The sequence below is a fragment of the Cervus canadensis genome, chromosome 22 (genome assembly GCF_019320065.1).
Source record: "Cervus canadensis isolate Bull #8, Minnesota chromosome 22, ASM1932006v1, whole genome shotgun sequence".
Classification (NCBI taxonomy): domain Eukaryota; kingdom Metazoa; phylum Chordata; class Mammalia; order Artiodactyla; family Cervidae; genus Cervus; species Cervus canadensis.
This window is the reverse complement of record NC_057407.1, coordinates 21,252,734-21,324,822: the sequence shown is the minus strand read 5'-3', so window position 1 is coordinate 21,324,822 and position 72,089 is coordinate 21,252,734. Positions and strand designations below refer to the sequence as shown.

At 40.8% G+C, this 72,089-nt stretch overlaps 1 protein-coding gene across 2 annotated transcripts; it reads right to left on the bottom strand.

Annotated features, from left to right (window-relative positions):
• Positions 1-18,855: 18,855 nt before the first annotated feature.
• Positions 18,856-32,965, bottom strand: C22H3orf14 (chromosome 22 C3orf14 homolog). 2 transcript variants are annotated; one of them, XM_043443269.1, is made up of 5 exons: positions 32,648-32,965; positions 31,944-32,028; positions 30,473-30,596; positions 21,308-21,382; positions 18,856-19,256 (listed from the first exon to the last, which is right to left on the bottom strand). In XM_043443269.1, the coding sequence occupies exons 2-5, from the start codon at positions 31,994-31,996 to the stop codon at positions 19,122-19,124; spliced, it is 387 nt and encodes a 128-aa protein (XP_043299204.1). In that variant the 5' UTR covers positions 31,997-32,028; positions 32,648-32,965; the 3' UTR covers positions 18,856-19,121. The 2 variants fall into 2 exon arrangements, with proteins under 2 accessions (XP_043299204.1, XP_043299205.1); XM_043443270.1 differs by having other exon boundaries at positions 31,944-32,025.
• Between the last annotated feature and the right edge of the window lie 39,124 nt (positions 32,966-72,089).

Sequence of the window (72,089 nt, the reverse complement as noted above, 5' to 3'; positions counted from 1 at the left end):
TTTATCAAGAGGCTCTTTAGTTCCTCATGGTTTTTTGCCAGAAGGGTGGGGTCATCTGCATATCTGAAGTTATTGATATTTCTCCCAGCAGTCTTGATTCCAGCTTGTGCTTCATCCCAGTCTGGCATTTCCCATGATGTATTCTGCATATATGTTAAATAAGCAGGGTGACAATATGCAACCTTGACATACTCTTTTCCCAGTTTGAAGCCAGTCCATTGTTCCATGTTCAGTTCTAACTGTTGCTTTTTGACTTGCATACAAGTTTCTCAAGAGGCAGGTACAGTGGTCTGGTATTCCCATCTCTTTAAGAATTTTCTACAGTTTGTTGTGATCCACACAGTCAAAGGCTTTGGCATAGTCAATAAAGCAGAAGTAGATGTTTTTCTGGAATTCCCTTGCTTTTTCTGTGATCTAACACATGTTGGCAATTTGATCTCTGGTTCCTCTGCCTTTTCTCAGTCCAGCTTGTACATCAGGAAGTTCTCCATTCACGTTACTAAGCCCACTTGACTTCACACTCCAGGATGTCTGACTCTAGGTAGAGTGATCACACCATCATGGTTATCTGGGTCATGAAGACCTTTTTTGTATAGTTCTCGTGTATATTCTTGCCACCTCGTCTTAATATCTTCTGTTTCTGTTAGGTCCATACCATTTCTGTCCTTTATTGTGCCCATCTTTGCATGAAATATTCCCTTGGTAGCTCCAGTTTTCTTGAAGAGATCTCTAGTCTTTCCCATTCTGTTGTTTTCCCCTATTTCTTTGCATTGATCACTAAGGAAGGCTTTTTTGTCTCTCCTTGCTATTCTTTGGAACTCTGTATTCGGATGGGTATATCTTTCCTTTTCTCCTTTGCCTTTTGCTCCTCTTCTTTTCTTAGCTATTTGGAAGGCCTGCTCAGACAGCCATTTTCCCTTCTTGCATCTCTTTTTCTTGTGATGGTTTTGATCACCACCTCCTCCTGTACAGTGTTATGAACCTCCATCCGTAGTTCTTCAGGCACTCTGTCAGATCTAATCCCTTGAATCTGTTTGTCCCTTCCACTGTATAATCATAATGGATTTGATTTAGGTCATACCTGAATGGCCTAGTGGTTTGAATTTCAGCCTGAATTTTGCAATGAGTTCATTATCTGAGCCACAGTCAGCTCGTGTTGCAGTTTTACATTCTTTGTTGCAGTAATATATCTAATACCTTTCCCTTCCTAGTCTGTAAATTCCATGAGAGTGGGGATTGTCCTTGCTCATCAATGTAGTCTGAATACCTAATGCCATTGAGCTCAGCACAAGTTTGGGTGAATGACATGCTGACTAATAGACTGAATGCTGTCACTATAAAGCAGTTAATTACGCAGGCTGAAAACATCTTTATAATTAAGCATCCTCATTTTTCTTTCAACTTCAGTTTTTTCCTGGAATTTCAAAGAGATAGGGAAGGGTAATTTAATAGGTGCCATATTCAGCCTCTGGTTTTTTTTTGTTTTTTTTTTTAATGACGTCTAAAAGAATATAATGCTTTTAGCAGGGCAACTTTTATACATCATAAAAGGGACTTTAGGCGTGATGGTTGTAGAAGGCTGCAAGACAATGTAATCATTTCAAATACATTTTAAAAATGTGTAGGGTCAGTCCTAATTATTGAGAAATTTCTCTTGGTTCTCAAAGCTACAAATTAAACTGGAGAAATGGATGAATGGTGTAGAATCTTTGAATGAAGTCTGCAAGACTTAGCCTGGTACACTAGCCTGTTCAGTGCTTGCCCCAGGTAGCCGCCCTCGTCTCAATTACTGCTACACTTGCCTCAATCTTCCTGCTCCAGGAATATATACCTATGTATTCTTCTGTGCTTAGTTGCTCAGTCATGTCTGATTCTTTGTGACCCCACTGACTGTAGCCCACCAGGCTCCTCTGTCCATGGGGATTCTCCAGGCAAGAATACTGGAGTGGGTTGCCATGCCCTCCTCCAGAGGATCTTCCCAATCCAGAGATCAAACCCAGGTGTCCCACATTGCGTGAAGATTCTTGAGCCACCAGGGAAGCCCATAGGTGTTCTTAAAATAATAAAATGTATATGTGGGCTTTCCTAGTGGCTCAGTGGTAAAGAATCTGCCTGCCAGTGCAGGAGACATAAGAGACGCAGGCTCAGTCCCTGGGTCAGGAAGATTCCCTGCAGAAGAAAACGGCAGCCCACTCTATGGATAGAGAAGCCTGGGGGGCTACAGTCCATGGGGTCGCAAAAGAGTCAGACACGTCTTAGCGACTAAACAACAACAACTGTTCTCTCTGTAAGTTACCTGTAAGATATTAAGGTGTTACATATAAAGATGAGCTCCCCTTGGACAATTTACTTGGTTTTGTGTCCTCCAGCATACAAAAAAACATTATATCCTTGTGAGACATGTAGTAATCTTATGTGTATACGTTTTTTTTTAGAGTGCCTCTTAAATCCATTTTTCTGTATTTCATTTCTAAAATGTTAAACAATATGGTATGTAGATAGGATTTGAAATTCTGTTTTTATCATTTACTATTATATTACAAGCGTGTCTCATAGAGTGTATTTACAAACATTACAAATATTTTAACTTTTGATTCTTATCCGCAAGCCTTTTTTATTTTATTTTTTATTTGCTTATTTTTAATTGAGGGATACTAGCTTTACAGTATTATGCTGGTTTCTATCAAATATCAGCATGAATCAACCCTAGGTTTAACCGTCCCCTTGCACTTGAACATCCCTCCCACTTCCTTCCCCACCCCACCCCTCTAGATTGTCACTGAGCTCCGGTTTGAATTCCCATTGGCTGTCTATTTGACATATGGTAATAATATGCGTTTCCATGTTACTCTCTCTATACATCCCACCTCTCCTTCCTCCCCCAGAGCTGTGTCCATACGTCTCTTCTCTACGTCTGTCTCTCTGTTGCTGCTCTGCAAATATGTTCATCAGTTGTATGTACACATTTTTAATAGAAGTGATATCGTGAATAATGGCTGCATATTCCCTTTTCCACTTAGAAATGTGTCTCAGAGTGGTATCCATGTTGTTATATGTAGATCGAGCTTGTGCCTTTTAACGACTGTATAATACCCCATTATATGAGTAGATAGCATGCTTGTCTCCATTCTTCTACCGAGGATGTCCAAGTTGGTCCTAACCTGTTAGATACTACAAACCAAGCTCCAGGCAGATTCCTGTATATGCCTCACTGTCGAGCTGTGTGAACAGCTCTAGCCTATAAATGAAAATATCGGATGATAGGCTGTATGAATTTGGGGATTTTATAGATACTGAAAAACTGCCCTGCAAAGTGGCAATACTGCCCCTCTTTACATTCATACCAGCAGCGTCCGAGAGGATGTTTTCCCCATGTTGTTACCACTTACTGATACCATTCTGTGTTACTTGCTCCCCTCTGATGAGTAAGAAATGGTATCTTGGTGTAGCTTATGTGTCCAGGATTATTCTCAAGACTTGGCATCATTTCCTACCTTGGGTGGCAGTTGCACTTTTCTCTCTGCACCTCTTTTGCCTCTGGCTCTCCGTGCTGGCTGCTGCTTGTTTGGACCCTGGTTCTCTGCTGTAGCTTCTCTGCTCTCTCTCTGTTTCTGGCTATTTGCCGATTTTTTCCTCCAGAGGTATACTTTGCTCAAGTATAACTTGAAGCAGAAGGAAGGTATTAACTTCTTTCTCCTTAAAGTCATTTAAAATAATATCCCTCAAGTGCCTGCTAGGTGCCAGGCCCTACAGCAGACAGCGCGGTGACAGTACAAGGGCCTCTGCCTCCCTGGGTTTGCATTTCAGTGGGAGACAGAGACAGGTATTAATGGTATGAGGCGCAATGTCACGTCCTGTGGAGACGAGGTGAACGAAGTGATGAAGGTTGTGGGCATAAGGCAGGGAGAAGGTGGCCAGGAAAGCCCTTACTAAGAGGGGAGATCTGAGCAAAGACCTGAGCGCAGTGAGGGAAAGAAGAGCTGTCCCAGGAGATGCATCATCAAGTGTAGAAGCGCTGAAGGGAAAGTGAGGGCTCAGAGGGATGTTGGTGTGGCTGGAGCCCAGAGGCCAAGGGGCAGACTGCAGGAAATGATGTCACAGAGGTAGCCGGGATCCAAACCATGAAGGACATTGAGGTCCACGATCAGGGTGCTTTTATTTCCAGGGTATGGAGGTTTGCGGCTGGGACAGTGGTTTTTAGGTGACTCTGGTGGTGGGAAGAGGGCCGAGTGTGGCAGCATGGAGAACAGCCGAGCGCGTATTGCAGGAAGCACTGCAGACGCCCAGGCAAGCGTGTCTGGGGTCACGGCATTGGAGGTCGTGAGGAGGAGTGAGATACAGGATGCATTTTGTAGGTGGAGCTGGCGTGAGTGGCTGATGGATGGTATTGGATGATACATGTGTATGTATGGTACGAGGGGGAAAAGGCAGAGATGAGGGTGACTCCAAGAGTGATGTGAGCTACTTGAGGATACTGATGACACTTAGAATGTAGAGAAGACTTGTGAAGGGAGCAGGCTTGAGGGGACAAATCTAGAGCTCTAGGAAATATTCCATTTGACATGGCCACTATTAGGTTGGTACAAATTTAATTGCCGTTTTGGACCATGAATTTTAAATCACTATAACTAGGCTCAAACACATCTTCATTAATCAAAATAGGAACCATTACAGTCAACACATACTTGCCAACAAGAAATAACTTTATTACTGTAGTGTAAAAATCCGTGCTTGGGGATTTGATGAACTCTTGGAAAGCATTTTCTGCACCCTGTTGGTTTAGAACCATTTTTCCCTGCAAAAAAATTGTCCAGATGCTTAAAGAAGTGGTGGTCAGTTGGCGAGAGGTCACGTGAATATGGCAGATGAGGCAAAACTTTGTAGCCCAATTTGTTCAACTTTTGCAGTGTTGGTTGTGTGATGATGTGTGGTCAGGCGTTGTCATGGAAAAAAATTGGGCTGTTTCTGTTGACCAGTGTTGGGTGCAGGTGTTGCAGTTTTCAATGCGTCTTATCAATTTGCTGAGCATACTTTTCAGATGTAATGGTTTTCCCAGGACTCAGCTGTAGTGGATCAGACAGGCAGAAAACCACCAAACAGTGATCATGACCTTTTTTGGTGCAAGTTCAGATTTGGGAACTGCTTTGGAGCTGCTCCTTAGTCCAACCACTGAGCTGGTCATTGCTGGTTGCTGTATAAAATCCACTTTTCATCACATGACACAGTTTGGTAGATAAATGGTTCATTGTTGTTGCACAGAATAAGAGAGGATGACACTTCAAAGCAGTGATATTTTTTGATTTTCAGTGAGCTCATGAGGCGCCCACTTATCGAGCTTTTTCACCTTTCCAGTTTGCTTTGAATGCTGAGTGAGTGTAGAATGGTCGATGTTGAATTCTTTGGCAAGTTTCATGTAGTTGTAAGAGGATCAGCTTCAATGGTGGCTCTCAGTTGGTTATTGTCAATTTCCACTATGCTCCTCATCTTCAAGGGTCTCATCTCCTTTGCAAAACTTCTTCAACTACCATTGCACTGTACGTTCGTTAGCAGTTCCTGGGCCAAATGCATTGTCTCCGCTGCTTTGCAACCCATTTTGAACTCAAGAAAATTGCTAGAATTTGCTTTTTGTCTAACATCATTTCCATAGTCAAAAATAAATATAAAATAAACAGCAAGTAATAAGTTTTCAGCCAAAAAAAAACCCATAAAGCAAGAAATGTGCATTAAATGATGTGTAACATAACCACATTTATTTAAGAATGTATTCCAATCTCAAAGGCAAATTTCAACAGTGCAAAAACTGCACTTACTTTTGCAACAACCTAATAGCTGTAGGTGTTGAGTTGGTATTAAACTGAAAAAAAAAAAACTGGGAATATATATTTGAGAGTAGTCCCCTTAATGGGCTTTCCTGGTGGCTCAGATGGTAAAGAATCTGCCTGTGATGTAGGAGATCTGGTTTAATTCCTGGACTGGGAAGATGCCCTGGAGAACGAAATGGCTACCCAGTCCAGTTTTCTTGCCTGGAGAATTCCATGAACAAAGGAGACCATGGGCTACTGTCCATGGTATCGCAAAGAGGCGGACACGACTGAGTGACTAACACTAGCTCTAGCCTTGAGGGAGCATGCTTAATCCCACAGACTGGGTGTTATCACTGGAGGAATAGAGAGAAGAATAGGGTCAGAGAAAGAGCTGAGGGCTCCTCCAATATCTGGAGGCAGAGACTGGGAAGGAGAAGACAGTAGACAGGATTGCCAGGGCTCTGGAAACCAGGAGAAGGAGTTCAGGAATGAGGGAGGGAATGTATCGTATGCTGTTAAAAGATTGAGGAAGATGCATACTTAGGACACACGTTGGACTTGGTGAGACAGAGGACAGTGATGACTTTACTTGAGAAGTCTCAGTGGAGAGAGCTGGGGAAAAAATCACGTGATGAAGTGGAGATTCCCCACGGTGATAAAGGTTGGGTACAATGAGAGAGATGTGGCCTTTGCTTCTCTGCTCTCTGAAGGCTGGAAGGGCCTTGGCCGATTTCTGCTCTTCTGCTCAGAGCTGCTTAGAATGTAGCCCTGGCTTCCTCTCTGTCCCAGCTTCCAGCTCCCCACGCCTGCCATCCCCCGACCCCTGCCATTCCTCAGACTGCATTGGCAGTCCCACCTTGGTCTTGTTAGCACTCTCCACTTTCTCTCTCTCCCCAGGTGATCCCCCTAAAGACAGGAGGCTCCGGGGCAGCCGTGTTGTTGGTCTCCATCCGTAATCCTTAGGCTATTCTGGGTCTCAGTAATAATTATTTCTTGAACTGAATTTCACTCCGAATTCCATTTTAAAAGGGGGATGAGATAAAGGAGGCTTTGTTCTGGTGAGAGGAGAGTCTGAATTGGATGAGCATTGTAGGGGAGTGGTGAGGAAAATATGTTCCATTAGATGAGCGGGCAGGTACAGTTGATACAAAAACAGCACCATACCTCCTGACGTTGGTCTTGCCATACCAGCGGAGTAAGACACTTCAAGAACCTGGTGTATCTGCTTGTTTTAAACAAAGAGAATTTCAAATAAAGGTTAACACAAAGGGCTTTGCTCGGAGCCTTTCACTAGTGAGTGACAATGATGCTAATCCCATTTTGGACTCAGACTTTATTAGTTTATGAAGTTGAAACATGTGCTTTGTGAAAACAGTGTTTCCTTTCCACCTGATTTTAACTGGTAATTGCTTCTCTGTGGTTCCTCTGGAGAACCTGTAGGTGTGGGAATGGGAATATGGGAAAGAGAAACTAACAGTGCTGAGTACCCAGGTATAATAAGAGAACCCTTGACGTGACTTAGACTGTCACTTAATGTCACAGTCCTTCCATTTCACCATCTGCAAGGTGATGATTAATAGTAGTCAATAATGTACTTTTCCTATAAAAGATGCTGTTATCACCAAGTATTAATATTGCTTCCAATGATTACTAAGTTGTTCTGAGGAAAAATAGAGCTTTGATTTCAGTAGCCAACTTCTTTTTACCTTGTACCATAGGAAAATCAATGCAAAATTATTTTATCTGGGTTGAGGCTTCGTGCCATTTGATCTTTAATAATAATAATCTCATCAGATGTACCTTAGTTAGGAGTCTGGTCAAAATGCAAGTCCTCATTTTAATATTGATGCAACATATTTATTGAACATCTAGTATCTCTTAGCATTGTACTTGGACTTAAGATTCTAAAAATGAATGTGTCTAAATACAACTCTGAGGATAAAATAGTATTCTCCTCTGCTGTTAAAAAACTTTCACTTGTGAAATGTTGGAAGTATGAAATGTCCACTAACTATTTTAAATCCCCCCCCCAATTCAGTAATTATTGTCTTTGTTCTTAAATATTAGAGTGGACTTTAGAAACTGTTTATAAAGCTCCTGATTCAGGGAATTGCTGTGGCTCTGAGAAATTGTCTAGTTTAATCCTCTTCAGTAAAATATATTGTAAGACCCGTATGGAACTTTGAACTTTCTAGCAGTTACTTTAGACAAAATAAAAAGAAATAAGTGAAATTAATTTTAGTAATACATTTAACCCACTGTATTGAAAGTATCTCAATATGTCATCAATACAAAATTTATTAACAAGATAAAAACAATGCTTTGTTAATGCTGTCTTTGAAATCCAGTGTATAATTTTCATTGGAAATACCTGATTTCTATTCAGATTTCATAAAACAGTTAAAAGTTATTACAGACGTATTTAAAGATTTATTTCTACAAATTTAAACTTAAATACAAATTTAGCTTCTCAGGGGCATTAGCTCCATTCTAAATACTCAGTAGCCACGTGTGGTTAGTGGCTGTCACTTGGAACAGCACAGACACAGGACATTTGAACCATCGCGGAAAGCTCTAATTCAAACCCCGGAGGGAACGGAGTGGCAGCTAGTGGCAGGCTTAGGGCGAGAATGTTGTTTATAAGGAGTCTCATAGACACAAAACCACTGCTGGGAGCCACTCAGTTCTCTGTGACTTTGGTTACTCTATGTATCTTATGTAAGTAGAATCATGCAACATGTGTCCTTTTCAGCCTGGCTTACCTCAACTAATGTCTTCAGGGTTCCTCCATGTTGTAGAATGTGTCAGAATTTCTTTCCAAATAATATTCTATTTTATGGATAAGCCACATTTCAAAGTTAAGATATAATTGACCTGTAACATTGTATAAATTTAAGATGTACATGTTGAATTGATTTATTTATTGTCTTATGAGGGCCACTGTAGCTTTAGCTAACAACTTTAGTTCCTGTTATGTAACTATTGCTTCTTTTTGTGTGTGATGAGAACATTTGAGATCTAGACTGTCACTAGTTTTGAAGTATTAGGTACTGTATTACAAACTGTAATCAATATGCTGCTGTGCATTGGATCTCCAGAACTCATTCATCTTTCACATCTTTCCAATTCCCCCAAGCCCCAGCCACCATATTTTGCTGTCTGTTTCTATAAGTTTGCCTTTTTAAAGATTCTGAATAGGAATGATATCATACAATATTGTCTTTGTCTGTCTAACTTATCTCCCTTGGAATAACACTCTCAAGGTCCATTCATGTTGTCAAAAGTGACAGGACTTCCTTCCTTCTTAAGACCAAATATTCCAGTGTATACCAAATTTTCTTTTTTTAAAATTTTTATTGTATATTGGAATATAGTTGGTTAGCAGTGTTGTGTTAGCTTCAGATGTACAGCAAAATGAATCAGTTATACATATACATGTATTTATTCTTTTTCAGATTCTTTTCCAATTTATGTTATTACAAAGTATTGAGTAGAGTTGCTTATGCTACACAGTAGGTCCCTGTTGGTATCTATTTTTTTTTTTATTGGCATATAGTTGATTTGCAGTGTTTCACCAGTTTCAGGTATACAAAAAAGTGAATCAGTTATACATATAAATGTTTCTTATGCCATGTTTTCTTTATCTGTTTGTCTCTTGATGGGCACTTAGGCTGTTTCCTATCTAGATTACTGTAAATAATGCTTCAGTGAATAATGTAGATATCTTTTTGATATTCTATTTTCACTTCCTTTGGTTGTGTACCTGAAGTGGGATTTCTGGATCCTGTGGTAATTGTATTTTTAATTTGAGGAACCTCCAAACTATTTTTCATAGGGGCTGAACCAACTTACATTTCTGCCATTGGTCTACAAGGGTTCCTTTTTCTCCATAGTCTCCCTAACATTTGCGGCTTTTGTGTGTGTGTGTTTTTTCTTGATAGTAGCCCTTCTAACAGATACCTCATTTTTGGTTTTGATTCTCTGCTGACTAGTGATGTTGAGTACTTTTTCATGTACTTCTTGTCCATTTAGATACTTTCTTTGGAAAAATGTCATAAGTTCCTCTTTTTTTTAAATAGCATTACTTATTTTTGGTGGTGTTGCTATTGAGTTGTGTGAGTTCTTTATATATTTTGGATATTAACCCCTTATTCATTATATGGTCTGAAAATATTTTCTCCCGCAGTTTGCCTCATCATTTTGCTTATTATTTGTTTTTTTTGTGAAGAAGTTTTTTTTAGTTTGATGTAGTCATGCTTGTTTATTTGTTTTGCTTTTACTGCTTCTGCTTTTGGTGTTGTATCCAAAAAATCATTGCCAAGACCAATGTCAAGGAGTTTTGTTTTATCAGGTCTTATGTTTAGGTCTTTAACCCATTTTGAGTTAATTTTTGTGAGTGGTGTTAAAGTCCAATTTCATTTTTTCTCATGTGGTTATGTAGTTTTCTTACCATATGTTGAAAAGACTATCCTTTCCCATGAGTGTTCGTGGCTCCTCTATGAAATATTAGTTGACTGTATATGTGAGGGTTTACCTCCAAACTCTTGATTCTGTTTCTTTGGTCCATGTATCTGTTATTATTTTCATTTTTTTTTTTTACTATACTGTCTTAATTACTATAGAACTCCAAAATGCAGTACTTGGATGTAATCTCAAAAAAGACACAATAATCCCTGTTCGTTTGCAGGGCAAACCATTCAATATCAAGTAATCCAAGCCTATGCCCCAACCAGTAATGCTGAAGAAGCTGAAGTTGAACGGTTCTATGAAGACCTACAAGACCTTCTAGAACTAACACCCCAAAAAGATGTCCTTTCCATTATAGGGGACTCGAACACAGAAGTAGGAAGTCAGGAAATACCTGGAGTAATAGGCAAATTTGGCCTTGGAGTACAGAATGAAGCAGGGAAAAGGCTAATAGATTTTTGCCAAGAGAATGCACTGGTCATAGCAAACAGCCTCTTCCAACAACACAAGAGATGAGTCCACAAGTGGCCATCACCAGATGGTCAATACTGAAATCAGATTGATTATATTCTTTGCAGCCAAAGATGGAGAAGCTCTATACAGTCAGCAAAAACAAGACCAGGAGCTGACTGTGGCTCAGATCATCAACTCCTTATTGCCAAATTCAGATTAGATCTGATAGAGTGCCTGAAGAACTATGGACGGAGGTTCATGATGACATTGTGTGGGAAACAGGGATCAAGACCATCCCCAAGAAACAGAAATGCAAAAAGGCAAAATGGTTGTTTAAGGAGGCCTTACAAATAGCTGTGAAAGGAAGAGAAGTGAAAAGCAAAAGAGAAAAGGAAAGATATACCCATTTGAATGCAGAGTTCCAAAGATAGCAAGGAGAGATAAGAAAGCCTTCCTCAGCAATCAATGTAAAGAAATAGAGGAAAACAATAGAATGGGAAAGACTAGAGATCTCTTCAAGAAAATTAGAGATACCAAGGGAACACTTCATGCAAGGATGGGCATAATAAAGGACAGAAATGGTAGGGACCTAACAGAAGTAGAAGATATTAAGAAGAGGTGGCAAGAAGACCCAGAAGAACTGTACAAAAAAGATCTTCACGACTCAGATAATCACAATAGTCTGATCACTGACCTAGAGCCAGACGTCCTGGAATGTGAAGTCAAGTGGGCCTTAGGAAGCATCACTACAAACAAAACTAGTGGAGGTGATGGAATTCCAGTTGAGCTATTTCAAATCCTAAAAGATGATGCTGTGAAAGTGCTGCACTCAATATGCCAGCAAATTTGGAAAACTCAGCAGTGGCCACAGGATTGGAAAAGGTCAGTTTACATGTCAGTCTCAAAGAAGGGCAATGCCAAAGAATGCTCGAACTACCGCACAATTGCACTCATCTCACACGCTAGAAAAGTAATGCTCAAAATTCTCCAAGCCATGCTTCAGCAGTCTGTGAACCATGAACTTCCAGATGTTCATGCTGGATTTAGAAAAGGCAGAGGAACCAGAGATCAAATTTCCAACATCTGTTGGATTATCGAAAAAGCAAGAGAGTTCCAAAAAAGCATCTACTTCTGCTTTATTGACTATGCCAAAGCCTTTGACTCTGTGGATCACAATAAACTGTGGAAAATTCTGGAAGAGACAGGAATACCAGACACCTGACCTGCCTCCTGAGAAATGTGTATGCAGGTCAAGAAGCAACAGTTAGAACTGGACATGGAACCACAGACTGGTTCCAAATCGGGAAAGGAGTTCATCAAGGCTGTATATTGTCACCCTATTTATTTAACTTATATGCAGAGTACATCATGAAAAATGCTGGGCTGGATGAAGCACAAGCTGGAATCAAGATTGCTGGGAGAAATATCAGTAACTTCAGATATGCAAAAGATACCACCCTTATGGCAGAAAGCGAAGAACTTAAGAGCCTCTTGATGAAAGTGAAAGAGGAGAGTGAAAAAGTTGGCTTAAAACTCAACATTCAGAAAACTAAGATCATGGCATCTAGTCCCATTACTTCATGGCAAATAGATGGGGAAACAATGGAAACAGTGAGAGACTTTATTTTTTTGGGCTCCAAAATCACTGCAGATGGTGACTGCAGCCATGAAATTAAAAGATGCTTGCTCCTTGGAAAAAAAGTAATGACCAACCTGGACAGTATATTAAAAAGCAGAGACATTGCTTTGCCAACAAATGTCCGTCTAGTCAAGGCTATGGTTTTCCCGGTAGTCATGTATGGTTGTGAGAGTTGGACTATAAAGAGAGCTGAGTGCCAAAGAGTTGATGGTTTTGAACTGTTGTGTTGGAGAAGATTCTTGAGAGTCCCTTGGTCAGCAAGGAGATCCAACCAGTCCATCCTAAAGGAAATCAGTTCTGGGTGTTCATTGGAAGGACTGATACTGACGCTGAAACTCCAGTACTTTGGCCACCTGATACGAAGAGCTGACTCATTGGAAAAGACCCTGATGCTGGGAAAGATTGAAGGCAGGAGGAGAAGGGGATGACAGAGGAGGAGATGGTTGGATGGCATCACCGACTCAATAGACATGAGTTTGAGTAAACTCCGGGAGTTGGTGATGGATAGGGAGGCCTGGCATGCTGCAGTCCATGGAGTCGCAAAGAGTTGGACACAACTGAGCAACTGAACTGAACTGTGGGTCCATAAAAACTTTAGGGTTGTCTTCTCTATTTCTGTGAAAAATGGGATTTGAATTTTGATAGAGATTGCATCAAATTTATAGATGCCTTTGGGTGGTATGGACATTTTAAATAATTTTTCTGATGCATGAACATAGGATAACTCTCCATTTATTTGTGTTTTCTTAAGGTTCTTTCAGCAAAATCTTATAGTTTTCATTGTTCAGTCTTTTATTGGTTAAATTTATTTCTGAGTATTTTATTATTTTTGATGCTGTTGCAAATTGGATAATTTTTATTTATTTTTCAGATCTTATGCTGTTCATGTGTAGAAATGCAATTAATTTCTGTATATGTGTATATCCTGCATTTACTGATTAATGAATTCATCAACTAATTCTAAGACTTTTTTAGTTGAGTCTTTAGAAATTGTGTGTGTGTGTATATATATATATAGGCCATATCATATACTTATCATGTGCTTATTGCACAGTTTTACTTAATCCTTTCTGATTTGGATGCCTTTTTTTCTTTTGTCTTGCCTCATTGCTCTAGCTAGGAGTTTCAGTACTATGTTTAAATAGAGTGGTGAGAGTGAGCTTTCTTTTCTTGTTCCTGATCTTAGATGAAAAGCATTCAATCTTTCACCATTGAGTATGATGTTAGCTGTCAGTTTATCGTATATGGCCTTTATTATGTTGAGGTTTCTACCCAGTTTGTTGAGGATTTTTAATTATGAAAGGATTTTGTAGAATACTTTTGCTGCATCTATTGTGATGATCATATGTGTGTGTGTGTGTGTGTATATATATTTATCTTTCAGTCCGTTAATGTGATGTATTACATTTATTGGGGGCTTCCCAGGTGGTGTAGTGGTAAAGAATCTGCCTGCCAATGCAGGAAATGCAAGAGACGCAGGTTCAATTCCTGATTCAGGAGGATCCCCTGGAGTAGGAAATGGCAACCTACTCCAGCATTCTTGCCTGGAAAATTCCATGGACAGAGGAGTCTGATGGGCTACAGTCCACAGGGTTGCACAGAGTTGGGAAAGACTGACTGAGCATGAATACAAGATCACAGTTTTGATGTTTTTGTCGAACCATCCCTGTGTCACAGGGATAAATCCCACTTGGTCAGGGTGTATGATCCCTTTAATGTGTTGGTAAATTCAGTTTGCTAATATTTCATTGAAAATGTTTGTCTCTTGTGTTCATCAGGGTTATTGGTCTAAGTTTTTTTTTTTTTTTTTTTCTTGTGGTGTCCTTATCTGGCTTTGATGTCAGGGTAATGCTGGGCTTGTAAAATGAGTTTTGGAATGTTTCCTCCTCTGATTTTTTTTTTTTTTTTTGAAGAGTTTGAGAGGGATTCACCTTAATTCTTATTTAAATACATGGTGGAATTCACCAGTGGAGCCATCTGCTCCTGGGCTTTTTTCTTTGTTGGGAGGTTTTGATTACTGATCAGTTTCCTTATCATTGGTTTGTTCAGGTTTTCTATTCATGATTCTGTCCTGGTAGATTGTATGTTTCAACAACTACTTCCCTATCCATTAAGATTACATCGTTTCCAAATTAGTAGCAGTGGAAATGTTGCTTCACTGGACAGCCCTAACTCAAGATCTATGAATGGGAATGGGGGCAGTCTCTATTCCAGTCATATTTCCTGTGAAACTATGACATTTGCTTTCTTTTTTCCCATAGAGAAGACATTTTAGAAGTTCATACATTATTAGACATTATCGTCATCTATAAGATCATGTATTCTTTTTTGTTTCACTATCTTCAACTCCTTCCACCCATTGCCCATTCCAGAATGTAAATTCCATGACAGGTTTGTTGTTTTTTGGCTGTATTGTATATTGCTATATTCCTGGTGCTTAGAACTGTGCCTACTACACAGTAGGCATTCAGTAAGGTCTAGGGAATGCATGAATGATGCTCAAGCATTGTGTTTACTGGATATCATTTTAAAAGGCTCTAGATTTGGCTTCTTTTGAATAACTCAGTATTTGTTTTCCTGGAGTAAAACATTCTAGTACAAAAATATGCTTGTAAGTATTATAGACCTTGTAATTGTAAAAAGAGACAAGGTATAAAAAATACTTATTGGGAGATGAAAGAAGCCAGAGATAGACTAGACAAAGTAAGTGTAAGTTTGCTTCCTTCTAATTTAATAGGATTGTCTCCAAAGTGGTATTATGTAAAACATCAGAAATTTTTCAACATTGATAGCTTAGACTTATCAAAGAGTAATTTAAAAAAAAAAACCTTTAACTATAAAGTTGGAGGTTAAATGATTCAGTTGGATCATAGTTGTCAAGATGAGAGCAACTATCATTCCTGCTTTCTAAAATAAGAACCCTTCATTGTTTCCTCTCTGCAACTTTTTATTGATTTGCACTGTGATGAGGCTACTACTTCAACAGTCTCAGACTCTGCCTGAGACACAAATTAAGAGTTTTTAAAATAGCAAGAACTTTAAAACATTATCACAGGTTGGAAACCCAGTCCTTTCTCTTGTAAGCAAGGAAACTTGATTCTGAGAGGTAAGATGATGTCCGGAAGCATTTTTTAGCCTCTTTTATGTTGGACTGGTTTTCCTTGTCTTGGATTTTACTAAGGATATAATCTCAGCTCCAGTTAGAAAGGGAGATCACAATGCCAGGTGTCAAATTCACCAATCAGTCCTCTCCACAATGGCTGAAGTTTGACATGTCTCCATGTTTGTCCCAGGAAACTCTTAACTGTTCTCTTATTAGCAGTAGGGAATTAAATTTCCTATGTAGACAAATTGACTTCTAAATTAGAAACAAAACCACCACCAAATGGAGAGGCACAGACACACTTTCTTGTTTCAATTTGAAGCTTTCTCAGAGTAATTTTTCTCCTCGTCCCCTTCTCCATATTTTCCACAGACTTTCTTTTACTGTTTGAATTCACCATCTAGTTACTACCTTCTCTGAAGAGGAGATTTTGGTCAGCAATTCTTAAAAATAAACTTAGTATCCTAATTAAAGTGGAAGAGTCAAAATAGACTACTGAAATGAAGACTGTTTTAAGTCGTGTAGGTATTATGTTTGGGCAATTCTTGAAAAGCGGGGGAAAACTCTTCAGGGAGATTTAGAACTTTTTGTTCTAAACAAGAGGATTTCTTTAAAAAAAAATAAAAATAAAAGGATGTGAATTGGCTTAGAGTAAAAAGACAATAGACTTAGGAAGGAAAAGAATGTATTTTGTAGATAAGACAAATTCATGGCCTTGTGCATTAAATTTTACACAATATAACCCACTGTACTGTGGGTTTAATGCTAATATCTTCCTCCTGTCTAAAATTAATGACTGTGTACCCTCGTTTTTCACATAAATGTTCCCTCACTCTACCCTTAATCTGTCTCCAGTTGACTCAAAAGTGATAAAATAATCTCCAAATAAATTTAATTTTGAATCAAAAAATAAATATACCCACACACCTTTTTTCTTAATAGAAAAAGGAGAATGAAGCAGAGAATACAAAATGGTAAAGACTGTTAAAGATTATTTTAATTCTCATCTAAATCTTAAGCTAGCAAGTTAAAACACCTTGTATAGAAGGCAGAGAAAACCTGTCCTTTGACATCACTTTCACTCACACCGCTCCCTACGCATGGGAAAGAGCAGATGTCTGGTTTCCAGAGTATTAGGCTTTCCCCTGAGTACTTTAGTAAAACTAGTATTTCGGAGAAAAGCTACAGCTCCTTCTGATCTTTAGCATTTTGTAGCTTAATAATATTATACACTAGAAGTGTTTCAGCTTTGAATGAGCTTTGAATATTTATGCATTTGCAGTAACCCAAGAAAGGCTATGAAAAATTCTTGGAACAAGCTTTATTTAGAAAACCCCATTATTCTGAAGATAAAAAAAAAAAGAAACTCATAGTTTTCATAAAGGCTAGTGGATATACAATATAGTATATGTAAGGGCACTGACTAGAGAGGAAGAAGACTCAATGGATGACATTTCTTTTTCTTTGTCTTTTTCCTACTAATTATGTACAAAATCTCTATTAGATATGGTATTTCTCCCCTCCTTACAGAAAAAATATACTTGGAAATTCCTATCTAAAGCTAATTTGACATGAAGACTATAGCGCCCTTTAATGGGGGTATCCAGGTCCCTTTGGGGATTTTTTTTTTTTTTAACATACACCATGTGGTGCAATCTGTTCCAGGCTACAAGGAGGGGCCTGGGGAAAAGCTCTATGGGGGCCAGGAATAAAGTCCTCTCTGGGAGTTGTTGAGGTACTAACTAGAAATGGGGGAAATGGAACAGTCAAAGCCCAGAAATCCCTTCCCCTCTGCCCTAAATCATAACCTGGGGAACATTAAACTTAGGTTTATTGAAAACACAATTTAGCAAGTTAATCAATTTGGGGGAGAAAAAACCTCAACCTTTTCTGAGATGGTTACATTGCTATTCATTTTGTATTTTAATCTAACCTACTGGTGATTTAATTTACAGAACTCAAAGGAAGCGTAATGCTCAAATATTTGAGGACGTTCACGTATCAACCACTGTTTAATTTTGGAATGTGCCTACTTGCTTGACACAATATTTTACCATCTCAACAAATGGTTAGCCTTTTTTTTTCACTTGACTAAAGAGAAATAAGTTTCACATTGCTTCATTCACCTTCTTATGTGCATATGCTGGGAAAGATTGGATGTTAAGAAAAAAAAAACTTCCTCATGTTCTCCCTACTACATCTAAATCTGTTTACCAATTCGAAGCTGCTAAAAAGCCCTGCATTCTCCTGCTAAATCAACTGGATGGCTAGAAACCAAACTGTAATGTAACAGGAAAAAAAAAATATATCAATTTATTTTCGTGACAGAACATTCTTGAGAAGGTATAAAATTGTTCTGGTCTCTATGCCAGTTTTCTTTTTTCTTCCTTTCTCTGTCTTGCTTTTTAAAGGGCTTTCGGCTTTTAAGCCGATCCTTTTTATAGTTATGTAACAGTTCTAATATTTTGTGACATTTTGTATTGTGACACTATAGATGAAATTGTCATCGGACTGACACTCTGTGCTGTTTATTCCTTAATTACAACTGTTAGCACTGGAGAGAAGTGTGCTCATCTGCCAGCACATATTATGAAAACAACATTATTGTTACCCACACCAACACCCACTCAGCAGGATATTTCCAAGATGGTAGTTTAGAGGACCTATCAGCACAATGGATTTTTTTTTTTTTCCAGCTTGTCCTATTGTCATCTTATAAAACTACAAACCAGTTTGAAATGGAAAGTCTTTCATTGTAATGTGGACTCCCTTTACTAAGCAGGGGCTGCTTTTATAATTAGAAAAATTAGAATTTTTTTTTTTTTTTGAGCTCTCCAGCAGTGGTGGATTGAACAGTCTCAGGGTTGTTCAGGGTTGTGACCCAAAGCTTTCTGACTGACAGTTGTTTGAGAAATAACAAAAATAGAAGGGAGAGGGAAGGGCAGATTTAAAGATGAAAAGATAAGAGAGGAGTTTACTTGTATTCACAGGTTGGTGCTCTTTAAATAATCAACTCAAAATCCAGTGACCATTCTCAGCTCTACTAGTTCTTTTTCAGAACCCAGTCTGAGCCCTGCTGAAACTAGCTGCTTATTGAACACTTAACAGTTTACTTCTTTCTTCCAGAATTTTTACAGGATCAGTTATCTATGAGGGACGGACGAAATCCTATGACTCATTTCCTAATCAGTGTTACTATACTAAAGCAGTTGTCATTGTCTTTTCACCTGTTAAAAAACTAAAATGTAAGCAAACCTCTTGGATCTTGTGCCTTATCCTCTTAATAAAACAACTGAAAAGTAAGATTCTAGAAAATGTATAATCTGGTATTCACTCTTTAGATGAGAATCATGGAAATGATTAGAAAAAAAACAAAACAGCACACAACACTCAGCAACTTATTTAATCAACAGCCCATTTTCCAATATCAGCTTTTAACACTTCCATGAGTTTGGTAGAAGACAAGTTTATGACACTGAAATGGCAGTAGATCTTCCAGTGATAACCTGGAAGTTGCCGGCAGATTCTCAAACCTTCATTGTCGCAGAGGACGTAATGAGGCAATCTCTCTTACTCCTAAAGTCCCCGCAGTGACCTGAATACTCTTTAATATACAGCTTTACTAGATAGGTTTCTGAAATACTATGTGGAGAAGCTATTGCTGCGCCCTCTTTTGAATGGTATCTTCTGCTTCATTTCCATTTTCACTAGTAGCAGGATACGGTGCTCTTCCTAAAAGAAACTGTTCCCATTTGGGAATATATTCTTCTACTGATGCCCAGTAAAGAGTCTGGGGGAGAAAAAAAAAACATCCAAAAGTGAAAAAGCATATCAAGCAATTGAACTTGGCTCTTCATAATAGTCTAAATGTTTATTCCCTTAAGTGTGCGTGTGTGCGTGTACACACACACTCACACACACTCACACACATACGTAGAATGCACTTCCTCTGCAGAATATTTTATGTTAATTTTAGAAAAAAAAATCTGGCTACTTACTAGTGTTAATTTTCAAATTTCTCAGTAAAACCAGAGCCTGGCAGAATTACAGGTTTTACAATTTTATTGTGATTTTACACGCCCTCTTGTGGCCAATCATGTGATTATTCCCAGTAGTATCATTTATGGCCACAAAAATCATTAAAAGTTCTTGTTTAATGTTTCTAATCCCGTACCAAATGACTCTTCATACTATAATTATCACAATGAAATGATTCACTGTGAACAACTGCCTTAGAATTAACAGGAAAAGAAGTGACCTGGGATGAGATCAGGAACTGAAATATAAAGAGGATGCTAACAGGATTCGGGTGAATTAACCCCTTGACTGTATGAGGGAGAAACATTAAAAATACGTATCCACTCTATCTTTTAGAACAGCACTTGATGTGGCAAATTGTAGCTTCTTCCCACACTTTTTTGGATAATGACAAAATAATACCAACATCACCTAGCTATTTTTAATTCAAATAACTTGGAAATTGAGGTGCTGTGTTTCTGCCTTGGTTGGAGCAGTCCTTAAGCTACAGAAGCTCCAACTGCATCACTGGATAGCTGTCCATGAGCTGGGTGGTCTCTTGGTTGACTGTCCTAAGTAAGCTGCCAAAAACTCTGTGTCATAGGAGGGCATTTTATATGAGATCATCAATATCAGTCTCATCTTGGGAAATTCAAAGAGTTAGATAGCACTGGGGACACACTCTGAGCAATAAAAAGGCATGGGGTGGGAGGAATTTCCTAGTGGTCCAGTGGTTAGGATGCGGCGCTTCCACAGTAGGGGGCTTGGGTTCGACCTGTGGTCAGAGAACTAAGATTCCATGTGCTGCATGACCAAAAAAATAAAATACTGTCATTTGAAAAAAAAAGATAACGGGAGTTCTGCAAACTGAAGATGGTATGGGCCTCCATTTATCTAGGCGTCTATGCATGTGGTCTGAGAAGTAGCCTGACGTACTTAAAACAGGGGCCATCCTGCTGTGCGAGACTCGCTAAGAAAAATACCAGCCGAGGCCTGTGGTTGGGTGTTTCTCCGCCATTCACGGCTGGATTAACCCCCATTGTTTGGCCCTGTCCAGGCCAGGGTAAGGTATTGGAAAATTCAACAAAGAAAAAGACATGCCCAGGGCACAACTTTGAACGGGAGTTTTTTCTGTCCTTGATCACTGCCTTTTCTTATTGCCCTAGATGACACAGAAGATTGCGGGGCAAATTCTCAGCCTTTCATTTTTGAGTCTGTTCACCTCCTTGGTTAGGCAGCAAGCAAAACTGCACTTAGAAAAAGGTCATTAAGAATATAGTGAAACTATTTTATATGTAGCAAATTCCCTTTCGGCACACATACATGCATATACCAACTATGGTTTATTTTTGCCAGCCATCTTCTCAATCTGTTCTTGAACAGAGCAAAATCAAACAGACAAAAGCCACGCTGTGCTGCATGATAATATGCATTTAAATAGCGCTGGTTGCATTTTTCGGTGAAGAGACTGAGCTGCTACTTGTAACATCAGCCAACAGGAAAAGCATTTTGGTGAGGCTGTCATCTTAAGATTTAGTGCATATTGTCTGTTAGGATTTAACAAGAGAGTAGTTTCTAAGTGACTTGGTGAAAAGACACAAGGTCTTGATAAAATTTTCACTTGATGTAAAAATTTTTTAAAACCAAAATACTTACAGACTACTACATCATACAAGGTATGGCACTGTGGACAGAGAGATCAATCGGGTACATTTTGTGTATTTTATTGGATGCAGAAAGCTGGGAAATACACAGAGCCACTTAAAATGCACCACTGACAGAATAGGAGTCTCTTGTTGGACATTTGTTCCTTAAGATTCTCACCTCAAGAGCAGCCACCTCAGCTGGTAGAACTGGATGAATCCGGGTCTGTAGAGACTTTTCTGCTGCTTCTATATCCTGAAACAGATAGAAGCATTTTTCAAAACATTCACAGACACACACAGCACCTCTAATAGCAATAGCTATGTATTTCTAATCTCTTGCTTCAACTCTTCTCTGCATACACAGTTTAAACTCATGGAGATGATGCTGACACAGAACTGATCACTGCTTAATTAACCAGTGGCAAATAGAGAAGCAAGTGTTTCTTATTTTAAAATAAAAGGCAGGGGATGGGGGTGGTACATCTAAGTTCTGCCTTTTTCATTTTAAGTAGTTAGTAAATGCCAATAATTCTTGGAAAAAGAACTTCCTCTAAAACTGCTCAGAGGACTAACTTAGCTTTAAAATCCTTTAAAAACAGCCAGATGGATAAAATAGTCAAATATTCCGATACTAAAAACAATCAGATCCTCAGACCCACACTAGGCTAACCTTCAAAGTGGAGAGTTCTAGTCTGTCTAGATCATGCACATGGTATATTAATGACACACCTTTCATTTATGCAGGACTTCATATTTGAATTTTATACATAGGCAAATAGTCCCTATATTTAAAAGGTCCATGAGGTACCTGAGTACTCTGCAATAAGAACCTTTCGCTACGCTGTTTAGACTTTTAGTACCAGATTTCTAAGCTAATCTCAAAGGCAAATTTTATTGCGAGGTAGTATATCCTTCAGCTCATGGCATTCAAGCACTGTGTGTTACTAAGTACTTAAACATGTAGATACTTATGTTTTCTCTTATGGATGTAGAAACACAAGAGTATTTAAGCTTGATTCATACTTCAGGAACGATTTTATCTAGATCTGTACATAAAGTTCATGCCCAGAAATGTAAGACTTTACAAGTTGTTAGAGAGATACTCCAGCCCCGTGTAGTAAATTCTCCCCAAATCAGCACCTCTCTTGTCTCATGCTTGCTCAGGTCTGTCCAGTTCACAGGGCCACCGGTGGGAAGGCTGTGTAAATTCTGTCTCTCAGCTTAATAAGTTGATAGAAAAGAAAAAGTTCTCTGCTCCATGTAGAAGCACAGGAGCGATCTGAGTACAGGGCTGTTGGACAGAAGGAGAGCGATGGAAAAGGGCGTGGGAGTGGGGTGTGAAGAAGCCAACGCTGAACAGGAGAAAAGAGATAGCAGATGGCAGCGGCGGGAGCAAGGGATGGGTGTGAAATGGAAAAGGGAAAAACAGGAAATTCCCTAAAGGGACTCCCCAAAGTTGCACAGCCATTAGTGCACCTGCTGTCTGGAGGAAGGTGATTTGAAGGGGAAAGAAAATGATTTAGGGATAAAAAGCTCATCTATTAGCATCTCTGTCCCATACCAGCAGTTCACGACCAACATGCAGGCTTAGAGGGCTTTTGATGTCAATGATACAACAGACACGGGATACCAACTCTTCTGTTTACACTGAGATTCAACAGGGTTCTGGAAAAACCGCTTTATACATCTAGGAATCAAACAAAACTCACAATCCCAATGTTACCATTATTCTAAGAACAGTTACAAAGTTACCTGAACTGGGAGATCTAGGTGCTACTAGCACCTGTCAGTTCAGTTCAGTTCAGTCGCTCAGTCGTGTCTGACTCTTTGCGACCTATAGGCAAGATTAAATATTTTTCTTAAAGATCAGGAAATAAGAATACTGAGTATCTTGTAGAGAAGAGCAGATTTGCAGTGGAAAGAGCAGACAGGAGGAGAGGGACGCATGGCCTGGAAAAGCAGGCCCAAGTCCGCCAAACCCGGCTGTCATCTCTGCAGCATTTGGACAAGGGATTATCACCCCTCGAGAGAACTTCTTCCGTAGCTCAAGTCATATTTCACTTCTTTCAATGTTTTGCTTACCTCTCGGACTCCTCCTCCCCCTCTGCTCCTTGGCTGGCTCTTTTTTCCTCTCATTAATCCTCAGTGTGGGCTTTCTTAAGATTTGAGACATCTGGCCCCAGCTTTTCACTTTTTCTGCCTCCAAGATTGTCTCTGATTCAGTATCAATTATTATTATAGAAGGATGGCTAGTTTCTCTTCCTGGCCCTTAATTCTAAACCTGATAAAACTAAACTCATCTTTTTCCACTGACTGTATTAAACGTGTACTAGTGGGAATTCTATCCACTCAGATACCTATGCTGTATCGTGTAATTCCAAATCTTATTCCTGCCATTTAAAAATTCAGCGCTCCCTATATTGTTCTTTCAGGATGTCTCCTCTGGCCTTTTCATGTGATTGTTAATGCTGTGGCCTTCTGATTACACTTATTCATTCAACAAATACTTAATGCTTACTTGTACTCATGCCTAGACCATATTGTACTTTAATACATACTTGGAATTGATTAGTTCTGCTAAAAGCTACTTTACATATGTCCTCCCCTAGATTTAAAAAAAGATAAATTGGTACCCACAACACAGAGGATCAAGCAGGCATTCCTTAGCCTGACTCAGAATCTCAGCAATTTGACAGCATCCTTCTGTAGCAAGTTGTATCTTAATCCTTCGACATAAGAACCTTCTTTTTCACTATATGCTGCCTAAAGGAAAGGACTATGTCTTATATAACCTTTAAGCATCTGAGAATCTAATAAGTGCAGGGTATGTACTAGGTACTGAAATATTCATTAAGTAAATACAGGCTGAAGGGTCAAAGAATCCTGAGTATAAATCAGAAACTTTAAAGAAAAAGAAAAAAGTACCCAAGGGGGTAGGGGAAGAAAAGGAAGAAAGAGGAAAACAGGGGCTTGCTGGCCAGCTTTACCTGACTCCCTTGTTGTCTTGTTGTATAGACTTGTCACTAGATCATTTAAAATTGTTAGAAAACAGCTGACAAAGCAGTCCCTACAGCTTGAAGATAAACAGATCTAACTGCTATCTAGTAGGTGGCATAGCTACACAGAGAATAAATATATCAAGTGACCTTAGAACACAATATTTTGAGTGAGCAACCCTAGTGAGATACACTCTAAGGACAAAAAGAATCTTAGTAAAAGCATCTTACTGAAAACGATTCTTTATAATCACATGGACAGTGACAGTGCTGTCTGGATCATAGGATATAAGGTACAGAAGTACTTGTGCTGGTGTTGGAAACTTCTTTGGGAACAGATTTTGGATTTCAGAAAAAGAAGTTAGAGGTATAAAATCTATGATTTTAAGTTAAAAGCCTTGCAAACTGGAATCCTGGAATTTCTGATAGGAGCTCTTATCTTTTTAAAAAAAAAAAAAACAAAAAAACAAAGGTCAAAATAAACACCACCATTGCCCAGAGAGAGGGCTCTGAACATATTTCCTACCAAAAGGATCCAGGGCTCCTTGGAACAGTGGCTGTTCCAGGTCTCAGCAACAAATGCACATGATGAGCCTGGAATGTTTCATCAGAACAGAAAGGAAACTGTCATGCTGCTGAGATCTCAGCAGAGGCATTCAGGAGCTAATCTGAAGAGGTTCCCACTTGTTTAAAATGGGACAAGTTGACAATAAATGGGAATAAATACTGAAATGGATTGAAACATTTCCAACCCAGGACACCTCAAAAAACAACAGCAACAAAACACAAAACAATATAAAAAACCAACCAAAACCAACAACACCTAATTGGTCACTTTTGCAGGACAGTAGAGAGCCAACTTATTATTCTGAAAACTAAATAGAATCAAGCATTCGTCATGCTTATTCCTCTATGAAATATACCTCAGTGTAATCAAATAATTGATGAGGACAAGTGTCTCTTAATATAACTAATCAGCAGTTGAATGAGAAGGAATAAAAGAATTTGAATATTGCTTTTCATAACCCCTAATGAGTATACTTAGGCAGTGATCATCAATGCCTAACATTCCAAAAAAAGAGAGACAGCTGGCATTATGGAAGTGTTCTTCCCAAAAACATAGAATCTGAATCTGCTCAGGCCTCTCTATAATCTGTACTGCTAATGAAGTATTTCTTAGCCTCAAGTAGCTGCTGAGCACTTGAAATATACAAGTCTGAATTAAGATGTGTTGTGATGTACAATACACACTGAATTTTGAGAGTCTAGTAAGAAAATAGAATATAAAATATTTACTAACTTTTTATAGCAATTAAATTTGAAATATGTTTGAAGTCTTAACATTTTACTTAGTCTGTTCAGGTTGACATTATTAAAATTAGTTCCTTGGAAATTTAAAATTACATATGTGGCTTGCACCACATTTCTGTTACACAACACAATTTAGATCTGTCAATTATATTAAAAGGAATGAGGGGAAACAGAGCAACATGTTAAATGAGTACCTCAGTGATGGAAGTAGTGATACCCAGAAACTCAACGGGACAAATGACCCAATTCCTTTAACAAATATATTAAAAGCAGGGATAAAAGAGCAGGGAGAACTGTGAGAAATTTAGGAAACCTCTATCAATTACAAGTTGAATTTTATGTGGAACCTGATTAGCTATTTGAGGGTTTATTGTTAATTTCTTAGGTTGATACTGACATTTTGATTTTGGTTAAAACAGTCCTTATCTTTTAGTGACAGACACTGAAATAAAGGGATGTACAGAAATATTTACAGGTGAAACAATGCAGTGTCTGAAGGTTAGCTTCAAAGTGATGTGAGGGGGTAGAGGTGAAGAGTATAGACAAAACAAGCTGGCTGTGTTCTGACAATGATTGAATATGGGTGATAAGTGCATGGAAATATTCTTCTATCCCTTCTTTTGCATAGTTGTGAGATTTTTCATAGCAATTAAAAAACAAGCTTCCAGTGGGTGAAAGTATAACTGTTACTCTGTGGCATGACTCGGGAGCCTGTATAAACAAATTGACTCCTGAAAAGGAAAAGGAAGGAGCACAAAGCATCATGTACCAAGATCTGTCTTTGCTCCTCCCTGCCTACATCCCTCCCTCCCCATCGAGCTGCGGCTGGGCTGGGTTTAATCTTTTAAGCTGCTGGAGTGGCAATTTCTGGGATACAAAAAATAAGATATTAAAGACATGAAGTGTAAGGGTCATTGGTACAAAGAACGCAGAGACATGTGTTAAACATACGCATTGGGGAAAGTGAGAAATGTGAGAGGAAAGAGCAGAGACCTGGGCCGCCAAGTACTGGCCATCCTGGGTGGCAGTTGTGACTGCCAGTTGCCCCGTGGAGGCTTCCAGGACGTCCCTGAAGGAGAGCACCGGCTGTGTGTCTGACCTGCTGGAGGACACTCTCGTTCTTCCTCACTCTGTCCTATTGGTCCATCTCACAAGAGATGGACCTGTTGCCAAAAAAGCATCTTTTGGGGTTTAAACTAAATTTTGTGGAGGAAAAGGTGGGAGAGAGGGCGGTTTTTATCATGGAAATATTTGTAGAATAAAATATTTTCAGGCTTCTAAGTCCATTTATGTTTGATTTTTAAAGGCAGATAGAGTTCATTGTATTAACGGTAACAGAAAAAAAAAAAATCACTGAGCCAGTTTTCAAAATCCACTGTCTTCCATGACATTTACTGACTAAACCCTTACTATGAATTTTCTTCACTACTTACATTCATATACATTTTTTACTAAGTTTGAATCTTTGATGGGATTACTCTCATTCCCCTTTTAAAATCAGTCTTTGATATTTGTGCTAATTTATTTATCCAAATGCAATTAAAGACACTTTTTGTTGGGATTTTACTAAATCTAAAAATAATTTTGTGACAGATGACTTAGAAAAAATAATAGTTTCCCCAGTCAGGATTAAGGCTTATGTCTTCATTTAAGTTTTCCCTTAAAACTGCCACTGAAGTGTAATAATTATCTTCATAGCAGTCATACAGATCCTTTGTTAAGAGCATTCCCAAGTATGTATTTTATAATTTTATTGCTAACGTGAATGTGATCTCTATTTTCCACCTGTATACATAGGATTGCTATTGATTTTTATATGTTTATGTTTTACCCCTTAATTTTACTCAAATCATACTAGTTTTGAAACAACCTTGGCTTCTCTTAAGTATAAAGACATGTCATTGAAAGATGCTAGTGTTATAGCTTTCTTTCTTAAAGTTAAAGCTCATGCCCTTTTAGTGTTCATGATACTGTTCAGAACATGGGAATAAGGTCAGATAATGGACAGTATACAGTCATCCTTACTTTGTTTACTATATTATAGGAGTGCTACCAGGTTTTAAGGGCACCATTTTCAATTGCACTTGGTACTTAAGTACCTATTCTGCTCTAACTTAATCTGTGTGTGTGTGTGTGTTCAGGAGAATCTTATTCCTTGATTGTGGATCAAATCTGTGCCCCCTACACTGGGAGCACAGAGTCTTAACCACTGAACTGCCCAGGAAATCCTATTTGATCTGTTCTTGCAAAGGGATGTTAGGAGTGATACATTATGGTTTTCTCATCTCTATAAATTAAGGGATTCGCCCAGATCAGTGGTTTTCCCAGTTCTCTAGAGACCCAGCAGTACAGTCAAGGAAGGGACTGTAGGACTTTGGGCCAAAGCAGGACCACTTTTCTCTGCTGTGTGTGCTCAGTCCTGTCTGAATCTTTGTGACCCTGTGAACTGTTGCCCGCCAGGCCCTCTGTCCATAGTGTTTCCCAGGCAAGAGTACTGGAGTAGATGGCCATTCCCTCCTTCAGGGGGTCTTCCCGACCCAGGGGTTGAACTTGCATCTCCTGCATTGGCAAGTGGGTTGTTTACCACTAAGCATCGGGGAGGACCTTTATTTTACATCTGTGGGAAAAGTTTTTATGCTAAAAAACAAAAAAGACTTTAGATAAGAATCTAAAGCTATATGCTTTTTACAGTCTTTCCCAGCTCAAATTCTGTAATCAAGTCCTATTTATCTTAACAATAACTTCTGTGGGAGAGTCACTAAAATTATATCCCTCGTATATAAAAATTATATATGAGGGAAAGAAGGACAAAAAAAGGTTGCATATCCAATTATTCAAAGTGACTAAGCACACATGTTAAAAACTAGGGGGAAACTGCATCTGTAACTTTACCTGGCATGTAAGAGAGTTAAAAAAATGTTTATAAAAAGCTGAAAGGAAATATAGAAAAATATACTAATTTCTGGACAGGCAGATGATATAGAAGGTTTTCCATCTTGGCTCTTTCAAGTTTTTTTATAATAAGAGTATATTATTTTGATAATTAAGGGAAAAAACACCATACCAAACTGGTTTCTCAAGACTATGAAACTAGGTTCATTACCTTCCTTTTAGATGACAGTGATTTCTTAGCTACCTCCTTAAATCTTTCCATTTTTGAAATTACTTTGCTAAATAGCAAATGAATGAATCTTTCTTAAAAACTCTTTCATATGTTTACGTCTTGCTTTTTTTTTCCTTTTTTTTTTTTGCTCACAACACTATATTATCTCTACATACCAAGTCTCAACTTCATTTCATCTCACAATTCAGCCTGTTTCCTGGGGCCTTCCAAGCCAGTTAGCTTAGGATCCCGTGAACATTAATAGGCCGTTCATTCTTCTGGTCTTGGCTCGTCCTTGAGAACTCAATAGAATGTCTTCCCGCTTAGCTTAGCTTCTTCTCTGAGACCTCATAGAATATTCTAGCTCTCCAAGAGTTTTTAACACTTCTAAAGTGCTAAGTACTTTAACACTCCTAAAGTGCTGAGTACCCTGGAGGAGGGCGTGGCAACCCACTCCAGTATTCTTGCCTGGAAAATCTCCATGGACAGAGGGCCTGGCGGGCTACAGTCCACGGGGTCACAAAGAGTAGGACACTACTGAGCGACTGAGCACACAGCAAAGTGCTGAGTATTCCACAGCGTGTAATTAATGTTTGATCATACAGGGTCTCTGTTTTGCATATATTTTAGGTCATGAACAGAGCCTGTAAGCTACTTGATGTAAAGGACCTAACTTGTAGTTACTTTGTTACTCTCACTTTCGGCTCAAAACTAGCTCAAGAGTAAAGAGCTGGGCATTCATCAAATACTTGGGCATTAAAAGGAAGACAATATCACCTGCACTCGCCGATATTACCTGCACTCACCGTAACAAGTAGCAAGCAAGCCGTGAAGACTTCCAATTTGGATTTTCTGACTTTTCAGAGCAACTTCTAGATTACCCTATATATTTCCATTTAAAAATAAATATTGCAAATACCATTGGGCAAGTAAGACATATGGCAATATAGAATGCTTTGGTAGCACTATGGCTGTGACTTAAATTACTGTGGATCAAACTGCCAGAAGCTGAGAAGATAACTGAATTTTCCTCTTCCTTTATCCTCTAGTGAGGACAGAAGAGAACTACATCATGCCTATCGATGAAAATATTTAACAATAAAAAACTGAAAACACTGCTTTATAACTTAAATAATATAGCCTTACTACCAAATGTTTTAGTCATAGGATCTCTTGGAAGCTCGAATGGAAGCAAACTTTAGGGTTTTAATTATGGATGAAGCCATACAATTCTGGAAGCAAAGTACAGCAAGCAGCCAAAAATGTTACACATATGATTTTACTCCAAATGGGCACACTGGCCAAATGGTGAGGCCCTGCGCAGTCACATACTTTGACCACCTCCTCCATCACCATCAAAGAAGATCCTGGGAAATCTGTTACCTCAGATACGAAATCTGTATATTGACTGTGGCCCCAGGAGGGCAAAATCAAATTGTTTCGCGCATATGATAGGTACTTTATCGTGTTTCAGAATCTCCCTACAAATCAAAGAAGATGGAAGATAGAAGCTATGTCTTTTTTTTTCTTTTTTTGGTTGCGTTAGGTCTTAGTTGCGATATGAGCATGAGGAATCTTAGTTCCCTGACCAGGGATCCAACTCATGTCCCCTGCATCCGAAGACAGATTCTTAACGACTGGGCTGCCAGGGAAGTCCCCAGAAGCTATGTCTTGTATTTGTTACTTCTTGTACAAAGATGGCTTTAAAGTTCTAAAGTTATTGATTTTTCATTAGCCTAAGCAAACGTCAAGGCTCTCATTTTAATAAGTGAAAATCCATGCTTCTTGTCTAGTTAACATGAATTTAAATAGTAGTGTATCATTAATTCTATTTGTTACTCAAAGGAATTACATAAATCAAAGTAATGGAATTGAATTAAAACCTTTTTGCAAAAGTGGGGAAAATAGGTTTCATTCATTCAGAGAATCTTACCTTTAAAAGACTAACATTCCTTTGTAAAGCGGCGTTAGCTGCTTGTGTCTGAGAGGCCTTTCCCTTGTTTTGATCTTCAGGTTTATTCTCCATTCGTTGAAGTAACATTAATCTCTGTGATACTCTACAAAAAAATGAAGATTATGTAACGATTTTAAAAAGAAACATTTTATTGCTTGGCCAATATAAATCATTTCTTAATTGCACCTCACTTCCAGTTCAACCTACTTTTAAAGCCAGTTACTATATGTCAGTTAATAAGACAGTGAACAACTTAGGTAGTTCAGGAAGTCTTCAGTCTCAGTGAAATTATTTTTATTTTCATATTTACACTGTAAGTACACACTTGTGTTTTTTTAACCTCTCTAGTCTTGAAAGTATTTTAAAGTGTTGGAAAATATTTAGTGCAAATGCAAACTGTAATCCATACCCCTTTGTACACACACTTAAATATACCTCCCCACACAGACATTGGTATGACTTGCTATACAAAACCTTCTGCTTAACACTTCAGTACCCCTGAATCTTATGTTACACATTTAGAATTGTGCTAAACTTCCATATGTTTGAAGCAGCAATAAAAATATTTTTTTCCTCTTTTTCCAAGAGAAAGATGATAGTTCCATATATGAGTGAGAGGCTGTGTGTACACATGCATACTCACAACATGGTAAAACTAATTGAAGATGTAGAAAGTTGTAAATAAATTATCAAACCACTTGGTTATATATAACGGACTTCAAAAGTTTCTCCATGGTTAAATGCTACTTTTGTAAGTGTTGAGTCTTATTAAGTGATCAAATGAGAAAACATACACAAATGGTACAGTAGCAGTCTCACTGTTTCTCAAAGAGTTGAGGAGATTCTCAGGAAACAGTATGTTGCACAGGGTTGTTCTTGAGAGTAGAAATAAAAAGCCAGGTCTTTGAAAAGTCATTTTCATAAGAAAAATACCTTAGAAGGCCAAGGCAGAGAGGCTGGTAAGTATTTAAAGAAAAGCAATACATGCGAGCCCACAAACAGCGGTTAGAGAAGGGTTAATACTAAAGAACAGTGCCGGACTGGCCATAGAATTTGCAGAGCCCAGTGCAAAATGAAAATGTGGCTCCTAGGCTAAATCTAGTGCAGGGCCTGTGACTATACAGGTCACACACTCATGAAAGCTGGTCTTGGTAAAAGGCTTAGAGAAGTTCACTGAAGTGCAGTGTAGAGCATAGAGCGGCTAAGGGGGAGAGTGAATTTATCTAGATACTAGTAACAAGAAATGAAAGACATAAAACATAATCAGACCTTTTAATCTTTGTTGTTCTTGAGGGGTAATGACACTCCTTAAAACCAAAATCTCTCAAGTGTCACAAAAATTGACACACTTACAGATTTTTAAGTTTTCCTGTGCACACAGTGTCACTAATAAAGCCAGCACAGTGCATACATTGAGATTAGCCTTTTTAAAACAACAACAACAACTTACATTTCTTCATGTCTTTTAGAAAGGCGAATTTCTTGAGTGAGCAGAGACGTCATCTTTAATCAAAGCTGCCTTGATAAGCTTTCTGCTAAATAGTAAGGACATTTAAAGTTATTTCTACCCCATGGCCTTAGCTTTGCAACATTTTGATCATTCAGCATCTCAATCTATTGGTTCTGTCTCAGAAGGGAAAAATACAGCTTGGGCTGTGATGATGTTTTTAAATGCATTCTTTCATTTTACATATGTTTACTCACAATGCATAGTTTTCCAGATGCCATATGCAATCCAGAACACTGACACAGGTAAACACAGCATACTTCCCCTGTCCCCCACCCCCAACCACACACACACTTTAACCTTAATCAGAATTCAAAACAAGCAGCTGGTACCAAGACTAGTAAACATTTTACTGAATCAACAAAACAAAACAAAAATCCACTGTGTATAATTCAGAGAAATACCATCCCTCAGACACACAGACAAACAAGTATGAAAACCAACTGGAAACTCATGGTTTTTCCTTTATTGGAAGACTGCCCAGTTCTACTATCTCTCTTCCAGATGGGGAAGTATTTTTCATGCCTAACTGTGGAGAAAAGTATCTTAAAGTGGTTTCACCTTACCCTGGCTGCTCTGGACTCTTCATTAGCGGAGTTTGGGAAAACCCATTTTCACAAAACACTGTACACCATTAGCAAGCTCACCTTGGTAGAAGTGCCTGGGCCAATACAGACAGAGGTCTAGTGAACTACTTGGATGGCTGTGAGTCTGAAAGCAAATCATCTGGTTGGGTGCAAGGACCGAAGTTTCCTGACTGCACAAAGGGAGAATGCAGCTAAGCCAAAATAATATAATTAAAAAAAAAAAAAAAAGAATGAAAATTCAGTCTTAGAATGAAGCACTGGCTTTCCTAAATTTTATGAAACTAATACTGGTTGTCTGCTCGTCGCCTGCGTTTCCAGCACTGATTAAAAAAAAAAATGAGCTCTTCCTTCAGCACACACACAGAGCGTAGGTCTCTGAGCAAAGTCGAGGAAAATGGAAATATACTGCCCTGCCCTCAGCGGGTTTCTTCCTGAAGATACCGCTGTTTTCAGCACCGCGGACAGCAATCGCGCGCAGGCTAGCCAGGAAGGGGTCGAATTACAGATACTCCGACGAAATCACCTCAGGCCTTTCTCCCAGTATCGAATGCAGTGTCAAGGAAATCGCTGGAAGTGAGTCCATGGTAACTTCTTTTCTGTGGCGACCAGCATCAACACTTCAGAAAAAGTCTGCCTTCTGAGCCGAAGATCTGCAGCTTTTCGGAGTCATCAGCTCACCAACCACTGCAACTCTCGCTTACTCTGGAAGGGCTCGGGAACTTTCCTCGTCACCCTACCTCTTCCCCTTTAACAGCATCCTCGCCACCAGCGCACAGCTGTCCTTCGGACACTCGGGGCACTCACCCGCCGGCCGTCCTACTGTTGGACCTCACTCACCGAGCCCCGTACTGACTTCTTCCGGGAAGGCGCGCCACAGATTGTGCGGACGTTAGGTCTCCGCGCAGGCGTGGGCGTGGCCACGCCACCAAGCTGCGCAAGCGCGATGCGAAGTGATGTCATCACGTACTTATAAAAGGAGCGCGTCTAGCACCAAACGCTGGTGAAGTAAGGCGGCTCCGAAGAAGGGCTGTGAAGACGTCACAAACTGGGTGGAAAATCACTTTGGTGGTAGCTTAATTTCGAGCTTCTTTTAAGCGTACCTGCATGTATTGAAAAGACTTTAGAGAATGAAAATGGTTTCTTACAAGCCAGAACATCACAGTAGAATGTGGAGGAGAGAAACACACTTAGTGAGTCCTGCAAAGTGTTTAAACAGACTTTACAATCAGGGCTTCCCAGGTGGCGCTAGAGGTAAGAACTCGCCTGCCAAAGCAGGAGACTAGGGGAGGCGCTTTGATCCGTGGGTTGGGAAGATCCCCTGAAGGTGGAAGTGGTGGCCCACTCCAGTATTCTTGCCTGGAGAGTCCCATGGACAGAGGAGCCTGGTGGGCTACAGTCCATGGGATCGCAGAGTCAGACACGACTGAAGTGACTAACCACGTAAGCCCAATCAGGTCCACACTTGCCCAAGGAATAGCTTCAGAACGCTTCACCCTGGGCGTCTGATGCTGAGCCGGACAGCAGAGCTCTTCCTGCTTGTAGGGCAGCCCCCATAGAGATAATAATGCTGATCTTTCACTTGTTGAGAAATATGCGTATCAGTTCCTGTATTTCTGTGGATGATCTCATTAACTCAGTCCCCACAAGGCCTGGTGAGATAGATGCCATTCTCCGCATTTGACAAACAAGGAAGCAAACTTGATCATTGATTTAAGTTGTAGCTGGAAGCTATCAGAGCCTCCATTAGATTTCCCACAGCCCTCGGGACAAAAACATTTGGTAATAATCCTTTGGTGTTGTAAAGTACATTCTTAAATATTCCCATTGAAAGAACTTTGTATGTTACATGGTAGTATCCTTAATTACAGAGTAAAATATTGAGATTCAGGAGGGGTAATGTTTTCCTTCTGAAGGTTACTGAGTTGGTGAAGGGCAAAGAGCTAGGACTCCATTCTAGGTGTTTAAATTTTGTTTTTTCTTCCAGAATACCTACGTTAAATTTATCTCCTGCTTGAGGACTACAGTACTTGTGTGTTTTCATTGTTTGGAAAGCCCTTTCCCCAGATACTGACATAGACTCACTTCTCATCTTTCAGTGCTGCTTCCTCAGTGAAGAAGTCCCTGAACCTCCAGTGGAGGATCACAAGTCTGTCTCTTCACCCTTCTCCTTCTCCTGCTTTACTTCTCTCCAGAACATAGTATCATTCCACGTATTTTCTAATCACTTGTTCGTTTGTTTACTAGGCACCTCCAACTAGAATTTGAACTTCCTTTTAATTGTCTCTTTTTATTTACTGAGCTGTTGAAACTACCTGACTATAGGTGCTCAGTAAATATTTTTGAATGAATGGATTAAATAACTCCCCCTGTTGAAATTTCATCATAATGTAAGATAGCTGTATCTTCAGTTGCTAGGACTTTAGCTTTACTTCAGTTCAGTTGCTCAGTCATGTCTGACTCTTTGGGACTCCATGGACTGCAGCATGCCAGGCTTTCCTGTCCATCACCAACTCCCAGAGCTTGCTCAAATTCATGTCCATCAAGTCAGTGATGCCATCCAACCATCTCATCTTCTGTCGTCCCCTTCTCTTCCTGCCTTCAATCTTTCCAGCATCAGGGTCTTTTCCAATGAGTCAGCTCTTCACATCAGGTGGCCAAAGTATTGGAGCTTCAGCATCAGTCCTTCCAACGAATATTCAGGATTGATTTCCTTTAGGATTGACTGGTTTGATCTCCTTGCAGTCCAAGGGAGTCTCAAGAGTCTTCTCCAACACCACAGTTTGTAAGTATCAATTCTTTGGTGCTCACCTTCTTTATGGTCCAACTCTCACATTCATGCATGATTACTGGAAAAACCATAGCTTTGACTAGATGGACCTTTGTCGGGAAGGTAATGCCTCTGCTTTTTAGTATGCTGTCTAGGTTGGTCATAGCTTTTCTTCCAAGGAGGAAGCTTCTTTTAATTTCATGGCTGCAGTTGCCATCTGCAGTGATTTTGGAGCCCAAGAAAATAGGCTGTCTCTGCTTCCATTATTTCCCCATCTATTCTCCTTGAAGTGATGGGACCAGATACCATGATCTTAGTTTTTTGAATGTTGAGTTTTAAGCTAGCTTATTCACTCTTCTCTTTCACTTTCATCAAGAGGCTCTTTAGTTCTTCACTTTCTACCATAAGGGTGGTGTCATCTGCATATCTGAGGTTATTGATTTTTCTCCTGGAAGTCTTGATTCCAGCTTGTGCTTCATCCAGCTTGGCATTTCACATGATGCACTCTGCATATAACTTAAATAAGCAGGATGACAGTATATACCTTTAGCTTTACTTAGTAAAGATTAAAAAATAGACCTCTAAATGGTCTTGTGTTGTAGAAATATAATGGAGTTATTGCATGGTTAGAAGGCATTCTTGTTTATCTTTTATTGAAGTTAAAAAATAAGAATTTTTCTTAAATTGGTAATGCGTTGCATGAAGTAGGGAGCTGAGAGACAGCACATTAAAGCTTTGGTATGTTGCTGAAAACAAACTTCTCACCTCTCTCCTTTATGTAAACTTGCATAGTGCTTGCGTACTGTTACAACTGGGTCAAATCCAGGTCTCTGACCTTTGAATCCAGTTTCTTTCAGTCATATCCTGCCTTGGCATTGAACTATGGAATGCTTTAGAAGTTTTCTTGCAATTTTTAGGAGAATATAAGTAGGGCTACCTCATAGACACTTAGAGAGAATTTATTTTCCAGTCTTTACTCTCTGCCTAAAGATCTGCTATGATAGGTCCCCTCCTCCTGATATAATCCATGGTTGATCCTGTGAGATGCCTGGCTGGGGAGAAGAATCTCTGGCAATTCACAGGCTAGCTATTAACATACAGCTTCTGTGTTTGCTGTGTAAGTTTAGGTACTTTCTGGAGTGAGGTATTCATGGCATGCCATGAAAATTATCATAACCTACTAAGTATCACTTGGTCCATAATGAGGCCTTCTCTAAATATGTGGTGGTTATTGCTTCCTAGCTGTAGACTAGTTCTGTGCATTAGTATGCCATAATTATCCCCTTAGCCTTTCATGTCCGTGGGGAATTCCATGGAGCAAGCAGCCTGCTGGGTTTACAGTCAATGGGGTCGGAAAGAGTTGCATGCAGCTGAGTGACTAACACGTGTGATTTAGTTATAAAGATGCATTTGTTAAGCATGTGTAAAATGCAGTCTCTGCCCTCAAGGGCCTAGAGTCTGGCTGGGCTGTTAAGGCATATGCGAAGCTAGAGGATGATGATTGACAGCATAAAAATGGCTAATACCTATTGACTGCATGTTCTGTAGTAGGCTCTTTGCATGAATTACTCTTCTAATCCTCGTAACTACACCATCAGCAACAGTGCCAAACTCTTACTATCCCCGAGTTCATAGTTGAGAAAACCGAGACTTAGTTTTGACTAACTTAAATGACTTTAGAGCCCACTGCTAGTAAATGGATTCCAGCTTGTTTGATGTTAGTATTCGAAGTAGTTATGTATATTGTCTTGAGAATGTGTAATTAAAATATATCATTCGGATATTGAGAGAGCTAGAAAAGGCAGGAGAGATGAGTTTGACTTGGGATAGTCTCGATGGCATTTTGGGAGACTGTGGTGGAGTTTGAAAAGTGGGTGGGATTTGGAGACTTTGCAAATGGACGGAGTTTGGAGGTCTGTCTTTGTGATTGGGTGTATGGGGTGTGAAGTGTTCTGTATGAAGGATTCAGTGGGCACAGGAGTGTGTGCTTGAGAACACACCTGGAATGAGGGCCAATAGAAAGGAAGCATTGAGAAGAGTGTTTTCCCCTCTTCCCCCCCTATTTTAAAGGTTTCATTTCTGGTACCAGAGAATATGAAAATAGAGGATTGACAGTAATAAAGAGAGGGAGTGTTTTTGTAGATGAGACTGATGAGTGGAGAACAGAAATGACAACAAAAGAGGAAGGCTTGATGATGAAAAAGGCAGGACATGCTGTTGAGTAAGAAATAATTGAAAGAATTTCAGAATCCTTGACAACTTCAAAGACTCCAAGTTACTAACAGTAAATCCTGTTACGCGTTGTACAAAGGCCGTCATTTTAGACTTCATTTGGGCTTATTCTGTGTGTCAGTGTTAGTCGCTCAGCCGTGTCCGACTCTTTTCACCCCATAGACTGCAGCCTGCCAGGCTCCTCTGTCCATGGGATTCTCCAGTCAAGAATACTGGAGTGGGTTGCCATTCCCTTCTCCAGGGTATGTTTCTGACCTGGGGATTGAATCTGAGTCTCCCGCATCGCAGGCAGGTTCTTTACCTTTTGAGCCATGAGGGAAGCCAAATATTAAAAAAAAAAATAGAGACCTCATGCCTGAAGTGGAGTTGGTTTTTCTTCCTATTTCATGAAGTCCCAGGTGAAATTTGAAAAGTGGGTCTGCTTACCTGTATTTCTGCTTTTGTTCACTTTGAATGAGAATCATAAGAATCTTTTTCCATAAATGCAGACTGTCCATTTTACTATGGAAAAATTTTATACAGTCCAAGTACATCTGAAATGCTTCAAATTGTTTCCTGGTGGGTTTTGTCCAGAGAGAATTTACAACTAGATACCTCTTTGGGATCTTTGGTCAATGAGTAAGCTGTCAGTCTTTGTCCAAGCAGATAAAACTATCAGTTAGCTATCAGATAGATCCAGTCTGTCCATCGCAGGAAAAGAGTTTTGCAGTGAGAAACCATTATCGCAGTTGGTGCCAACATTGTAGATGGGAGGACAAGGCCATGCTGTCAGAGCTCTGCTCAGTCCTAGAGAGTTCCACTGAATATTTGCATATGCCTTTTCCTTGGGTTCATTTCAGTTCAGTTCAGTCGCTCAGTTGTGTCCGACTCTTTGCGACCCCATGAATCGCAGCACACCAGGCCTCCCTGTCCATCACCAACTCCCTGAGTCTACTCAGACTCATGTCCATCGAGTCGGTGATGCCATCCAGCCATCTCATCCTCTGTCATCCCCTTCTCCTCCTGCCCCCAGTCCCTCCCAGCATCAGGGTCTTTTCCAATGAGTCAACTCTTCGCATGAGGTGGCCAAAGTATTGGAGTTTCAGCTTCAGCGTCAGTCCTTCCAATGAACACCCAGGACTGATCTCCTTTAGGATGGACTGGTTGGATCTCCTTGCAGTCCAAGGGACTCTCAAGAGTCTTCTCCAACACCACAGTTCAAAAGCATCAATTCTTCAGCACTCAGCTTTCTTCACAGTCCAACTCTCACATCCATACGTGACCACTGGAAAAACCATAGCCTTGACCAGACGGACCTTTGTTGACAAAGTAATATCTCTCTTTTTAATATGCTGTCTCGGTTGGTCATAACTTTCCTTCCAAGGAGTAAGCGTCTTTTAATTTCATGGCTGCAGTCACCATCTGCAGTGATTTTGGAGCCCCCAAAAATAAAGTCTGACACTGTTTCCACCATTTCCCCATCTATTTGCCATGAAGTGATGGGACCAGATGCCATGATCTTAGTTTTCTGAATGTTGAGCTTTAAGTCAACGTTTTCACTCTCCTCTTTCACTTTCATCAAGAGGCTTTTTAGTTCCTCTTCACTTTCTGCCATAAGGGTGGTGTCACCTGCATATATGAGGTTATTGATATTTCTCCTGGCAATCTTGATTCCAGCTTGTGCTTCTTCCAGCCCAGTGTTTCTCATGATGTACTCTGCATATAAAAGGGAACATTTCATGCAAAGATGAGTTTGGTAAAGGACAGAAATGGCATGGACCTAACAGAAGCCAAAGATATTAAGAAGAGGTGGCAAGAGCACACAGAAGAACTGTATAAAAAAGATCTTCACGACCCAGATAATCACGATGGTGTGATCACTCACCTAGAGCCAGACATCCTGGAATGTGAAGTCAAGTGGGCCTTAGAAAGCATCACTATGAACAAAGCTAGTGGATGTAATGGAATTCCAGTTGAGCTATTTCAAATCCTGAAAGATGATGCTGTGAAAGTGCTGCACTCAATATGCCAGCAAATTTGGAAAACTCAGCAGTGGCCACAGGACTGGAAAAGGTTGTTTTCATTCCAATCCCAAAGAAAGGCAATCCCAAAGAATGCTCAAACTACTGCATAATTGCACTCATCTCACACGCTAGTAAAGTAATGCTCAAAATTCTCCAAGCCAGGCTTAAGCAATACGTGAACCGAGAACTTCCAGATGTTCAAGCTGGTTTTAGAAAAGGCAGAGGAACCAGAGATCAAATTGCCAACATCTGCTGGATCATCAAAAAAGCAAGAGAGTTCCAGAAAAAATATCTATTTCTGCTTTATTGACTATGCCAAAGCCTTTGACTGTGTGGATCACAATAAACTGTGGAAAATTCTGAAAGGGATGGGAATACCAGACCACCTGACCTGCCTCTTGAGAAACCTGCATGCAGGTCGGGAAGCAACAGTTAGAACTGGACATGGAACAACAGACTGGTTCCAAATAGGAAAAGGAGTACGTCAAGGCTGTATATTATCACCCTGCTTATTCCTTGGGTTGGGGGATATCAAATAAAAAAACCTCACTAGTTCAAAAATTCACTTGAAGCAGTATTAGAATTTTAAAGTTGACAGCATACATGATAATTTGCAGCAAATTATTTGTATATTGTGTACCTAGAAATGTATACTTGTTACTTCCCAAGTTTTAGTGATTCAAAGCTCATGTGATTCTTCTGCCTCAAAGCAACGTGCTCATAGCTGTGAATAATTTATAAAGGCCTTTTTAATCCCCTCGCTTCAGTCCTGTCTCCTTGATTTCATAGTGGCTTTTAATTCATTCACAAGTTTCACTATAACTGTTTAACTCGAATTTTTGTTGAAGTAAGAATTTTCTCTTTCAGAGCCTGCCTGTTATTTTCTCCATCTCCACCTCCCCCCATCCCCACCATTTTGCTCTTATAAATTCTGTAACAGCTTTATAATTAGTCCAGTATTGATTAAGCAGTTGAAAACTTTCTTAAATGCGTGCTTGACTACTTGGTGAGGTAGTCCACCTTTTTGTAATGCAGTGCCGTTGTGTTAATCCAGACCTTTCAAGGTTATTTGCTCCAGCTGGTTTTTCATCATTATTGTTTGGTATATGTATCTATTTGAAAACTTTATGTACTTTCCTTTTGAAAGAACAAAGCTGGCATTTTTACTTCATTGGAACTTCTTAGTTTCAGGACCTAATGATTTGTAAAAATATTGTCAAAGAAGTTATTGTGGTTTAATGTGTTTGGTACAGATTGAAAAAAAGAAAACACCCATATCACATTGATTTGCATATTTGAAGAATCCTTACATCCCTGGGATAAATCCCACTTGATCATGGTGTATGGTCCTTTTAATATATTGTTGTGTTTGGTTTGCTAGTGTTTTGTTGAGGATTTTGCATCTATATTCATCAGTGATATTGGCCTGTAATTTTCTTGTTTTGTGTGTGGTATCTTTGTCTGGTTTTGGTATCAGGGTGATGGTGTCCTCATAGAATGAGCTTGGCAGTGTTCCTTCCTCTGGAAAGTTTTAGAAGACTTTCAGAAGGATAGGTGTTAACTCTTCCTTAAATGTTCAGTAGGATTCTTCTGTGATGCCCTCTGGCCCTAGACTTCTGTTAGTTGGAAGTTTTTAAACTAGTTTCAACTTGAGTACTTGTGATTGATCTGTTCACAGTTTCTATTTCTTCCTAGTTCAGTTTTGGAAGATTGTACCTTTCTAAGAATCTGTTCATTTCTTCCATGTTGTCCATTTTATTGGCATATGGTTGCTTGAAGTAGTCTCTTATGATCCTTTGTATTTCTGTGGCATCAGTTGCAACTTCTTTTTCATTTCTAATTTTATTGATTTGAGCCCCTCTCCTGCTTTTTTTTCCTGCTGAGTTCGGCTAAAGGTTTATCAATTCTTATCATTTCAGAGAACCAGCTTTTAGTTTTATTGGTCTTTTCCATTTTTTCCTTCATTCCTCTTTCATTGATTTTTGCTCTGATCTTTATGATCTCTTTCATTCTACTAACTTTAGGTTTTGTTTGTTCTTTATCTACTTGCTTAGGTGTCAGGTTAGGTGGTACTGCTTTTCAATCATGTTTTTCTTAAGCTGAAAGCTGAGCAATTTACTGACAATTTATTCTTGCAAACCTTCTCCTCAGATTTGAATACAAACCCCGCTTTTATTTATTTATTTATTTTTTTCTGTGTTATGCAGCCTGTGAGATCTTAGTTCCCTGACCAGGGATCAAATCTGCACCCCTGCCTTGGAAGCGAGAAGTCTTAACCACTGGACCACCAGGGAAGTCCCTGGATGCCACTTTTAACATAAGAATATAAAAAATGTTAATTAGATAAATATACACTTGGAATTTGGCTGATTTTCATAATCAGATTTTTCAGATATAAAAATGGAATAATTCTATAATATCTTTATATATGAATGCTTTTTTCAGACTCTGAAAAAAATACAGATAGGCTATGTATATAGAAATAGAAAGTTAAAGTTTTTATTGTATTTCCCCAAGTCTAAATGTGTATTAGTTGCTCATTGATTTGTTTATCCATTCAGAAATAATGTTTTAATTAGATTAAATGTGAGCCTCATTTTTTACTTAAAATATTTGCAGCCAGTAGAAATTTAATAGTGCTTCGAAAAGTTGAATAGTTATCCTTTTACAGTTTTGTTGTTTGAAGAATATTTGTTATGATGAAGGGGTTAAACATGTTGGCTCATATGCCTAAAATTTTGAAGAGTAGTAGAGGGGAAAGGAAATGGATTCATTTTAACTCTAGATGGCAGTTAAACACAACTAACATAGACCAACTTGTTTGAAATACAGAAATATAAAAACAGTAAAACACACACACATTCTGTTCTACCGTCCAGTTAATTATATTTCTCAAAATGATGTCTTGGATCGATATTACTAAACAAACATGTATAAAATGTAATTGCACACAAATGAAATAAATAGTGGAAGCCTGTAATTGCAAGATTTTTTCAGCTGGTAATATGGCATACACCTGTGCAGTAGTATAGAGCCTGTATTTTATTTTGCCATTTTTGCTAACATTTAATTCAGTGTAGTTTTATTTTATGTACAGTTATTTACCAATATCAATTCAAGCCATCTGCCACTGGGAAAACTGTTACATATTTAACGTCTTGGAAATTTTTAATACAAGCAAAGCTTATTTTCATAAACAAGGTGTTCCATAAAAGTCCACTCCAAAACCTGGCACAGATATCCCAGCGTATTCATTTGGGATCATTTTTGCTTTGCTTTGTCTTTGAAAATAGGCTTTTTTACATAACAGAGCAGGCCAGCCAGCCAGGAGATCCGTGCCCATGGCAGGTTGATCCCAGGCAGGGGCGGCCCCTTCCCAAGTTCCCAGCAGCTGCCAGAGTTCATTTTGCTCCAGGGAACCAGGAAGGACTCTCCCTGACAGGCGCCGGGCCACCCCAAGGCAGGAGACTCTTTGGAGCTGAGAAAGGTCCAGAGCTGTGGTCCACGTTTGGTGTCAATCAGGCTTGTGAGGGCTAGGAATTTTGTCAACTCCATTTGGGCTGCTTCCCTTGCAGGAAGTGAGTCCCTTCTGTTCTGAGAGCTGGGCCTCTCTGCTTGGAGGCCTCTGTCGAGGAGGGAAGTGGGGTTTAGACTCCTCCTCCTGTGATTTCCTGTCTCTGTGACTGTAGGTTATGTGGTGTTGGTGTTTGTGTGTGGGTCGCTTTGGGGTGAGCCTCCAGTTTGTCCTTCTGTGTGTGGGACCATGTGTGTTGTTTGTCTGTTGTATGTGTGTGAATCAGTATTTGTGCTGGCTGACTGAGATGTCTTTGAATAATGGAGCTTGCATGTGACAACACCACGTATCCTTCCCTACGGCTTTGGGTTTTGCCTGTGGTGGAACATTGATTGGCATTTTCCCTTGACAGTGTGTGGGTATCTCCCTTTCTGGTTCTAGGGAACTGTGATCCTGAGAGACTGTTTTGGTGAAAGTTGCTCAGTCATGTCTGACTCTTTGCAAGCCCATGGACTACACAGTCCATGGAATTCTCTAGGCCAGAATACTGGCATGGGTAGCCTGTCCCTTCTCCAGCGGATCTTCCCAATCCAGGAATCAAACCCGGGTCTCCTGCATTGCAGGTGGTTTCTTTATCAACGGAGCTATCAAGGAGACTATTTTGCCTTGCATTTGTTGTTGTTGTTATTTGATAACACCTGCTGTGATAATCAGGGCTCTATTTCATCTTATAGTTCCCTTAGGGTATAAGAAAAAAGATTTCTTTACACTGTGTGGCCACTGTTTAGACTCTGGAGGAGGGGAGATGGACTTTGGTTAAGATGAAACTTCTGAAATTCCAAAACTGGTTCTTTTTGCATATGCAGTTTGAGAAAGCTGGCTTGATGAAATACTTTTTTCAGAATTCTGATACCGAGAAAATAAAAATATTTCTAGAAGAAAGCATGAAGTCAACTCAGTAAATTTAACTTATTCCAGCTGTTATTTCTGGTTTTGTTTTTGTCAGGTGAATTGCCAAGACACATGTGGTCATGATTTCCTGTCTTTCCATTTGCACGTTGTTTATTATTACTAAGAGGAATCTTTGAAAAAATTGAGGAAGTTGTTGATCTTCACCCTTTTGTTTTTGTCCTGCAGGAATTAGATTTTGTTCTTTGTGTGTTTGTATTTGTCTTGTGTGTTAATGTGCATGCTATGGAAACTCAAATTTGTTTCCTGAATGCAGTCCCTTGAGGTACATTCTCCAGAAATGGATCATTTTTGGTTATAATACTTCTGAGTTAATTTGCAAATGAGCTCTATTAACTGACTCAAAAGTAAGCACTTACAAATTAAATACTTGATAATATTTAGAAAATAGGCCAAAATGAATTTCCAGTCCTCATGATGTGAGAAATATTGAGTACTGAATTGATATCTCATATTGAAGCTAGCTTGAGTTTGTTGTTTTGCTAAATGTAGCGGTACTGTTGTACCTAGGTTTGTTAGAGATGAAGTAAGACCTTATATCTGTTGCAAACTTGTCAGCAAGAAAATATCAGTAACTTGATATAATGAAACGTTAAGTCTGTCACAAAGAGCCTCTCCAGATTTTGGTAAATTGAAACTGAATTAAGTTAAATGGCAAGAATTCATTGACTATCTGGGTCATTTCAAATAGGGTAAAATATTAGAACATTGGTTACTGGGCAAATCTGAGTGTACTAACCTTTGCCTTCTTAGGAGAGGAAATCTAAAGCATAAGTTTACAATCAGAAAATACTGGTATGACAGACAATTCGCAATCACTTGCTTCTTGGTTTTCACTAAAAATTAAGATGTTTTAGAATTGAGGATTCTAAGTTAAATATGTAGTTAAAGCTACTGAAAAGAAAGGGGAAAGTTTTCAGTATATAGTAGGATTGTAGGATATACGTTTTGAGTAAAAAGGAGTTTTATGTAGATCAGGCAGAGTTTAGATTAAAATTAGATAAATTGATTTTGTTGATATATGTGGACAATTTGCAGAAAATATGAAGAAATGCTATATCATCATGTTAAATTGGAAAAAATCAGAATGTAAAATCTTTCCAGGTAATACACAAACATAATTATGCTAAAATACACATAGAAAAATGACAGGTGAGAAATACTCCAGATTTTAATGCTGACTTTCTTTGAATGGTGAGTGATTTTGTTTTCTTCTTTCAAGTTTTCTGCATTTATAAAGTTTATAATAGAAAAAAAAAGGCAAACATTGGATTAGGAATCAATCTTGTAGTGACTCATAGCATGGGATGTTGGGATTGCAAACTATGTCAGATGTTGGTCTTTTTACTTCAAAAGGGCAGTCGTTCCTAAGGCTGAGACCAATTTCCTAAGGAGATCACCATCAGCTTTAGCGTTGCAGTTCAGTAATATCCTCCTGACATACAGGTTTGAAATGTTCCTCCTTGTCAGAAAATAGTTGTCTGTGTTCTACCAATTAAGGACTTCTCCTTTGTTGCCAGCATAAGAACTGCTTCAGAAACTTTAACTTCTGGGAAGTTTCCATGCAGTCAGCACTGCGTTAAAATGCTGTAACTTGAAGGAGGTTTCGTTTCCCAAGAGGAGATAATATCAATATGTATTTTCAGAGGAGGTTTGAACCTATAGTTATGAGCATTTCAGGTTTCCTCCAAAATCTTCAACCACTAAACAAAGATCCACATTGGGAGGAGCAACTTGGCGAAATTTGGGCTCCATTATTTTTACAAGAGTCCCTTGGACAGCACGGAGATCAAACCAGTCAATCCTAAAGGAAATCAGTGCTGAAAATTCATTGAAAGGATTGGTGCTGAAGCTGAAGCTCCAATACTTGGACCACCTGATGCAAAGAGCTGACTCTGATGCTGGGAAGGATTGAGGGCAAGAGGAGAAGGGGGCAACAGAGGATGAGATGGTTGGATGGCATCACTGACTCAATGGATATGAGTTTGAGCAAACTTTTCGAGATAGTGAAGGACAGGGAAGCCTGGTGTGCTGCTGTCCATGGGGTTGCAAAGAGTCAGACCTGACTTAGTGACAGAACAGCAACATCAAATTTTACAAGATTGCTAATGAAGACATAGGCGATAGCAGTATTAACCAATCTCACCACATTTATTTACCCTTTAGTCATCCATTTATTAAGTATTAATTGAGTACTAGATCTTGTGCCATATGTACATTAACTTTAGACTGTATTGAAATACAGTCACCAATGGTCTTATTTGACCAAGTATTTTGAAACTTTTGACAAACTTCCCAAATATCAAATTTTAATTAAATTTCTTTTGAGTTCCAGCTAACTTTGAGGTTCATTAGAGAGCCCTTAAGGCACCTCAAGGAGGAATATATAATTAATTTTATTCGGTATGTTGAGTTACATGGGAAGTGTTTTCTAAGGAATGATAAGCCTTCTAAGATTATACTCTATGGGTAAATGTTACTATATGTCCTGGTATAATCTGTCAGCCATAATTCTGGTTGTATCACAGCAATTTGATTGAACTTCTTTGTTAACATGTGATGAGATCATTAATTTTGTGTTTTAAGTCTTTAATAGACAGTTAAGCTGGTGGTTTGCAAAAGTGCTTAATCTTCAAAAAGATTCATAGAAAGGACTTCTAAACAAACATAGGTCAGGTATATTGCTGAATTTGGTATGAAATTTCTATCAAACTGGTGGAAAGCAAATCTTCCCTTTTGCTGGCAGCCCCAGTGGGCCCTAAGGCTCTCTGCAGCAGAGTGAGTTAGCAGTGACAAGACAGTCTTACAGTGACACTCACCCTTGAAGGGAAAGGGATTTTGACTGTGCTGTATGCTAGTATTCAGCAATAAACACTGAAAGAGGAATTGTCAGCTGCTTAATTAAGAGAGTTATGACATACTAGCTTTGAAAAAAATCCGGTTTTCGTAAAACATAAGGAAAGCGTAAGCTGAGGATTGCTTCCTTTGCCCCCTGAAACAGCACAGCTCTATTGAGACAACCCTTGGCAGCACAAAGGTCAAGGGAGAAAAAGCAACCAACTCAGGGCGAACCGTGACTCCTTTAGAGCAAAACAGGAGCAGCCCTCTGCGTGTCTCTTATGTCTCCTGCGTTGGCAGGAGGAAACTTCACCACCAGCACCACCTGGAAAGCCCCGGACACGAAGATTCAGAGGTTCAAAGTAGCCTCGAACAGCTCAGGTCCTGGAATTAGCACTTTGCCTAGAGAATCCCATGGACAGAGGAGCCTGCAGGGCTACAATCCACAGGGTCACAAAGAGTCAGACACGACTGAGGCACCTGAGCGTGAACGTGAGCACCTGAGTTGGTAGGATACACGTGAAGCCAACTTTGTAATAAGAGATGTGATCCCGCTGTAGAGTCCCCAGTGCTGTTGGAGTTATTTCCCCAGACTGCACACTACTAATAACAGGTGTTGGTTTATAATAGTTTCTTGATGAATGCTTGTTGAATATAACTTGGCAGCATGATAAATGCTTTGTTTCTTTTCCTCTTTTTAAGCAACATAAAAACAGTCTTATGTTACCCCCCAAATTTTATCCATTTATTATACAGAAGTTTCCGTTAGAATTTTATAATGATTGATGCAGTTGCTGCTCATGTTTCCTTGCTTGAATATAAATTAGCGGAGCTTCTATTTTTTTTTTTTTAAGTGAAGACAGAAATTTGAATTTTAATGTGAAATTTTTCAATATTTAAGCATTAGCAACTAATTCGAATAAAAAACAAAACACACACACACACATGCACCCACATACCAGTGGTCTGATGGCTCAGTATGTACCACTCACTTTGTAAGCCCATTTTTCAAATAACATGTTGGATCTTTTAGTTATGGTTGTCATCTAACCATACTTTCTTGAGATTGCTCTTCAATTCTCTTAAAATTAGGTTTGGGGAGCTTTCTAAAAGTCTTCAATTTCACCTTCACTATCATTCTCTTGAGTAATAGCTACAGATATCTACCCCATCCTTTGCAGTTTGATTCTTCCTAACTTCACTTTCAGAGAATAACCTTAAATTAGGTTTTGGAAGTAATTTGTTGCGGGTAGCACATGCTACCTACATTGGGTCCAAATACGCAAGTACTAAAGACTAGTGCATGAAAACCTCCTCGTTAGTTTTTCTTTCTATTTTTTTTCCTTTCTTCAATCTTCTCTCCAGTCACAGTGGGATTTTTTTTTTTCTTTTTCAAAACATGAATCAGAACTTGTAACTCTCATCCTCAAACCCTGAGGTGATCTTTCGTTGCCCTTCAAGGACGATCCATGCTCCTTCCCCCGGCCCTGCTCTGTCAGGCCTGGTTACCTGTGTTTTGATCTTTGACCAGATCACCCCTCATTTACTGTGATCTTGCTGATGCCAGCCAACCCAATCCTACCTCAAGAACCTTTGCACTCAGAGTTCTCACTGCCAGGAACATCTTCCACAGTTTTTCATGGTCTTCATATGTCACTCCCTGAGAAGGTCCCTTCTTGCCCACCTTGTTAAAAATAATCCCTTCACCATCATCTTCTATTCTATAGTTTTTATAGCACTTACCTCTCCCTGATGTATATTTGCGGACATGTGTGTGTGAACATATAGACATAAACACACAAAGCTGCTATATTGACTGACTTGTTTGTTGTCTGTCTTGCCCACTAGAATATAAATTTGATGAGAGCAGGAAGTTTGTCTTACTGACCGCTGATTCCTCAGTACCTAGAACAGCCGCTAGCCCTACACCACATAACAGTATTGTCAAATAAATGAATAAAGAAGATCTAGGCAGCCACTTTGATATTGAGTGCTAGAAGAGACGCCTCAAGTTTGGAAAAGGGTGCAGAAGCGAAGTTCTGACTCAAGTGCCTCAGTGCTGTGCATTCGATGTAGTTGCCCATCATTGTAGCCACTGACCCCAGTGGTTGTTGTTTTTTTTTTAATTTGTATTATATGCTAGTATTTAAAAATGATATGTTAAACATGCTTTGCACAACTACACTCACCTAAGTGACTTACTAAATTCATGGTGTGATTTTATATGTGGAATAGTTATGATATAAAATCTATTAGAAAGTTATCCTTTCTGAAATTACACTCTCGTGTTAATATTTGATGTTCACGATAAAATCCTGGAGATGTGTCATAGTAATACTTTGCATTGATGTCAAATAATTAAGGATTTAGAGAAATAAGAGTAAATAATTACTTATATAATTTTTTTGTTTCACATATTAGTATATAAGTTCTTGGTAGAGAAATAATTCTCAGTAGACATACCACAGAAGATATGTTAAATTGTTAAAGTACTTCAGCATTGTTGAAATCAAGATATTCCCTTGTAGTTTTTGTTGTAATCTAGTTTTGCATTTGAACTTTTTATCGGTTTGTGTAAGACAAGTTTTTTTCTGACATCTGGGAATGTTTTTCAGTTTTTTTAAGCCTATCATTTTCTTTTCGTTGATGGTTTAAACATAATCTATTGATAGCACTTATGAGATTTTACAGAAAATTCTGTGAAGAAAAAAATGTAATTTATATTAATTTATGTCGGTGTCAACTTTGCTATACGTAACTATATCCTTATAAAATTTCTACCTTGACTCACAGTAGGTCAACCTTAAACATGACACATACAGAAGAAGTTTAAAAATAGCTCATTTTCCTACCACAGACCTTGTACAAATGTTAACCCAGTTTATGTTGTGAATAAAACTAAAGGGTTTGACCTTTATAACAGAAATATTGAGGAACCGGGCACTGATATTTGCCAGAGAGGCAGTGTGGTAAAACAGCCAGGTCACCAAATCAGAAAACACGGCTTCTAGCTCCAGATTTCCTGCCTAAGAACTGTTTCTTCATTGACCAGACAGAGAAAACATTACCATCTCTCTCAACTTCAGCGGATACTCGTGAGGGCCCAAGTATATAAAAAATGCATATGAATGCGCCTTCAGAATTGAGAGACACCACGGCATGCAAGATTTTCTTTTTTGAGTGGGTGTCGTGGTAAAGCAGATCTATTTTATTACACTGTCTCCCACATAGTCTTGTTCCATGTGGTAAAAAAATAAACAGAAATTGTGTAATTTAGAACATAGTTGGATCTCATGGACTAAAGTTTCCTTCACAGCAAGGCTGTAGTATATTTTAATTACCACATATAAGGCTCAGGTATATTTTAGTTTTGATTTATTCTTTGAATTTCTGATTCATGTCTTTTCAAAGATAGTATTTTCTCTCATCTCTGAATAACGACCTGAAAGGATGGATAAACTAGTATGTGGGGGAAAAAAAAATATATATATTTATTAAGCATGCAAATAAAGGTACAGTTTTGACAATAAATCTTTAAATAGTATCCTGAGCTTTTTATTAGGCTTTGTGAACTAATTTTCTCATGCTTTATAGACTCAAAAGAACTGAGTATCCACTTTTCATTTTGAAACTTACAAAATTTAATTCTCAAAAGTGACTGATAAAGTGAGTAGTCTAAACTTAATTTTAAAAAGTTTTTAAATGCACATTGTAAGGATTTCCAAGAGAGTTAACAAGTCTGTTGGAGTTTGAGGTATCGCTTGGAAGCACAAACGTGTAACACTTTTTAATCCCTAGATGGCTGAAAAGAAATTCACTTATTTCTGGCGTAATTGTTTAAAAGAGGGAGATAGTGAAGGACAGGAAAGCCTGGCATGTTGCAGTCCATGGGGTTGCAAAGAGTCAGACATGACCTAGTGACCTAACAACAAGTATTTGTATTTAGATTTTGAAGTCATTCCTAGGGACAGTTTTAAGTAGAGTGAGCCTTATCCAAAGATGTTCAGGAAAATCCTGTCTTTCAAAAGGGGAATGTTTTCATGGGGAAAAAAAAAAAATGGAGAAAACTGACTTGACTGAGAAAAATACTCTGACTTCCCTGGTGGCCCAGCGCTTCAGACTTGGTGCTTCCATTACAGGGGTGATCCGTTCCAACCCTGGTCGGGGACCTGAGATCTCTCATACCCCCTGGTACTGCAAAAAAAACAGACAGACAGAAAAACGGTGGTTTCATGGTCTTTCTTGGCATCGTTTTTGTTTTCTTTTTATTACTTAAGAAAATACTGAAGTATAGTTGATTTACGATGTTGTGTTTCTTCCAAGTGAACAGTGCAGTGATTCAGTTATACACATATAGATCCCCATCTTTCTGATAACCCTATGCTTATAGGTTATTGAAGAATATTGAGTAGATCTCCTGCTGCTGCAGAAGTAGGTCCTTGGTGATTATCTAGCCCATATTGACTAGTGAGAGGATCTTGATTCCAAGCTCTTAATTTATCCCCACACCCACCCACACTGTGCCTCCAAAACCATTTCCCCTTTGGAACCAGAAGTTTGTTTTCCATATGTGTGAACCCCTCTGTTTTGTACATTAGTTCATTTGTATCATTTTTAAACTTAGAAATCACATATGACTGATGTCATAAGATATTTGCCATCCTCTGACTCACATCAGTTAGTGCGATAATCTCCGGGTCCAGCTATGTTACTGGGAGAGGCATTCTGTCATTTTTTTCATGACTGAGTCACATCTCAAGCTATATGTGTGTGTGCATATAAATATATATTTATATATAGAAAGGTATACACATACACACCTATATATACACACACACACAGATGATAGCTTACCGTGAACAATGTCGGATTCTTGATCTCCAAAGAAGATTTAGCTTTGGAACCAGGGTCCAGGAAGTACAGAGACAAAAAGTCGGGGTGTGTTAAAGTTTACTCCTTGAGACGGCCTCTTAGAGCTAGCCCTGTTTTCAGTTGCTTTTTTGTTACAAGCCTGGGACATTGCCTGAGGGCAGGTGTCCTTTCCAGCCCCCCAGGCCTTATGAATTTGAATTGCCCAGAGGGTGAGATGGTTGGATGGCGTCATCGACTCAGTGGACATGAGTGTGGGCAAACTCTGGGAGACAGTGAAGGACAGGGAAGCCTGGCATGCTGCAGTCCGTGGGGTTGCAGAGAGTCAGACATGACTTAAGTGACTGAACAGCACCCTGGTATTTTTAAGTTGTAGTTATGGAAACAGCCCACAAGCCTGCAGCACTTCTTCATGCCCCGCCTTGGGTTCCTCAGGCAACGGGAGCCCTAGAGAGAAACTCCCCTACAGGGCTGTAGGTTAGATGGAATGTCACAGGCCTCATGTCTCATGACTTCTTCCCCTTCCCCTGCAACCCCTAGAGAAATCCCAAGGTCTGTCCACACTGCTCCCGAGGGTGCTGTGAGCTTAGGTGGGGTGACTCGGTGGAAGGAAGCTGCTGGTGGGAACCCCACCACTGGGAGATTTGGAGACCAGGTACCGTTTCACAGCTCTTCATGCGCAGAAGGTCCACCATTTTTTAGGTGCTCGTAGGCCTACCTGGATCTGGAGATTGGGGTCCCACCCACAGAGGACCAGTCACTCCAGGCCCAAGGGGCACTCCATGGTTGGCACATCCTGCCCAGCTCCCTCAGGCTAGCACACTCCCGCCTTGGGACCTGAGGCTGCTCAGGCTCCAGGGATGGGACTGGATCCCAGGTCACCCAGAATGAGGGAAATAACTGTTGACACTTTTAACATTTTGCATGTTAGTTTTTATTGTATAGGGGAATCCAGTGGATTCACAGTGTCTTTTAAAACCCCTGATTCAGTCATAAATATGTGTATATATATTCTTCTTTGGTTTCCTTTTCATGTAGGTGATTACAAAGTGTGAGTTCCATGTGCTGTACAGGAGAGCTCAGTGATTATGTTCTAACGTACGCCACTGTGCGTACGGCCATCTTCACCCCCTAAGCTATGCCTCCCTCCACCACATCATTCCTTTTAGGTAACCAGAGGTTTGTTTTCTATGACTCTGAGGCTGTTTCTGGTCCATAAAAAGGTTGTTGGTACCGATTTTTAGATTCTACCCAGAAGTGATATCATAGGCTACCCGGCCTCTTCTATCTTCCTTCACCTAGTATGGTCATCACCTGGTGTATCCCTGTTGCTGCAAAAGGCATTATTTCATTCTTTTCTATGGATTACATGTTATATATATTATATCTGTGTGCCACATCTTCTGTATCCATCAGTCTGTCGGCGGACATTCTGGTTGCTTATCTATCTCATCTAGTGTAAATACTTCTACTTGAACCTTGTGGAACATGTGTGGATTCATATCATGTTTATGTTTACTATCCAAGTGGAGGCCGAGGAGTGAGAATGCCAGGTCCTGTGGTAGCCCAATTTAAAGTATTTTAAGGAACCTCCATCATATCCTTTATCTGGGCTGTTATCAGTTTACATTCCCCCAAAACAGGGTAGGAGCCTTCCCTCTTCTTCAAGCCCTCTCCCCCTGATTGTCCTGGTCGTTTTGAGGGTGACTATTTGCAGATGACACCACCCTTATTAAAGAAAGTGAAGAGGAACTGAACAGCCTCTTGATGAAAGTGAAAGAGGAGAGTGAAAAAGTTGGCTTAAAGCTTAACATTCAGAAAGCTAAGATCATGGCATCTGGTCCCATCACTTCATTGCAAATAGATGGGGAAACAGTGTCAGACTTTATTTTTTGGGGCTCCAAAATCACTGCAGATGGTGATTGCAGCCATAAAATTAATAGACACTTACTCCTTGGAAGGAAAGTTATGACCAACCTAGACAGCATATCACAAAGCAGAGATATTACTTTGCCAACAAAGGTCCATTTAGTCAAGGCTATGGTTTTTCCAGTGGTCATGTATGGATGTGAGAGTTGGATTATGAAGAAAGCTGAGCACCAAAAAATTGATGCTTTTGAACTGTGATGTTGGATAAGACTCTTGAGAGTCCCTTGGAGTGCAAGGAGATCCAACCAGTCCATCCTAAAGGAGATCAGTCCTGGTGTTCATTTGAAGGACTGATGCTGAAGCTGAAACTGCAGTACTTTGGCCACCTCATGCGAAGAACTGACTCATTGGAAAAGACCCTGATGCTGGGAGGGATTGGGGGCAGGAGGAGAAGGGGATGACAGAGGATGGGATGGCTCGATGGCATTACCGACTCAATGGACATGGGTTTGGGTAAACTCCGGGAGTTGGTGATGGACAGGGAGGCCTGGCGTGCTGCGATTCATGGGGTCACAAAGAGTTGGACACGACTGAGCAACTGAACTGATTCTGACCAGTGAGAGATGGTACTTCATGATAGTTTTGATTTGCCATTCTCTAATAATGAGGAATTTAGAGCATCCTTTGCTTTGTTGATTTGGTTTTTTTCTTCTTTTAAAGAGAGAGAAAGAGGGCAGTGGGGACAGAGGCAAAGATCAATGTGTGTTAAAGTTGACCCCTTGAGATTGATCTCTTAAGGTTACCCTGATTTGAATTGCCTTTTTTTTTTTTTTTAAGCAAACCCAGGACATTGCCTGAGAGCAGTGACCTTTCCAGCCCCAAAGGCCTTGTGAGTTTGTATTTCTCACAGGCACCTATGTTCAAGTTGTAGTTACAGGACATGTCCAAAAGGCGGCAGCACTTCTTCATACCCCACTTGAATTCCTTCTGCAACTGGAGCCCAAGAGAAAGTCCCCTTGCTAAATTGTAGATTAGAGTGGAAAGGGCCAGGGCTGAGGAGACTTGGAGACCAGGTGACATTTCACAGCTCTTCCTTCCCAGTGGATGCATCTTTTTTTCGGTGCCCTCCACATGACTGTGCTTCTGGAAGTCCCACCTGAATCTGAAGATTGGGGTCCCATCCACAGGGGACCAGTCACTCCAGGTCCAAGAGGAGTTTCTTTGCTGGCACATCCTCCTCAGCTCCCTCAGGCCAACCTAGTCTTGGGGTCCTTGGGACTCAAGGCCGCTCAGGTTCCAGGGATGTGAAAAAGTCCAGGTCACCAAGGCCTGAGAGGAATGCTGGTGGCATTTTTAAAAAATGTGCGTGTTAGTTTTTTATTGAATAGTGAATTCAAGCCCCTGGTTCAGGTATACAAGTGCATATATGTATTCCTCTTCCGTTTCTTTTTGCATATAGGTCATCACAGAGTGTTGAGGAGAGTTCTCTGTGCTCCACAGTGGGTCCTGTTGATTGTGTCCTGTATGTATGTTACTGTGTCTGTGTCCATCTGCACCCCGTCAGGTATGCCTCTGTCTGCCCCATCTTTCCCCTTTGGTGACCAGAGGTTTGTTTTCTAAGACTGTGAGGCTGTTTCTGGTCCATAAATGACTTTTAGATCCTACGTGTTAGTGATGTCATAGGCTACCCGGACTTTTTTTCCGTCTTCCTTCATTTAGTATGATCATCACCCGGTGTATTCATGTTACTGCAGAAGACGTTCTTGCATTCTGTTCGTGGCATATTCCATGTTACATAGATTATATGTATGTGCCACATTTTCTGTTTCCCTCAGTCTCTTGGTGAACAGTTTGATTGTTCCATGTCTCATGCAGGGTAAGTAGTGCTACAGTGAACCACAGGGAACGTGTGTGGATTCATGTGATGGAATCTCATCACGTGGGGGCCCACCAGTGAGAATGCCGGGTCCTGAGGTAGCCCAGTATAAAGTACTTTAAGGAATGTCCATAGTGTCCTTTTTCCTGACTCTTACCAATTTATATTCTTAGAAGCAGGGTAGGAGGGTTCTCCTTGGAAAAGACCCTGATGCTGGGCAGTTGAAGGCGGGAGGAGAAGGGGACGACAGAGGATGCGATAGTTGGATGGCATCATGGACTCAATGCACATGAGCTTGAGTAAACTCTGGGGGTTGGTGATGGATAGGGAAACCTAGCGTGCTGCAGTCTGTGGGGTCGCGAAGAGTCAGACACAACCGAGCGACTGAACTGAACTGAGGAGGGTTCCGTTTTCCATGCCTTCTCCCACCTTGGCTGCCTGCAGGCATTTTGAGGATGCCCATTCTGAGCAGTGGCAAGTGATAACTCATGGTAGTTTTGATTTGCCGTTCTCTAATAATGATCTGAAGCATCCTTTCCTGTGTCAATTTATTTAACTTATTTTTATTTTTTAGAGAAAAAGAGAGGGCAAGGGAAATGGAGGCAAAAGACAGTGTGCATTAAAGTTTTCTCCTGGAGATTGGTCTCTTAAGGCTCTCCCTGTTTTGAGTTGCCTTTTTGTTAGTGTCTGCCTGCAATGCGGGAGACCTGGGTTCGATCCCTGGGTTGAGAAGATCCCCTGGAGAAGGAAATGGCAACCCACTCCAGTATTCTTGCCTGGAGAATCCCATGGATGGAGGAGCCTGGTAGGCTGCAGTCCATGGGGTCGCAAAGAGTCGGACATGACTGAGTGACCTCACTTTGTTAGCACACCCAGGGCTCTGCCTGAGGGCCCACCGTGTGAATTTGAATTGCCTGCAGGCTCTGTTATTTAAGTTGTACTTACAGGAAATGACCACACGGCGGCAGCACCTTTTCCTGTCCGACTAGGGTAACGAGCTGACCCTAGAGAATGTCCCTGTTGCAGGGTTGTACGTGGGAGTGGGATGTGCTGAGGCTTGGGCTTCCCTGGTAGCTTAACTGGTAAAGAATCTGTGCCAAGGCTGGTGACTCATGGCTTCTTCCCCCTCCCGCTACCCCCAGAGAAATCGCAAGGTCTCCCTGAACTGCACTCAGAGGGTGCTGTGGTACTTAGATGGGGCAACTCCAAGGAAGGAAGCTGCTGGTGGGAACCCACCGCTGGGAGGCTTGGAGACCAGGTGCCATTTGAAGGTTCTTTTTGCCCAGTGGATCCACCATTTTGGGGGTGCCCTAAGCATGGATGAACTCTAGGAGGGACCGCCTAGATCTGGAGATTGGGGTCTCATCCACAGGCCACAAGGGGCTCCTCCTCCAAAGGGCAGTCCTTTGCTGATCTGTCCTCCCTAACACCCTCTGATTCAGTGCCATCCAGCCTAGGAACCCACCGCTGCTCAGGGTCTAGGGATATGCAAGAGGTCAGTCACCGAGGCTTCAGGGCTATACCATTGGCAGTTTGTAGTAATTCATCATTTTTTAGGTTTTCCAGGTGTGGATGAGCTCTAGGAGGGCCCGACTGGATCTGGAGATTGGGGTCCCATCCACTGGGACCAATCAGTCAAGGTCCAAGGAGGGGCTCCTTTCCTGGTGATCCTCCTGAGCTACCTCAGGCCAACCCACTCCCATCTGGGGACCTGAGGCGGCTCAGGCTCCAGGGATGTGCAAGCAGCCCAGGTCACTCAGGCCTGAGAGGGATACCATTGCCAATTCTTTAAATTTTGCATGTTAATTTGTATTGTATAATAGAGTCCGGTGGATTTAGAGTATCTTGTGAAAGCCCTGGTCAGTTACGTGTGTTCATATATGTATTATTCTTCGGTCTTGTGTCCCATACAGGTGGTCACAGCGTGTAGAGTTCCCTGTGCCCTAGAGTAGGTCTTGTCGATTGTGTTCTTTATGTATACTAATGTGTATATGGTCATCTTCCCCCATAAGATATGCCTACCTCTGGCCCACCTTTCCACCTTTGGTAATCAGAGGATTGTTTTTTAGGACTATAAGGCTGTTTCTGGTCCATAAGTGAGTTGTTGGCATTGATTTTTTAGATTCTCCCCAGAAGTGATATCATCGGCTACCCAGCCTTTTCTCTCTGGCTTCCTTCACACTTTGTGGTCATCACCCGGTGAATCCATGTTGCTGCAAAAGGCATTCTTTCGTTCTTTTCAACGGCTGAGTCATAGTCCATGGTATATACAGTGTATGTATGTGCCATATCTTCTGTATCCATCAGTCTGTCAGTGGATGTTCTGGTTGCTCGCCTGTCTCATTCATTGGAAGTCCCCCTACTTGAACCTTGTGGCGCGTGTGTCAGTTCATGTGTTTACTGTCCAAGGGGTGGCCGCGGGGTGAGGGCGCCAGGTTCTGTGGTAGGCCAGTGTAAAGTGTTCTCAGGAACCTCCAGTTAGAGACCCCAGGGGAACGTTTCATGCAGAGATGGGCACAATAAAGGACAGAAGCAGTGTGAACCTAAAAGAAACAGAAGATATTAGGAAGAGGTGGCAAGAATACACAGAAGAACTGTACAAAGAAGATCTTCATGACCCAGATAACCACGATGGTGTGATCACTCACCTACAGCCAGACATCCTGGAATGCAAAGTCAAGTGGGCCTTAGGAAGCATCACTATGAACAAAGCTAGTGGAGGTGATAGAATTCCAGTTGAGCTACTTCTGATCCCAGAAGATAATGCTGTGAAAGTGCTGCACTCAATATGCCAGCAAACTTGGAAAACTCAGCAGTGGCCACAGGACTGGAAGAGGTCTGTTTTCATTCCAGTCCCAACAAAGGGCAGTGCAAAGAGTGTTCAAACTACTGCACTGTTGCACTCATTTCACACACTAGCAAAGTAATGCTTAAAATTCTCCAAGCCAGGCTTCAACAGTACATGAACCAAGAACTTCCAGATTTTCAGGCTGGATTCAGAAAAAACAGAGAATCCAGAGATCAACTTGCCAGCATGTGTTGGATCACAGAAAAAGCAAGGGAATTCTAGAAAAACATATCCACTGCTTCATTGACTATGCTAAAGCCCTTGACTGTGTGGATCACAACAAACTGGAAAATTCTGAAAGAGATGAGAATACCAGACCACTTTACCTGCCTCCTGTGAAACCTTTATGCAAGTCAAGAAGCTACAGTTAGAATCGGACATGGAACAACCTACTAGGTCAGACTTGGAAAATGAGTACATCAAGGCTGTATGTTGCCACCCTGCCTATTTAGCTTGTATGCAGAGTGCATCATGTGAGATGCCAGGCTGAATGAAGCACAAGCTGGAATCTGTTGCAGGGAGAAATATCAATAACCTCAGATATGCAGTGATACCACCCTTATGGCAGAAAGCAAATTGGAACTAAACAGCCTCTTGATGAAGGTGAAAGAGGAGAGTGAAAAAGCTGTCTTAAAACTCAACATTCAGAAAACTAAGATCATGACATCTGGTCCCATCACTTCATGGCAAGTAGATAGGGAAACAAGTGAAACAGTGAGAGACTATTTTTTTTGGGCTCCAAAATCATTGCAGATGGTGACTGAAGCCAAGAATTTGAAAGATGCTCGCTCCTTGGGGGAAAAGCTATGACCAACCTAGACAGCATATTAAAAAGCAGAGACATTACTTTGCCAACAAAGGTCTATCTAGGGAAAGCTGTGGTTTTTCCAGTAGTTACATACGAATGTGAAAGTTGGATCATAAAGAAGGCTGAGTGCCGAAGAACTGATGCTTTTGAACTGTGGTGTTGGAGAAGACTCTTGAGAGTCCCTTGGACTTCAAGGAGATCAAACCAGTCCATCCTAAAGGAAAGTAACCCTGAATAGTCATTGGAAGGACTAATGCTGAAGCTCCAGTACTTTGGCCACCTGATGTGAAGAGCTGACTCATCGGAGAAGTCCCTATACTTGGAGAGACTGAAGGCAGGAGGAGAAGGGGACGACAGAGGATGAGATGGTTGGATGGCATCACCAACTCAATGGACATGAGTTTGAGCAAGCTCTGGGAGATGGTGAAGGACAGGGAAGCCTGGTATGCTGCAGTCCATGGGGTCTCAAAAAGTCAGACACAACTGAGTGAGTGAACAGCAACAATAGTGTTCTTTATCCTGGCTTTTAACAATTTACAATCCCCAAAACAGTGTAGGAGCCTTCCATCTTCCTCAAGCCTTCTCCACTCTTCCTGTCCAAAGTCATTTTGAGAATGGCCATCTGAACAGTGAGAGGTAACACCTTGTGATAATTTTGATTTGCCATTCTCTAATAGTGAGTGATGTAGAACATTCTTATGCTGATTTCTTTCTTTCTTTTTTTTTTTTTTAAGAGAGGGCAGTAAGAACTGAGACAAAAGTCAGTGTATGTTAAAGTTGACCACTTCTGATCAGTCTCTTAAGGTTGCCCTGGTTTGATTTGGTTTTTTATTAGTAATGCTAGGACATTGCCTGAGGGAAAGTGTCCTTTCCAGTCCCTCACGCCTTGTGAATTTGAACTGCCTGTTGTTCAGTCCCTCAGTCGTGTCTGACTGTTTGCAACCCCATGGACTGCAGCACTCCAGGCTTCCCTGTCCTTCACCATCTCCCAGAGTTGGCTCAAGCTCATGTCCATTGAGTCAGTGATGCCATCCAACCATCTTGTCCTCTGTCGTCCCCTTCCCCTCCTGCCCTCAATTTTTCCCAGAGTCAGGGTCTTTTCTAGTGAGTCAGCTCTTTGTATCAGGTGCCAAAATACTGGAGCTTCAGCATCAGTCCTTCCAATGACTATTCAGGGTTACTTTCCTTTAGGATGGACTGGTTTGATCTCCTTGCAGTCTAAGGGACTCTCAAGAGTCTGCTCCAACACCACAGTTCAAAAGTGTCAATTCTTCGGCACTCAGCTTTCTTTATGATCCAACACTCACATCTGTACATGACTACTGGGAAAACCATAGCTTTGACTAGACGGACCTTTGTTGGCAAAGTAATATCTCTGCTTTTTAATACACTCTCTAGGTTTGTCATAGCTTTTCTTGCAAGGGGCAAGTGTCTTTTAGTTTCACGGCTGCACCATTAAATTTAATTTCAGTGGCTGCACTGTCCACAGTTATTTTGGAGCCCACTAAAATAGTCTGTCACTGGTTCCCCATGTATTTGCCCTGAAGTGATGGGACTGGATGCCATGATCATAGCTTTTTGAATGTTGAGTTTTAAGCCAGTTTTTTCACTCTCCTTTTTCACTGTCATCAAGAGCCTCTTCAGTTCCTCTTGCTTTCTGCTATAAGGGTGATGTCATCTGTGTATCTGAGGTTATTGATATTTCTCCCAGCAGTCTTGATTCCAGCTTGAGCTTCATCCACCCAGCATTTCACATGATATACTATGCTTATAAGTTAAATAAGCAGGTGACAATATACAGCCTTGACATACTCCTTTCCCAATTTGAAACCACTCCATTGTTCCATGTCTGATTCTAACTGTTGCTTCTTGGGCTGCATACAGATTTCTCAGAAGGCAGTTAAGGTGGTCTGGTATTGCCATCTCTTTAAGAATTTTCCAGTTTGTTTTCATCCACACAGTTAAAGATTTAGCATAGTCAATGAAGCAGAAGTAGCTGTTTTTCTGGAATTCGTTTGCTTTTTCCGTGATCCATTGGATGTTGGCAATTTGATCTCTGGTTCCTCTGCCTTTTCTATATCCAGCTTTAACCTCTGGAACTTCTTAGTTCATGTACTGTTGAAGACTGGCTTGGGGGATTTTGAGCATTACCTTGCTAGTGTGTGAAATGAGTAAAATTGTGGGGTAGTTTGAACATTCTTTGGCACTGCCCTTTTTTGGGATTGGAATGAAAGCTGACGTTTTCCAGTTCTGTGGCCTCTGCTGAGTTTTCAAAATTCACTGGCATATTGAATTGACCTTCAGTTCAGTTCAGTCGCTCAGTCGTGTCCAACTCCTTGGGACCCCATGAATTGCAGCACGCCAGGCCTCCCTGTCCGTCACCAACTCCTGAAGTCCACCCAAACCCATGTCCATTGAGTTGGTGATGCCCTCCAGCCATCTCATCCTCTGTCGTCCCCTTCTCCTCCTGCCCCCAATCCCTCCCAGCATCAGGGTCTTTTCCAATGAGTCAGTTCTTCGCATGAGGTGGCCAAAGTATTGGAGTTTCAACTTCAGCATGAGTCCTTCCAATGAACACCCAGGACTGATCTCCTTAGGCACCTGTATTCACGTTGCAGTTACAGGACATTTCCACAAGGAGATAGCACTTCCTGCTCCACTTGCATTCCTCCTTCAATGGGAGCCCTAGAGAAAGTCCCATTGCAAGGTTGTAGATCAGTGTGCAGTTTGCCAGGGCTCCCATCTCATGACTTCATCCCTTTTCCCTGCACTGCTCAGAGAAATCCCAAGCACTCCCCACACTGCCCTGCTGAAGGTGCTGTGGTACTTATGTGGGGTGACTCTGGGGAAGGACGCTACTGGTGGGAGCCCTACCACCAGGAGGCTTGGAGACCAGATGGCATTTCAAAGCTGTTCCTGCCCAGCGGGACCACCGTTTGTTGGCCTGGGAGCGGTTGGGGCTCCGCTGGTGGATCAGACAGTAAAGAACCTGCCTGCAATGTGGGAGACCCGGGTTTAATCCCTGGGTCAGGAAGATCCCCTGAGGAAGGGAATGGCAATGTACTCCATTATTCTTGTCTGGAGAATCCCATGGACAGAGGAGCCTGGCAGGCTACAGTCCATGGAGTCGCAAGCCATAGATGAGCTCTTGGAGGGCCTGCCTGGATCTGGAGATTGGGGGTCCCATCCACAAGGGATCAATCACTCCAGGTCCAAGCGTGGGCTCCTTTGCTGGCACATCCTCCCAGCTCCCCAAGTCCAACCCAGTCTTGCCTTGAGACCCAAGGCTGCTCAGGCTCCTGGGATCTCAGCACATCACCCAGGCCTGAGGGGAATACCACTGGTACTTTAAAATTCTTGCATGTTATTTTTTATTTTACAATGAAATCCAGTGGTCTTACAGTGGCCTGGAAAACCGCTGATTCAGTTGACATAAGCACGTATGTGTTCTCCTTCATTTTCCCATCCCATGTAGATCATCACAGAGTCTTGAGCAGAGTTGCCTGTGCTCTATAATCGGTCTTGATTATGTTCTCTATGCAGCTTACTGTGCGTTTGTTCATCTTCACCCCCAAGATGTGCCTCCCTCTCACCTCACCTTTCTCCTTTGGTGGCCAGAGGTGTGTTTTCGATGACTGTGAGGCTGTGTCTGTTTTGTAAATGAGTTGTTTGTTATCGATTTTTAGATTGTACCAAAAGTGGTATCATAGGCTACCCGGACTTTTCTCTCTGGCTTCCTTCTTTAGGATGATCGTCACCAGGTGTATCCCTGTTGCTGCAAAAGGCATTCTTTCATACTTTCCTGTGGCTGAGGCGTGTGCTATGCTGAGTCACTTCATTTGCCTCTGACTCTGTGACCTTGTGGACTGTAGCCCGCCAGGCTCCTCTGTCCGTGGGATTCTCCACGCAGGAATACTGGAGAGGGTTGCCATGACTTCCTCCAGGGGATCTTTCCAACCCAGGGTTCAAACTCTTATGTTTTCTGCACCAGCAGGTAGGTTCTTTACCACCAGCGGCACCTGGGAAGTCCTGGTGTGTGTGTATACCATGTCTGCTGTCCTGTCTGCTGTGGCCAGCGGTCTGTCAGAGGACGTTTGGGTTGCTTACCGTCTTGCACAGTGTACACAGTTCTGCTTGAACCTCGGGGAGCATGTGTCGATTCATATTATTGTGTTCACTGTCTGAGTGGCGGCCCAGGAGTAAGAGTGCAAGATCCTGGGCTCAGTCCATTGGCCTCAGAGAGTCAGACATGACCGAGCGCCTGAACAATAAGAATAGCCCAATTTAAAGTAGTATAGGGAACCTCCATAGTGTCCTTTATCCGGGACATGTAAATTACCAATTTACCTTCCCCCAAACAGGGTAGGAGCCTCTGTCTCCTTCAAGCCCTCTCCCACGGTTACTGTCTATAGTCTTTTGAGGATGACCATTCTGACCAGTGAGGGGGATACCTCGTGATAGTTTTGATTCCCCATTCCCTAATAATGAGCAGTGTAGAGCTCCTTTCTTGTGTTGATTTGGTGTTTTTTCTTCTTTTAAAGAGAAAGGACAGGAGGGAAGGAGGCAGAAATCAGTGTGTGTTAAAGTTGATCCCTGAGATTGATCTCTTAAGGTGGTCCAGGTTTGAATTGCTTTATTTATTACTTCTTTTTTTTGTGCAGTGAAGTTTTATTAAAGTATAAAGGAGATAGAGAAAGCTTCTGACATAGACATCAGAAGGGGCTAGAAAGAGTACCCCCTTGCTAGTGTTAGCAACAGAGTTATATTCTCTCCAATGAATCCAAAGAATATCTGGAGGTTGTAAAGACCTCACCAGACCTACTCCCATAATTTACATTTTAAGATAACAGAGTTGGCCAGAAGGTTTAATCCAAAGACTGTCCTCAGGCAGGATACATCCTTGTGAAGACCAGACCTACTCCCATAATTTATGTTTTAAGATAACAGAATTAGCCAGAGGGTTTAATCCAAAGACTGTCCTCAGGCAGGATACATTATTGTTATATAATCCTAAGGAATGTAGAGGAAAAAAAGTAAAAAGTTTGTCCTTTCTTCCTCCTTGAATATTCCAGACCTCTGTCTCCTTGGGGACCCCTTGACTTCTTATCAACCTGCCTAGGAAATGACTCTCTCATTCCCCTCTTTTCTTTTAGGAGAATTATGTTGCCAAGGGAAAGGGGCGTTGTTTTCATTCCATAACTACTTCCTGCTGTTTAGGGGCGTAGTCCCTAAATTGTTGCAGCAACACATTCTCCTAGGACATTGCCTGAAGGCTGCTGTCCTTTCCAGCCCCACAGGCCTTCTGAGTTTGTTACCCACGGGCACCTGTATTCAACTTGTAGTTACAGGACATGTCCACAAGGCGGCAGCACTTCTTCATGCCCCGCTTGAATTCCTCCTGCAACTGGAGCCCTACAGAAAGTACCCTTGCAAGGTCGTGGATTAGAGTGGAAAGTGCCCGGGCTGGGGAGACTTAGAGACCAGGTGACATTTCAAAGCTCTTCTTTCCCAGCGGATACATCTTTTTCTTTTGGTGCCCTATGCATGAATGTGCTCCTGGAAGGCCCACCTGAATCTGAAGATTGGGATCGCATCCACCGGGGACCAATCACTCCAGGTCCAAGAGGACCTGGCACATCCTCCCCAGCTCGCTCAGGCCAACCCAGACCCACCTTGGGATCAGAGGCTGCTTAGGCTTCCAGGGATGTGTGTGCAGCCCACGTCACCCAGGCGCGAGAATACTGCTGGCAGTTTAAAAATTTTGCGTGTTAATTTTTATTGTATAATGGAACCATTGGATTTACAGTATCCTGGAAAACCCCTGATTCAGTCATGCACATGCATATATATATATGTCTTCTTCTTTGGTTTCCATATCAGGGCAGGTAATCACAAAATCTTGAGTAGAGCTCCCCGTGCTCTATAGTAGGTCTTGTTGATTGTGTTCTATATGTATATTTCTGCACATATGGTCATCTTCACCCCATAAGATGTCTCCCTCTACACCAGCTTTCACCTTTGGAAACCAGAGGTTTGTTTTCTGACTCTGAGACTGTTTCTGGTCTGTAAATGCATTGTTTGGCATCAATTTTTAGATTCTACCTAGAAGTGACATCATAGGCTACCTGGCATTTTCTTTCTGGCTTTTTTCACTAAGTGTGAACCCCATGGTATATCTGTGTTGCTGCAAAAGGCATTCTTTCATTCTTTTCTGTGGCTGCGGCATATTCCATGGTGTACACATCCATGTGCCACATCTTCTGTATCTATCAGTCTGTTGGTGAACAGTTTGATTCTTCCGTGTCTCATGCAGGATAAATAGTGCTACAATGAACCGTGGGGAGCATGTGTCCATACATATTACAGTTTCTCATCACGTGGAGGCCCAGGAGTGAGAATGCCAGGTCCTGAGATAGCCCAATTTAAAGTATTTTAAGGAACCTCCATAGTGTTGTTTTTCCTGGCTTTTACCAATTTACATTCCTAAAAATAGGTTAGGAGGGTTCAGTTTTCTCCATTCCTTCTCCCACTTTTACTGCCTGTAGACATTCCGAGGATGCCCATTCTGAGCAGTGGGAGGTGATAGCCTCATGTTAGTTCTGATTTGCCCTTCTTTAATAATTAGCGATTAGAGCATCCTCTCCTATGGGTTTTTTGTTTGTTTCTTTTTTAAAGAGAGAGAGGGACACAGGGGTAATGGAGGCAAAGACAGGGTGTGTTACAGTTGACCCCTTGAGATTGGTCTCTTAAGTCTCGCCCTGTTTTGAGTTGCTTTTTGGTTAGCAAAGCCAGGCCATTGCCTGAGGGAGGTGTCCTTTCCAGTCAGCCCCACTGGCCTTGTGCGTTTGGATTGCCCACAGGCTGCTGTACTCAAGTTGTAGTTACAGGAAATGTCCACAAGGCGGCAGCACTTCATGCCCCTCTTGGGTTCCTCGTGCACCTGGAGCCCTTGAGAAAGTCCCCTTGCAGGGCTGTGGATGCGAGCAATGTGCCAGGCCTGGGGAGGCTTGGAGACCAGGTGACATTTCAGAGCTCTTCCTGCCTATGGGGTCCATCATTTTTTAAAGTGCCCTAGGCATGGATTTGCTCCCGGAGGGCTCACCTGAATCTAAAGATGGGGGTCCCATCACAGGAACCCATCACTCCAGATCCAAGGGGGCTCCTTTGCTGGCACGTCCTCTGCAGCTCCCTCGGGCCAACCCAGTACCACCTTGAGACCCGAGGCTGCTCAGGTTCCCGGGATGTGCAAGCAGTCCAGGTCACCCAGGCCTGAGGAGAGTACTGCTGGCCTTTTAAATTTTTACATGTTACTTTTTTATCGTATGATGGAATCCAGTGGATTGGCAGTGTCCTCTAAAACCCCTGGTTCAGTCATACCTATGCATATATGTATCCTTCTTTAGTTTCCTTTTCAAGGTAGGTTATCACAGTGTTAAGTAGAGTTCCCTGTGCTTTACCATAGGTCTTGTTCCACATGTATATTATTGTGCATATATATGGTCATCTTCACCCCCTAAGGTATGCCTCCATCCACCCCACCTTTCCCCTTTCCTAACAGAGTTTTCTTTTCTGCGACTCTGAAGCTGTTTCAGGATGTAAATGAGTTGTTTGGTATCAGTATTTAGATTCTACCTGGCAGTTATATCATAGGCTACCCAGCCTTTTCTCTCTGGCTTCCTTCAGTTAGTACAATCCTTACCTGGTGTATCTGTGTTGCTGCAAAAGGCATTCTTTCATTCTTTCTGTGGCAGGCTTGTACTCCATGGTGTGTGTGCGTGTGTGTGTGTGTGGACGCCACATCTTCTGTATCCTTCAGTCTGTTGGTGGACATTTTGGTTTTGATTGGTTACCTATGTTGTCCAGTTTAAATAGGTTTACTGGAAACTTGGGGAGCCTGTATGGATTCATGCTATGTTTGCTATTCAAGTGTAGGCTGAGGAGTGAGAATGCCCGGTCCCGTGGTAGCCCAATGTAAAGTATTTAATGCACCTGTATAGTGTCATTTATCCTGGGTGTTACCGATTACATTCCCCAAAACAGGGTAGGAGCCTTCCATCTTCTTCAGGCTGTCTCCCTCTTTCACTGTCTGTAGTCCTTTGAGGATGACCATTCTGACCAGGGAGAGATGATACCTCATGGTAATTTTGACTTGCTGTTTTCTAATAATTAGCAATGTAGAGCATCCTTCCATTTTTTTCTTTTTTTGGGGGGCAGGGTAAGGATGGAGACAAAAATCACAGTGTGTTAATGTTGATCGCTGTGATTGGTCTCTTAAGGCTGGCCTTATTTTGAGTTGCTTTTTTGTTTGCAACCCCAGGGAAGGTGTCCTTTCCAGCCCCGCAGGCCTTGTGAATTTGAATCGCTGCAGGCACCAGTGTTCAGGTTGTAATGACTGAAAATATCCACAAGGCGGCAGCACTTCTCCCTGCCCCACTCGGGTCCTCTGGTGATGGGAGTCCTGCAGAAAGTCAGGATGCAGGGTTAGTTGAGAGTGGAACGTGCCAGGGCTCCTGTCTCATGACTTGCTTCCCTTCCCCTGCAGCATTCAGAGAAATCCCAAGCCCTCCCCAAACTGTGCCGTTGAGGGTGCTTTGGTACTTAGGTATGGAGACTTCGTGGACGGAGGCTATTGGTCAGAACACCACCACCAGACTTGGAGACCAAGTGACATTGCAGAGCTCTTCCTGCCCACTGGGTCCATCGGTTTTTGGCAAAAGTGAGCTCTAGGAGGTCAGCCTGGATCTGGAGATTGGGGTCCAAACCACAGGGGAGCAGTTATTCCAGGTCCGAGGGGAGCTCCTTTCCTGGCACCTCCTCCCCAGCTCCCTCAGGCCAACCCGGTCCCACCTGGGACTCAAGGCTGCTCATACTCCAGGGATGAGCAGGAGGCAGGTCACTCAGGCCTGAGGGGTATCCTGCTGGCATTTGTAAAAATTTTGCACATTAATTTTTTATTTTATAATGGAGTCCGGTGGATTTATTCGGGTGTCTTTTAAATCCCCTGATGCAGTTATCCATACGCATCTATGTATTCTTTGGTTTCATGTTCCATGTAGGTGATCACAGAGCAGTGAGTAGCGTTCACTGTGCTCTACAGTTGTTGGTGATGAGGTTGTTTGGTCGGTAATTCATGTCCGACTCTTTGCAACACTGTGGACTGCAGCATGCCAGACTTTGCTGTCCTTCAGTATCTCCAGGAATTTGCTCAAACTCATGTCCATTGAGTCAGTGATGCCATCCAACCATCTCATCCTCTGCCACCCCCTTCTCCTCCTGTCCTCAATCTTTCCCAGCATCAGGGTCTTTTCCAATGAATCAGGTCTTAGCATCACGTGGCCAACGTGTTGGAGCTTCAGCTTCAGTCCTTCCAGTGAGCATTCAGGGTTGATATTCTTTAAGATTGACTAGTTTGATCCCCTTCCTGTCCAAGGGACACTGAAGTCTTCTCAAGCAGACAGTAGGTCTTGTTGATGGTGTTCTGTATGTATGTTACTGTGCGTATATTCATCTTTACCTCCTAATGTATGCCTCCCTCCGTCCCACCTTTCCCTTTGGTAACCAGAGGTTTGTTTTCTAGGACTGTGAGACTGTTTCTGGATTGTAAATGAGTTGTTGATACCAATTTTTAGATTCTACCCGGAAGTGATAGCATAGGCTACCCGGCCTTTCTCTCTGGCTTCCTTCACTTAGCGTGATCATCTCTCAGTGTATCCGTGTGTCCTTCCTTTCGTGTGAACAAAAGAAAGGCATTCTTCCGTTCTTCCCTATGGCTGAGGCGTATTCCATGGTATGTGTATTATATGCATGTGCCACGTCTTCTGTACCCATCAGTCTATTGGTGAACGTTTTGGTTCCTCCATGTCTCGTCCAGTGTAAATAGTGCTCCAGTGACCACGGGGAGGCTGTGTCGATTCATGTTATGGTTTCTCATCAAGTGGAGGCTGAGGAGTGAGAATTCCAGGTCCTGTGGTAGCCCAACTTAACGTATTTAACGAACCTCCATACTGTCCTTTATCCTGGCTGTTACCAATTTCTGTTCCCCAAATCAGGGCAGGATGGTTCTCTTTTCCCCATGCCATCTCCCACTTTTACTGTCTGTATTGCCTGTCTGGATTGCCGTCTGTATTTACTGTCTGTATTTACTGTCTGGATTGCCGTTCTGACCAGTGCAAGGTGATACCTGTGGTAGTTATGATTTGCAGTTCCGTAATAGATAATGATGTCGGTCAAAATTTCCTGTGTGTTTTTTCTTTCTCTTTTTTAGAGTGACACGGAGGGAGGGAGGGAAAAGACAGTTTTCATTCATGTTCACCCCTTGAGGTTGGTCTATTGAAGGTTTGACCTGTACTGAGTGATTTTGGGTTACCTACCACAGGACATTTCTGACATTTCTTGATTTATATCTGATGCATGTTCTGCTGTATATATGTACCACCTCTTTATGCATTCTTTTGTTGGTGCTTTGTTTTGCTTCAACATCCTGGCTATTGTGAACAGTGCTGCAAGGAAAATTGGTGGTGCGTGTATTTTTTTTGTGGGTTTCCCAAGTGGTGCTAGTGGTAAAGAACCTGCCTGCCAATGCAGGTGACATAAGAGATGTGGGTGCAGTTCCTGGGTTCGGAAGATCCCCTGGAGGAGGGCACGGCAGTCCACTCCAGTAGCTTGCCTGGAGAACCCCATGGGCAGAGGATCCTGGCGGGCTACAGTCCACGGGTCACAACGAGTCGGACATGACCGCAGAGACTAGCAGGCAGCATGTATTTTTTATGTTTTCTTTGAATATCTGCCCCCAGGTGGTATGATAGAGTCAAGTGATAGGTCAGTTTTCAATTTTTTTAAGGAATATCCATAGTGTTCTGTGTTTTGGCTGTTCCCAGAACTTTGTAGGGTCTGTTTCTTTCTCCAGACGTTCTATAGCATTTATTGTTCATAGAATTTCTGATGATGGCCATTCTGATCCTTGTTAGGCGAATACATCAGTGCAGTTTCATGTGTGTTTTTGTAGTGATTAGTGATACTGAGCATTTTTTCATATGCTTCTTGGTCATTATGTCTTCTTTGGACGAATGTGTTTGGGTCTTCTGCCTATATTTTTTTAGGATTGTTTATTTTTTTGGTGTTTATTTTTTGGTGTATGATCACTTTGTGAATTTTCAAGATTAACCCCACTTTCATTGCTCGTTTGCAAATATTTTCTCTTATTCTGAGGCTTGTCTTTTTGTCTTGATGATGGTTTCCTTTGCTGTGCCGCAGGTTTTAGGTTTCATTAGGTCCCATTTGTTTATGTTTATTTTTATTTTCTTTACTGTGGGAGGTGTTAAAAAAATATATCTTTTGTCCATTAAAATTCCTGGGATAATTCTTGAAAGTCAGGGGATGGTTTTAGAAAAACATGGCCTGGGTGATCTCATGTCTGCACCCACAGAAAGTATTGAAAAAGTGAAACCGCTAATAGCACATGCTTTTTCTAGTAGGAAACAGTTGATTATTGGTTTGGTTAAAACTTAGAAGAATCCTATGCAACTTGTTGCAATAGCCCAACAAAAAATACAGTTCAAATATTCCTTTTTTAAAAAAAAAACAGTTCCAATATTCTTAGGCAATGTTGAGAGTTATGTCCCACCAAAAGGTGTCTTGAGAAATAATCAATCCTACTTGTAAGTTCATTTAATTTTACATTGTTATTATGCATCTTTCTATGAAAAATGGTGTTTCATACCTAATATCCTATTGTAACAGCTCATATTATTTTTAGAAGATAAATTTTGAGACATTTACAGGATTCATGAATCATGAAAATATTAAGTATTAGGATATGTGTTTTTAATTCTCTTTTTCATGGAATTAAAGTGTATTTAATACTGAAATAAGATTTTAAATGTTATGAATAAAATTATAAACTCTCAAGACTTTTAAAATTAAAGCATGAAGCATCAATATTTTTTAAATTTCTTAGAATTATTTCCCAGACTGTTTTCCCTCCAGGGGGTTATATTCATATAAGAGAACTTAGGTTGAACAGTATGAGATGTTCTGTTCAGTGAGATAGAAAGTAATATTTTTTTCCCTGATAACCTTTTCGTGAAGTTCTAAAGTTGCAGAAAAATACAGAGATTAAAATATCTTCTCTGAATTATCAGATAGTAACAATTCCAGTTTCTATTCATATATGTGTGTTTGTGCATATATATATAGACATATATATATAAACATGTGAACAGAAAGAGGTAAAGGTGTACATTTAAAACAATTACAGTGAAATATAGCAAGAGTTCAACTATAAATATTCATTATGTATTCTAATTATTTATTCCTATTTATTCAATAAAGCCTTGGCAGAGGGACAGATAATCTGGCATATATAATCAGATACTCTGAAATAATGTGATTTATAGGCTTTAAGAATCTGGTAAAGAAAAAGGAAAGGTCTCTAATTTATGGTCACTTCTTCACAGTAGGATCATCAGAGGCCGCATAGGTCTGGGGTGAGGAAACACGATGGTTGATGATGACAGTGATAAACTGAAAGCAGTGGGAACTAAAGAGGATAAAAGTCAATGAGGAAAAAGGAATTATCACTGGTATACTAGTGTGTAGGCCTTGAGGGTTGAGGTAGGGTACTGTCACCAGAGGGGGAAACAGCATTCAATTTTAAAATAGGGCCACACAATATTCTGCCCTTGGTGTTGGATGTTAACAAACACGAAGCTTTTGGCTTCACTCTTCTGAAATCATGAAGCTTGTTCTTAAGAAAACAATAAACTTCCTTGGAATGGAGATTTCAGCCATTAGAAGCTTAGACACTCAGGCTCGGGCACCGTGACCATCTGTTCTGCCACTCCCGTTTCTGGACAGGAATCTGTCTGGGTCACACTCACCATCCGGTTTTGTCCCATGATTCCTTGATCC

Coding starts and splice junctions, on each gene's coding strand:
- C22H3orf14 (XM_043443269.1), bottom strand. CDS start 31,996: ATGACGTCTCTGCTCACTCAAGAAATTCGCCTTTCTAAAAGACATGAA. Junction 30,597..31,943: donor TCTAAAAGACATGAAGAAAT/GTAAGTTGTTGT, acceptor ATTTTTTTGTAG/AGTATCACAGAGATTAATGT. Junction 19,257..21,307: donor CTGAGGTGGCTGCTCTTGAG/GTGAGAATCTTA, acceptor TTTCTCCCCCAG/ACTCTTTACTGGGCATCAGT.